We start from the raw sequence: 61,254 nt of genomic DNA on the forward strand, positions 1-61,254 counted from the left end.
AAAGGTAAATTTATGGGCACTTTATTATTTTTATATCACATATAACAATTATCCTTTTGTATGTATAAAATGTAATTTAAAAGATGAGAGTGGAGTCACTCCCCACCCCAATTATGTATTACATAGTTGGAGACAAGGGAGAAAGCCTTACCTATATTACACTTGGTTTCCAGAACACTTCTACACATATTTATCAGTTGTCTTCAGAACAAGCCTTCAAGATATTATCTGTATGTTAGAGATGAAGAAACACAACTGGAAGTTACTTAAGGCCAGTGAACAAAGACAGGAAAGGTGGGAATGCAGAAGACCAGTGGGGAGCCCTGTGCAGCTAAATCTCCAGTCTGCCAAGCACTGTGCCTGCAACAGAGGATATGGTCAGTAAACATTTGTTGAGTGGTAAGCGACTGAACTTACTAATTACTTGGGTGTCTCATAGGAAAACAGCTGTCCTGAGAGTGGTTGAGGACCCTGCACTGTAGCTGGCTGACCATTGTCAGGAACAGGAGTACTATTCTCTCTTTGGGTGAAAGTTGGATATAAGTAACCTCTAAGGCTCTAAAGTTTATCAGAGACTGAAGACAAAACCAGTATTAAGATAATAAGGCTCTCTATCCAGGTAGTAGAAATGGTCACCAAAGAAAAGCCTGGGTAAAAGAGACATTTTGAAGTCAATACGACCTAGTGCCAGAATATGTATGAGGTATGCAGTAGTTGTTGTGTGTATTGTTGTATTTTGTTGTACATGGCTATTGGATGTTGATCCATCCCAACTGGAAGAATGGTTGTGTGCCCTGGCTGGCGTGGCTCAGTGGTTGGAGTATCACTGAGGGGTCCTGGGTTTGATACCTGGTCAAACGCATACCTGGGTTTCAGGTTCAATCCCTAGTCCTGGGTTAGGGCATGTGTGGGAGGTAACCAATCGATATGTCTACATCGATGCTTCTCTCTCTCTCTCTCTCTCTCTCTCTCTCTCTCTCTCTCCCTCCCTCCCTCCCCCTTCCTCTCTTTTACTCTCTCTAAAAAGCAATGGAAAAGTATCCACAGGTGAGGATTAACAAACAAAAAAAGAATGGTTGTGCTACTGACTAGGTAAAACAAGACAGTAGATGGACATTTATTTAGAAACGCCTAGCAGGCAGTTGGCAATACAGGATAGTGCTTAGGAGAAATAGAGCTGACGTAAACTGAGATGTAAGAGAAAAGGCACCGGAGTTTGAGCTAGGACTGACTTCTAGACCAGGCCTTGTCTTTAACAGTGTCACTTTGGACATGTCATTTTGGACAAGTCGCTTAATCTGTTGAGGCTATTTCCTCACATATTAAAAAACATATACACACAACAAGAATGTGCCAAATCTCCTCAAAATCTAGTTAAATCTACTCATATAGTTAAATAATCAGATATCCATAACTGGAACTTTGTTTTCTTCTGTTGTCTCATATCATGTTCTTTCTCCATTATATGACTTACCTCATCTTACTTCGTGTGCTTTGCAGATATGTCTTGAATTGCACAGAATTGTGTGGTGAAGTAGAAAGACTATCACTTAATCTCTCTGAGACCTAAATTTCTTTATTCCTAAGTTAAGCAAGTTCATCTTTAAAGTGCTTTTGAGTTACAGAATTCTGTTATCCAGCTATATTCTATGAATTGAGAGGACTGAACTATCTGATCTCTAAATTCCTTTCCAATTTCGATATTCAATGATTTTATAATATTGAGTTGCAAGTAATCTCATAGAAGTGACAGTTGAACAAGTTCTCAAAAAGAAAATGTGTAGAAGAATATTAAGAACAGAAACAAGGCCTTAGCTGGTTTGGCTCAGTGGATAGAGCGTCAGCCTGGGGACTGAAAGGTCCCAGGTTCGATTCCAGTGAAGGGCATGTACCTGGGTTGCGGGCACATCCCCAGTAGGAGGTGTGCAGGAGGCGGCTGATCGATGTTTCTCTCCCATCGATGTTTCTAACTCTCTATCCCTCTCCTTTCCTCTCTGTAAAAAATCAATAAAATATATATTTTTTAAAAAAAGAACAGAAACAAGCCTGGCTGACATAGCTCAGTGGTTGTCCACCTATGAGCCAGGCAGTCACGGTTCGATCCCCAGTGTGGGGCATGCAGGAGGCAGTTGATCAATGATTCTCTCTCATCATTGATGTTTCTATCTCTCTCTCCCTCTCCCTTCCTCTCTGAAATAAATAAAAATATATTTTAAAAAAAACCCTAATCTAAGAGTTGCCATGTATTGAGTACCAGCTGTATGCCAGGTGCTTTCCCTACATAATCAAATCCTATCCTCCCACAGTAATCATGTCAGGTAGATATACTATTCCCATGGTTATTGTGAGGAAACTACTAGAACATGGTGGTATTCAATGAGTCTAGTTAGTGTTAAAGTCTCTGTGTGGTAGTGCTCGCTTCGGCAGCACATATACTGAAGTCTCTGTGTGGTATTTAATTTGTTTCTGGGTTTGTTTTTTTTCTCCATGTGGTATTTCACCACATAGTCTCTTCCTTCCTGCTCCTCTATAAACACTGATTGGCCAGATTATTATGATCTCTGAATGCATAATAATCTGGCCACTCAGTGTATATCCTATATAATAAAAGGCTAATATGCAAATTGTCCCCTCAACCAGGAGTTCAACCAGTAGGCAAGCCAGCCAACCACCCATGTCCCCTCCCCGTGACCAGGCTGGCCAGACCCCACCCATGCACGAATTCATGCACTGGGCCTCTAATATATACACTGAGTGGCGAGATTATTATGACCACCTGACGTTTGTAGGCAAATTAGCCGTACACTGCATCATATGGGATATGGAAGCCGAAGGCCTGTTTGAACACCTTTGCTGTCTGCAGTTAAGATAAAACGTCTCCAATTCGCACAGGAACACAAGGATTGGACAGTCGAGCACTGGAAAAAAGTCATGTGGTCCGATGAATCACGTTTCCAGTTGCATCATGCAGATGGCAGAGTGAGAATTTCGCAGAAACAGCATGCACCCCACATGCATGAGTACAACCCTTCAAGCTGGTGGGGGCAGTGTTATGGTTTGGGGCATGTTTTCCTGGCATGATATGGGCCCTTTAATTCATGTGGAACAACATCTGAATAGCACAACATACCTAAGTATGATTGCTGATCAAGTCCATCCTATCGTGTTGATGGCGTATCCCAATGGAGATGGCTTCTTCCAATAAGACAATGCGCCATGCCACGGTGCTCGTATTGTGCAGGAGTGGTTTCAAGAACATGAGGGAGACTTGACCTTGCTTAGGTGGCCCCCACAATCACCAGATCTTAATCCAATTGAGCATTTGTGGGACGAAGTTAAAAGAGCCATCAGGCAGCTGGTTCCACAACCATTAAATCTCACAGAACTGGACAGTGCTGTTCATCAGGCATGGTGTCAGATTCCTCACATCACCTTTCAACATCTTGTGGAGTCAATGCTAAGAAGAATCGCTGCAGTATTGAAGGCAAAAGGTGGCCCAACGAAGTACTGATGGGGTGGTCATAATAATCTGACCACTCAGTGTATATCAGCCAATTTCCAGGTCCCTGTCCATCTGCCTCCTCTCTACCTGCCCCACACTACCTCTTTAGGTGAGGCTCTGCTCTTTTTTGCCTGGAAATTAGCAAACCCTCTTCAACCATAACTGCCAGAGTTCATTCTAAAGCATAATTTTAAATACAGGGGTGAGCAAAAGTAGGTTTACAGTTGTGAGTACCCAACAGGTGATGAGGGCCAGTGGCATGACCGCCACAATCACCAGACCTCTCACCCCAACGAACTCCTTCTTTTGGGGGTATTGTCAGAAATAAAGTCTTTTTACAAAAACCACATACTGTGGATGATATGATTCACTGCATTAAGAGAAGCATTCAAGAAATTGATGACAATAAAGAATTCTGTGCCCAAGTGTGCTTGATGTGTACATAATGAAGCCTTACAAGATTGTACCTAAGTGCCCTGTACCATGGTGACATTCTTTTGAATTAATAAAGCTATTGTAACAATTATAACCTGCATGTCTTTTTCCACAGGAACAACTGTAAACCTACTTTTGCCCACCCCCTGTGTATCTCTCCTTGCAAGTAAAAATCCTAAATGTCTCTTGGTGCTGAATGGAGTTTAACCCTTGATCTTGGGATCCAAGGTGCTCCACCCTGCCAGCGCCCTTTGTGAACCTTATATTCCATCTAGTTGAGAACAAGTCTTCCACATACCCTGCACCCCCCAACAGACTCCTGGTCTTTGTTCTTGCTACTTCTTTTTTATCTCCCCCTACACCCCCCCCTAAATTTGTGTCTGTTGAAATCCTACACACACTTAAAGCCCAGTTCACAAGCCACTTCCTCTATAAAACCCTTTCAAATCCTCTAGAGAGACATTTGATTCTACCTCTTTCAAACCCCACTCTTAGAGTATTTTTTGCCTTTCTTTATCATACTTTCCTTACCTCAGAGATATTTTTATAAAAATGTGTGTCTCCCCGACTAGTTTCAGAGGATATGGACTACTTAGTTATCTTTGCATCCTCCCACATCAACCCCCTACTAGACAATATCTAAAGTAGGCATGGCTCAGCCAATGTGGCTCAGTGATTAAGCATCGACCTATGAACCAGGAGGTCAGGTTTTGATTCCCAGTCAGGACACATGCCTGAGTTTTGGGCTCGAGCCCCAGTAGGGGGTGTGCAGGAGTGGCAGATCAATGGTTCTCTCTCATCATTGATATCTCTCTCTCTCTCTCTCTCTCTCTCTCTCCCCCTCTCCCTCCCCTTTCCTCTCTAAAATCTATTAAAAAAAAAAAAAAGTAGGCCATGTTCTGTGGGTAAATTTTAGTTTGACTAATTTGAACCAATCAAATAAACATTTGATCCATTCTTGTTAATCCTTCAACTTCCGCATTCTGGGCTCTGTCAGGTGAGCTGCTGTGCCGTGTTTCTGAAGAAAATTGCCCTGTAGGCAGGAGTCATTCCTGTGAGCTGGAATAGATCAGAGCTAACTCCAAGAAGAGAGATTATTTTTCCTGGATTCTGACATAAATAAACTTTGCCTGCTTTTACCCTGTCAGCCTATTCCGAAGGAATAGAAGGAAACCATGTTCTCTGCTTTGGAGACAGACGGATCTGGGTTCAGGGCCTGGCCCCACAACTTACTACTTATATGACTCAGCACAGTTACTTAATCTCTCTGCAGAGTCTCTGTGAGTTTTGAGGAATCTGTACAATGCAAGTAAAGCACTTAGAACAGTGCCTAGCAAAGATTAGACCTTAATAAATGTTAGTTATTATAGTAATAGAAGGGATACATAAAACCAATTCAAAATGGATTTTATCTATTTATACTTTAATAAGAATGTGCCTGCCATTCTGGAAATTCACATCAGTGCAGATTAAATGACATTGCTTGCTTACCTCTCTTCCCAGCCCAGCTCAGCCCCGTCAGCCCCTTTTCTTCCTGTCCTCGCCCCACTCTCCTGGCGGGGAGGGGGGAGAGGGGGCGGAGATGACGACATTGCCATAACCTGGCATGACCACTGGGAGGAGCATTTGTGCCACAGAAGGAGTTCCAACTCTGCAGGAGTAAAAGTCCCCTGTCTCCAGGCCACCTAACTCCAGTTTGGAGTATATTGCTCTATAGTGTACTATTTGTGTGTGTGTGTGTGTGTGTGTGTGGGCGGGGGGGGGGGTTGTTTGTTTATTTTTTGTTGTTGTTTTTTGAATCCTCACTCAAGGATATTTCCCCATTGATTTTTAGAGAGAGTAGAAGAGAGAGGGAATATCCATGTGAAAGAAACACATTAATTGGTTGCCTCCTGCAAGAGCCCCGACCAGGGCCGGGGATGTGGAGGAGCCTACAATGGAGGAACGTGCCCTCAACTGGAATCAAACCCGAGACCCTTCAGTCCGCAGGCCGACGCTCTATCCACTGAGCCAAACCAGCCAGGGCTTCAGTGGACATTCTTCATGCCCATCAACCTTGTTTCTCAGGTCGGAAACCCACTGTTAGGGAGAGATTGCAGCGCCCCTTGTCTCCACTGCTGCTAGCGAAAGGATTGGAGTTATCTGTAATATTTAGAGGAGAAAGGCTGGAGTCTCTTTAAACAGGGAGAAAGGGACAGAGGGCAGCATGAAAACAGGGCCACCTAGAAACAAGTGGAGGGATGGGCGACGTGCACCATAATTGGCCCGAGGGAAGACTTAGTATATTTTTGCCAAAAGATTAAGCAAATCGGTGAATAAAAAATGAATGTGTTGCCCTAACTGGTTTGGCTCAGTGGATAGAGCGTCGGCCTGCGGACTGAAGGGTCCCGGGTTCGATTCCCGTCAAGGGCATGTACCTTGGTTGCGGGCGCGTCCCCAGTAGGGGGTGTGCAGGAGGTGGCTGATCGATGTCCCTCTCTCATCGATGTTTCTAACTCTCTATCCCTCTCCCTTCCTCTCTGTAAAAATCAATAAAATATATATTTTAAAAAATGAATGTGCTGTGTAAATGAATCTGAGTGAATGAATGAAATGTGGCCCCTCGCTAGGGTGAGGTATTCTAAGGTTTGAGGACACCAGGTGGCAGCATGAGACAACAAACCCAGAGAGGAGTGCCTCTTCCTGCCTTCGAAGGGACACTTCATTGGTATTCGCCTGAATTGCTTTTCTCTGCAAAGGTTCTTTCAAATTATGGCACTTTCTCTAATGGGAAAGACACAGACGCAGGCAGGGAGAGGAAACCTGAAAGGGAGCCAGAAACTCATTACCTGGGGTTGGTTCCAGCTCTCAAAAGGGTATAAGAAAGAGGCACGTTGACCCTAGCTGGTTTGGCTCAGTGGATAGAGTGTTCGCCTGTGGACCAAAGGGTTCCAGGTTTGATTCCAATCTAGGGCACCCACCTTGGTTGCAGGCTTCTTCACGGCCCAGGGACGAGCCTGCAACCGATCTATGTGTTTCTCTATTTGTCTTTTCCACGCTCCCTGAAAAAATCACTGGGAAAATATCCTTGGGTGAGGGTTAACAAAGGAAGAGGAGGAGGAGGAGAGAAAAAAATTGGAATACTGAGGATAAATCTGGATTAGGTTAAGAAAGCATTTAGATAGAAGCCCCCACCCCCACCTAGACTAATTGGAGAAAGAACTGGTGGCAGGGGTCTTTTTTTTTTTTTTTTTTCCAATCAAATAATGGTAACCTGAGAAAGTTACTGCCTCATCCATTCCTACCTCAGGACTCTCAGACATCTCTCCTCCAGTTTCCCCATGCAGAAATCAGGCCATCTAGTTCACAGGAAACTCAATATTATCCTTCCATCAAGAATGATTCTTTGGTAGAGGAAGAAAATCTCTGTCAAAATGCAGGGGCTACTGAGTAAAGCCTCATCTCGGCCAGGAAACCCTGGAAAGCGACTGTGGTCCTAAGCAGGGAGTTGATCTTTACCACCACGATGCAAGTCATGAGCAAAGTTCCAATGGAAAGATCCTGCCTTCTCTTTATCTTCAGTCAGCTTGGTTTTACAGCGCCATGACCAAATCTCCCTTTATCACTCCCATCCCTCCTGCTGCTCTGTTCACCATCTTATTTTAGCAGCCATCCACAGATCTGCAGCCCACTCATGCCCCTCCCAGTTTTTTTTAGCACAATAGAACCAAGGTATTCTTATCCTGTCTTCTCTGTCTTTGGCCTATGACTCCCTGGTCCTTCCTGTATCCTCCAGACCTCACTTCTTCCCATGCTTTTCCCATTACTGAACTCCTGTAACACTTACTGTCTTTATAATAATGTATAGAAAGCACTTGAGCCCTAGCCGGTTTCAGTCAGTGGAAGAGTGTAGGCCTGTGGACTGAAGGGTCCTGGGTTTGATTCTGGTCAAGGGCACATGCCAGGGTTGCAGGCTCATTCCCCAGTGGGGGGCGTGCAGGAGGCAACCAATCAATGATTCTCTCTCATCATTGATGTTTCTATCTCTTTCTCCCTCTCCCTTCCTCTCTGAAATCAATGAAAATATATTTAAACAAACAAACAAAAAGAAATAAAGCACTTGAAACAGAACACAATATCAGCCATTATCATTGCCACTTCTAACCATCTGCAATATTTTACAGTTTACAAGAAATTTTCCATGCATTGTCTCATTCATTCATTAAACAAGTATTAATCAAATGCCCGCTATATGCCCAGCACTCCTCTGGGCACTTCATAGAGAAATAAACAAATGAGCATGATCCCTGCCTTCACAGAACTTCCAAGGAAGTTGTAGTTTTCTATTTAAGCTGACATAGCCACAGCTTTGTATTAGAATCTTGGCACTGGGGAGACATGTTAGGACTGGCTAGTTCAACCACTTAACCAAACAGAAATTCCTTCATCTACATCTCTGATGAGTGGCCACTCTTACCCTAGCATTCTCTATGTTTGGTCTTTTCCAGGTATTTGTACATTCGTCTTCGTGCCAACACTAATCTGCTTATTTCCATTCACTGATTCTTCTCCTGCACCATTAAGTAAGTCTGCCCCTCTTCTCACAGTGGCCCATTCAATAATATTTATTTATTTATTTGAGAGGGAGAGAGAAAGAGAGAGGGAGAGAGAGAGAGAGGTAGGAAGGGGGAGAGAGAAAGAGAGAGTGACATCGATGATTTGTTGTTCCACTTATTTATGCATTTATTGGTTGCTTCTTGTATGTACCCTGACCAGAGATGGAACCTCCAACCTTGGCATGTCAGGATGACATTCTAACCAACTGAGTTACCTGACCAGGGCCTGGCCCATTAAATAATTAAAGACAGATACCATGTCTCAGGCATACATCCGTTTTTTCACAATGCTTTATTTTTGAAGAATCATTTTAAGTATTTCTCAGGTGTTAGGCACCCCTTTAACCTCACCATGAACCTTGTGCAGTAGATAGCATTCTCATTTTACTGATAAGGAAATCGAAGATGAGACATGTAAAGTAACCCCCACTGGTCACACGCCTTGTGTATAGCAGAGCCCCTTCACTGTTTTTTGGATAATTATCTTCTTTACCCCCTCATGTGTCAGTATCTCACTTCAGATGAAACCTTTTCACAGAATAGTAACAGTTTTCACCTTTTTTGATCTGGATGTGGTTCTTCTGCTCATAGAGCCAAAGGCACATTCACTTTAAGCAGTTACATCATGTTATTGACTCCCAGGGAGCTGTAGTTACCTAAATGTTGAGGTCTTCTTGAGAAGCATTCTCTCTTGTCAAGTGTGGTCTCTCACATTCTCTGCTTTCCCCTACATTCTGCAGGTCCGGGTCCTGTCCATTCAAGGACTACCCAGCTCATGCCACCTCCTTAATGAAAACGTTCCTGGCTCCACATTACCCCAAGTGAACATGATCTTTTTCTCTCTCCGTAGAATTTCTGTCTCATTCTCTGAGCACGTACCATGTTCTGCTCTGTACGCCAGTAACTTGTGTCCTTGTCTTCACCTTTAATCAGGGCATAAGCCTCATTCCCCTGTGTGTTTCTTAGTGCCTTGTACCCAGAGGTATCCAGCAAACACTTGTCAAATGAACACATGTTGTGATTGGGATTCATACTTTGTCCCTAAACATACAAATGGTTCACACATCCCTGTTAAATTTCTTGAGCAAATCCTTTCTAACGTCTCTGTAGTGTGGGGCTCCTCCTAAGCCTCCCCACTCCCCCACATTTATGAAACCCTCATAACAAATAAGAGAACAAATGTGAAAAGCCTCTAGAATAAATGGCTCTTAGATGGAATCAAATTAGTGTTTATGTGGGTTTTTGTGTCCTTTTCCCCAACAGTTCTGCCAAGGGAGAGAGGAAAGTTAGATTTCCATAATTTCAATGTCTCGCACAGTTTCTCGTATGGAGCACCTACCAGGAACTGTATAGATCTCCTTGATTTTCCACAGCAGTCCTGTGAGCTAGGCATGGTCTCACATGAGGAAATGAACAGTCAGACACCCAGCATCCAGACCCCAGATCACATAGTAGGTAGCAGAGCTGGGATTGCTTCAAAATGACATCTTCTTGACTCCCGTGACTGTGCAGTTTCTGTCACTCTGTTGCTTTTCTACAGTAAAACGTGCCCCTGCAGAAGACCAGGTGTGTGGGGGGCAGTCACCCCGCACAGACAGCTATTTGGCAGAGCTGGGGGCAATCTGCAGAGGATCGGACAGGCTGCTGGGACCCCCTTTAAGTTCTTGAGCAGATTAGAAAATAGCTAAGAATGATGGTTAAGGGACAGAATGGAACAGAAGTGACCAAGACAGAAGGAAACTGTGGGGAAGGGAGGGCTATTCTTTGTGTGTGAAGCTCTCTTTCTCCTGATTCCCTTTTGAATAACTTTTATCTCCTGTAAGTCTTTGCTCGAATGCCACCTTCTCAAAGAGGCATTGCCCCTCACTCCCTTACCCTGTTTTGTATTTCATTTCTTTCCTATGGCAGTTATCATCTTTTACTGATAACTTGCATGATCTCATTCCTGAGCCTGATCTCCATAAGCTTCCCAAGAAGCTCCTCCTAAGCCTCCCCACTCCCCCACATTTATGAAACCCTCATAACAAATAAGAGAACAAATGTGAAAAGCCTCTAGAATAAATGGCTCTTAGATGGAATCAAATTAGTATTTATGTGGGTTTTTGTGTCCTTTTCCCCAACAGTTCTGCCAAGGGAGAGAGGAAAGTTAGATTTCCATAATTTTTTTCCTAACAGTCACAGGTGGGAGGAACTCAGGAGAGACTAGAGAGAAAGAGACCAAAAATGAGCTGGGGCTAAGGTGGCCTCGGAGCGGAGAGATGGCAGGACTGTGGGGCGAGGAACAGCCTGTCCCACACCTCCGCAGGGGGCTGATCCTCGGAGACCCCCAGAGCCCCGGCCCGCCCCTCTCCCCAATTCCCATCATAGCAGGCTCCCCAGAAGAATGCAGGTCAGGAGCATAAGCGACCTTTCACACCTCAGACAAACTAAGTTTGTTTTCTCCTTTTCTGTCCAGCCCGCAGCAGGAGGGAGGGGGAAATGGGATGGGCCTTGTCCAACTTTCTTCGGCAACAATACCCCAGAGGGGCTGAGGTGGAGGGAGTAAAGGATCTATTTATTTTGGCTCAGGAAGGACAATGTAAGCAGATGGTCTTTGATGGGATTAGCGGCGTAATCTCTAAGACCCTGGTAAATTGGAAAATGATCCATTATATTCCACAAACCTTTGGCGGCTTCAGCTTCTGGGGAAGGAGGGGCAGGGCTGGGGGGGCGCCTTGTTAGAAAGGATCCCCCTCTGGGAGCAGGCAAATCCCCGCAGCACAGAGAATTTGGGAAGAAGTTCGTTAGCTGTGTGATGCAAGCCTCTCTCTTCTGGAGAGAACACAAAAATCAGAATTCTCCTGTGCCCTCTGAGAGCCTCTTTTTTTCTCCTTCCTCCTCCCTCATTTGGGTGTGCTGGAGTGTCTTCCCTACCACCCCTTCCCCCCATCCCTTTCCATTCCCAGGGCGTTCAGGGGACTCTTCTCTGAGAACGAACTGTATTGGGTCTCCTGCCTTGGCAGGTCAGAAAATTCTTCTTAGACTCCCAATTATATTCCTGCACTGTCATCTCAGTCCACTTCCCACTCCAACCCTACAGCTCAGGTGGGCCCCTCCACGCTCCACAGCTGCACACGCCTGAAAGCCAGGCAAAGAAAGAGCCAGGAGGAGGAGGACTAGGTGAACTGCAACTGGGGGCAGGGATTAGGGAAGAGGGAAAACTGTGAAAGGGGCGGTAAGGTGATAATGAACCACTTTGCCCAACCGCTCCATCCTCATAACTCACCTCCATCCCCAGAGCCCAAGTGCCTCTAGGCCTGGGATCCCCTCCATCTGGAGGATCTGGGCTGCTGTGTTGGGGGCATATGGGAGACCCATTCAGGATGAGGTGTGGTGCAGTAGGAGGCACTGGTGTAGTTGGATCATATAAGGTATTTACAGTATGTGTGATATTTTGCAGCCACAGATCACTTTGTGGTTTATAAAGAAACTGGTGTGCAGGCTATCATTCAGATCTTGTAACAGTCAGGTGAGGAGGGCATTTGAAAAATTGGAGAGCTGGTGTAGAGAGGGTAAGTGACTTGCCTAAAGTCACCTAGTTCAGTGACAGAGCTAGAATGAAATTTAATATCATTATGCTATGAGATATGTTCACGTTGATAAATGTAAGTCTAGCCCTGGCTGATGTGGCTGAGTTGGTTGGGGATTCCAGGTCTGGGCACATGCCCGGGTTGTGGGGTCTATCCTGTGCAGGGGCCATGCAGGAGGCAAATGATCCATTTTTCACTCATATTGATGTTTCTCTCTCTCTCTCTCCCTACGCCCCCTCTCCTCCTCTCTGACCCTCTTCCTCTCTCTCTCTCTCTCTTTCCCTCTCTCTCTAAAAATCAGTTTTAAAATCTTTAAAAAATATATGTCTAATTTTTTTAACTACTGCACATTTTATTTATCCATGTCAGCATTTAAGTTGTTTCCAAGACTTTATTCTTACAGCCATTCTTTTTTTTTTAATATTTTATTGATTTTTTACAGAGAGGAATGGAGAGCGATGGAGGGCTAGAAACATCAATGAGAGAGAAACATCGATCAGCTGCCTCCTGCACACCTCCTACTGGGGATGTGCCCGCAACCAAGGTACATGCCTTTGACAGGAATCGAACCTGGGACCCTTCAGACCGCAGGCCGGGGCTCTATCCACTGAGCCAAACCGGTCAGGACCTTACAGCCATTCTTGAACAAGTACTATCTGATTGGAATTGTATCAAATGTATAGAATTAACTTGGGGGGTTAAAAAATAAACACAAACTGCCTTAACATGTATTTTCCCATACATGGTTATCACCATTCTCTGAAAATAAATATATAAATAAAGAAACTGGGAGGGATGAACAGGTAGGAAGGCAGCACAAATTACTCAATTCCAAGTAGAAGTTCCAACACTTTTGAGTGCGTTAACTTTAACTGTAAGAGATGTAGCAGGTGACTGGTGGAGACTCCAGGAGGAATGTGACTTGGGTTGTATTTTATTTCAGGCTATTTCAATGAACTGAGGGATATTTTATTTTATTTTAGTATAATTTTAAAAGAGAGTGGTGCTTTATGTTATATATTTGTTTATTGGAGGTAATTTGAGGCTGGCACAGATTTGTAGACCAGAAAACAGGAAGGCACAGTGGAAAGGCAGCAAGCTACAGTCATTCCCCACTTCTCAATGTCCCCCCACTTTTGACCCCCCCCAATATGAAAATCAGAAAGTCGACATGACAGTTCTAAATCAGAAAAAAGCTACGTGTTCTTGGCCCCCTCTTTTCTTCTCTCTCATCTTCCTTCTCCTTGGCTTGCCAGGCTCCCCTCTCACCCCAGCGCCTCTTGGTTACTAATTGCTCAGCCCTGGGGCTGGGGTCCCGAGCAGCGGCGGGCGGGCGGCCGCGGAGCCGCAGTCCCCACGCTCTGGACAGACCGGGCTTCCCGAGGCGCCCGAAGCGCCGCGGACACGGAGGCGCGTCTGCAAGGGCCTCGTGGCCATGACCACGGACCTGCGGGGAAATGACCCTGCGAGGCGGCGGGGCCGGGGTCGCGCTGGGTCTCATTTCACCAGGAACGGCTCGGCGGCGGCGATGGGCGGAGGTGGCCTCTGTGTCTGCGCTGCTGGCGGCGGGAGTGGGACCAGCGGACCGACCCTCCTGCGGGGCTTTCGCCGGAGCCGGGTCGGCGCCGGAGCTCGGCCGCAGCTCCCGCCCTCGCCTCCGGGTGAGGTCCCTGCGCTCGGGCGCCTCGGAGCCTTTTCTTTTGTACTTTGTTTCCTTGCCTTTCCTATAATTAGCTTGACATTTTAAATATCGTTGGTCTGTTTCTTTTTTATTTCATTTAGCGTCATTTTATCTCATGTTTTAACATTTGTTTCCTTCCAAATGGATTTTTTTTTTCTTTTTCTCTATTTCCGATTCTCTCTTTTCCGCCCGCTGGGTACCTCGGCTCCTCTCTTGCTTCATTTCCCTCCTGGGCGCCCGTGGTGTCCAGCCTGGAGTGGGAGCGAGAGGCGCCCACACCCGCGGCCGCCCCGCACCTCTCCGGGCGGCGCGGAGCCAGGGCTTGGCGGGAAGCGGGAGCGCCGCCGCCCCGGAGCTCCCGGACCGGACCGGACCGGAGGCTCCCGCGGGACTGCGGGCTGGTTCAGCCTAGCTTTGGCCTGGCCCAGGGCCAGACAGGGGGACAGTTCTACACACGCAGACGCCTCAGGGGCCGCAGACCATGGTCCTCGAACCCCGAGCTTCGCGGCCAAGTCAAGGGTGTGCGCCCACAGCACACAGGGACGAACACTGAGATCAACAAACGTCACACATGCAGGCCCCAACCACACACACAACACAGCGTGGACATACGCACTATGGACATATATGTGACTGTAGTACATACACCCTAACACCACACACATGATGGCACGCTGCAAACAGACATGACCCTACTCGCCAGGTTAGGACTGAAATCCTTCTGCGGTCAGTGGTGACCTTGCAACAAGCACCGAGCTCGGGCAATGGGAAGAGAACCCGCCTGCTTTCACCAGAGCAGCCATATACACAGCCACCCAGAGTTCAGTACCTTCTGGACAAGATTGCAGGGGCTTCAAAGATGGGGAATACTGGCTACTTGTGTAGCTAAGGGATCCAGCCCAAATCCAAGAGCCTGAGTCCCAGAAATGAGCATCAGACCTAAAGAAGCAAACAGAAGCCATCGCTGCACCAAGAAAACAGAGCGGTGTGAAGAGCATAAAGCAGGCATGGATGCGTGTGCCAGTCTGTATTCCGTGCTGCGTGTATCACACACAGCTCTGGCGCTTGGCCAGGTGCGCACACAGAGACCGTTATCTCTGTGGACACGAGCAAAGGAGGAGATGTATATGGTTCCAGGGATAAAAGTAACGCGTGTATACAAATACTAGCATAGGTAACAGTACAAACCCAGGGAGATGGGAAGTGGAAAATCTCTCTCCAGCTCAGGGTATTGTCATCAAGCTGGTGCACTGGCTCGGGCTCTGTGACAGGTCTGATCTCCCTTCCAGGGCAGACATGATTGTTTGACCGCAGAAGGATTTCAGTCATGGGAGCTCTGTGGGGAAAGGCTGGTTTGTCAGAGAACCATACGTATCTGATATATTATCAATCCACCAAAAGGGTGATTTTATCAACTTTAGGCGGGGGCGGGGGGGGGACAACTCTGAGGTAAAAGACTATCTAGACTGCACCCCTGAAGTCCTGGGTCTGGAAGGTGCCATTGGCAGTAGCAGAGCAAGTGGTGGCCAGATACGCCCGCCTGATGGTGGAGCCTGACTGCACACAGAGACCGTGCTGCAGCTCCTGACAACCACTGGGCAAGAGGCAGGAAATGTGTGGTCCCAGATGTCCTATTGGATTGCCAGGGTGATTCATTTTGGAGGAGAGAAGAGATATTTATGGGCGCACACGCGGCTCTGTAGGCTTGGAACTCAGTTATTGTACAGGAGAGCCACCGAAGTAGGAAAGTATATAGCTCAAAAGAGAAGTGCTGGTGAGTCCCCATCATTGAATGCCAGGCTGAGAGGAGAAGGGGCAGCGCTGGGACGGGGAGGGGGTGGGTTCATTGTCCAAATGACTCCAGCTGAATGCAGAGGGATGTGCCTGCTAAAGCTGCGATCTACCTGCCAAAATCCTGGGCTGAGTCCGGCTGGGGCTGGGGGAGAAACAGGCAGAAGTAAGGGCCACATCCCAGGTCTTTAACGTGGGATGGAGAATGGCAAGCATGGTCCTTGGGGCGGGCTGGCTGTCAGTCTGTCTGCCTTGTCCTTGACTGGGGTTCTGGTGCCTGTCAGCCCCTTTCTCTCTCACTCTTGTAGGTCTCAGTTGCTGTGTCTAGGTTTCTCGCTCTGCCCAGGTTGTCTCTTTCACTGCCTCTCAGCTCTTTGACTTCTGAATTATACAGCCACAAAGAAACCCAGCCAGACCCTGGAGCTGATACAAATGCAAATGCATATCGTAGATGCACGATCATTGGTGATAAAGCCCATCCATCTTGCTGGTCTGTATATATATTTATGTGAGCACATTTTCACTTCTTTGTAAAAATCTAAATACAGCATTGACATTTCGTTTTTGGCTGCTGTCTTTTTGGGTGTCTGTGTCCATTTCTCTCAGAGACCCTTCCCTTTCCCGTTATACCACACCAGAGCAGGCGTCTTGGCCCTTGGACCCTGCCACAGGGTTAGCGATCCTCCCCGCGCCCCCCACCCCTGCCCCGTATTGCCTTCTTTGAAGTTTGCCTCAGGTGGTTTGCCAAAGGTGTTTTTGGGGGACAGAGAGCTGGATAGCCACATTGCAAGCGGTACCTGGAGAAAGAGACATTTGAAGCAAGGGAGATACAATATCTTGCTCTAGGGCTTTGGTGCCAGTCACAGAGATTCCTGATCCACCTGGGTTGGAAGCCTCCTCTGAGTGGGGGGAGGGAAGGATGGAGATGAGGCTCTGAAATCCCAGGAGCTGGTTCATGGCCACCCCAGAGAGCCACCAGAATGCCATTCAGCCTGGCAACTCAGCAGGGCAAGTCCTAGGAACAATATGAAGGAAAAGCAGTAACAACTCTCCAGGCCCTGCTTCCCAGCCCTGCAGGACATGGAGCTGGAGAGCCCAGGACTGGACAGACAACAGACAATCCTGAGGGAGAGGAGGGCTGCTGCCAGTCCTGGGGGAGAAAGGAGGGCAGAGTCAGACTTTGTCTATGCAGTTTGTGCTCCCCACGTGGTGCTTGGAATGAAGAATGGACCAAAAGCCTGCCCTTGAGGTCCTTGACCTCTTCTTAGGTGGTGGAAAGAGTGCAAAGAGGTGCTAGTGTGGGATGGGCTGGAGTCAGCTGGGACTGAAAGGTCTGGGCCCCCAGGCTGCCCCAAACCCAGTGATCCTGGAGCACTCACTGCTCCACTTCCAGATAAACAGATCCTTGTTTTCTCCAGATCTCCATTCTTTGTGCCTCTCTCCCTGTGAGTTTGCCACTCTGTCTCTGGCTTCTCCACTCACTTGAACTGTGGGGTCTGTCTCTCCCCATCTCTGTGACTGCTTCACAGCTTTTCTGGCTTCATCTGTCTCTGTTCTCAGGTCTCTGTCTCTCTATCACCCCCCACCCCTTTGTTAATTCAAAGGATTCTTACTGAGCCCCTCCCCACTCTTCCCAGAATAACACTGAGTAAAATGAGAGATAACCTGCTGGGAGGTTTTTCCCTGTCCTTCTCCCTTCAGGCCCCTCTTCCAGGCCTACAACCCCCTCTTACAATGTCAGATAATTGCTGGTGTGCAGCTCGGAGGAGCCAGAGCTGATACCAGGGAAAGAGGGGGGAGAAAAATAAATAATAATCTGCTTCCATTCAGCGGATATAGGTTACCTGATTTGCATATATGCTAATAATGCTATAATTACCCTGCTGTTCTGGCCTATGATCAAGTTCTATAAATACATAGAATAGCAGAGCTAGGCCTAGCAACACCACCCCCAAATTGTAAAGTGTGTGTAAGTATACGTGTACACTTCTGTGTACTCTAAACGCTGGCCCCTCTGTTAGAATACACCCCCTTACAGATCCTAGCTCTTCTGGCTATCAGAGAGCCCTCCTCTGTGTTGAGGCAACCCCAAGGAAGGAGGAAAGAGATGCCTGAATGAGAAAATGTGCTAGATTATGTTTAATTCTTAGTATTAATATCCTTCTGAATAAGTTATTAGTATTTTTAGGAAAATCAAAGACTTCCCCAAATTATCAAATTGGTTATTATTACCTGAATGCCAGACCCCCCCCCTACAGGCCCACACTTTGGGGGTGCAGGTTGGGAGATAAGAAGAGGACACCTCCATCTCCTAGGCCTGTTGAGATGTTTAAGAATGCGCTGTCCATGGGGAGAGGAAGTGGACTCCCTTTCCCCAAATCACCCCCGTGCCTTAGTCTCCTAGCACTCTCCCCACGCTCAGGGACCAGGGGAGATGCTGGTGGAGTTGTGCAGATTTTTGGATGATGGTGCAGAAGTGGGTAGGAAGCTTGGAGGAACATAAAAGACGCAATCCACAGCTGTCTGCTTTTAATTATAATTATCCCCTTTTGCTTCCTTTCTGGCTAATGAAGGGGGATTTAATTTTTTTTCTCCCTTTTCTCCCCCCTCCCTCGTTGCCCTAGAATTGAGAAGTGGAGTGAGTTGAGGGTCCTCCTCCCCTTCCTCCCCTATCCCCTGGTTACTGGGAGAAAGGCAGACTGCAGAGGGTGGTGACAGTATGAAGAGATTTATAGGAACAAAAGGACAGGTTTGGGTTGCTGGACACGTCCCAGAGTTGGAGAGACACCCCCCCCCCCATTCCACTGGCACCCCCTCCCATCAGCCCCACAGCTCCCTAGACAAGGAACTCAATGTCTTCCAGCCGGTGAGAAAGGAGCTGAAGGGAGTCCTGGTCTAGAGGGAAGGGGGAGGGAAGGGGTGGGGAGCTGGGGGGTGCAAAATTAGTCTCAAAGGATCTTTATTTCTGAGCTAGTGAAGCAGATGTAATCAAGGGGAGAGCAAAATAATCATCATGGGAGGAATGAGGGGAGGGGGAAGCTGAGGCTGGAATTGGGGGACTGGGCCAGGATGGGGGGCAGGGAGCCTTGAGTGAGGGCAGTCTGTTGCCTTCTCTCACCTCCCCAAAGTCTTCCTACTTTGAGGTGGGGAAAGAAGGATCAGGTCTACAGACTCTGACCTTAGCCCTCAGAATCCCTCTCTCAGAACTTAGTGATGGCCAGGCCAGAAGGTGGCTGGGAAGGCACCGGGGAGCAGAGAGCCCCCGCCCCAGTTGAGGGAAGTGGTGTGGAGAGGGAGACTGAAAGCAGTGGGGGAGGGTGAGAGAGGGGAGCCCGCAGAGACTCAAGTGGCCTCCAGGTCTGTGGGACAAAAGTTGGAAGGAGATTTGTGTATGGGAGAGGCGGGGAGGGGGCCTTGGGGAAGGGACGGGTTTTGACAATGAACTTGAGACAAACTTCATTAGCATGCAGGCCTGCTGTCTGTCACCTCCAACCCAGACTGAGTTCTCATGCAGGCCAGGAAGAGTGGGAGGGGAAAGAGGGAGGGCTGAGGGTGGGGATGAGAGAGAGAAAAAAGACCAGACCATTGTACCATTCTGGGCCCCAGCTTCCACCAAATATCAGTCTGGCCCTGGAAACCAACCCCAAATTGCTCTCCCTCCTCTAAGAACAAGATAATTTATCTCCTACTTTGAATCTGTGGTCCCTCCCCTCCTCTTGTCTAGACTCTCAAGCGGTGGCCTTCATGGCCCCCTACCTTGTTCCCCCACTCCAGCTCTCAGCCTTCATCTTCCATTGTCACTTTCTCCTTCACAACTAAGAACTGGATTTGTGATTAGTTGAGCTGACAGGGACAGGGAGTGGGGGGAGGTTTGGGAAGGAGGGACTGGAACACCCTGAACCTCCAAATGGCAAGTTTTGCCCTCCATCACTCTTCAGCATTATCAACTCCACTCCCCAGCGAGATGCACACACAGCCTGTAATCATCTCTCAAGTTCCCGGTGAATTAGAACTGGAAGGAGACAGGACAGGGGCATTTCTGTTGCACCCTTTCTCTCGTGTCCTCTGGGGACGAGGGTGGCCTGGAGGAACAATAGCTTCCCTTAGCCCCTCATCCTGTCTCAGGTTAGAAAAGGCAGAGGGATGAGGTGGACACAGTGGAGATGACAAAGACCCCTTCCCACACAGGAGGGAGAAGGGAGAAGGAGGGGGCTCATCGGAGTGTGTTGTTATTTTGGTGGAGGTGGTGTCTTCAGACAGGGGCTGCACCCCCTTTTTGCTGCCTTTCCAGGGAGATCAACAAGAGAAAGAAAGAGGCAAACGGAAATTCCTGAATGGAGAGACAGATGCTACGTCATCAGAGCTGCATCCTCCCCTCCGCAGGAGGCTAGGAGCCCGGGGGAGATGCAGTCCAGCAACAGGGGCCACCGAGCAGTCTGCCCTCACAGGAGCCTGGTAAGTGACCATTCCAGAGAGTCTTAACCCCCTCAGACACCTGGGCTGGGGGTGGAGTGGGGCGGGATCCCCTAAAATCACTTAGGCCCCCCCTATCCTTCCTATTTTGCCCTCTGACTAATGGAGGTAGGTACAATAATCACAGAAAGGAAAGGCTGAGAAAGGTTTAGGGAGTGAGCAAAAGGGACGAGGCAGGTGTGTGGCGAAGTAGTTGGCAGAGTGGGGTTTCACCTCCTGCTTCCTGGGCATCTACCAAGGCAGCAGCCCAGCCCAGCTACCCCAGAGCTCCTCTTGGTCCCCCTCCTTCACCTGGCCCTGGCCAACTGGGAGACAGCTCACTAAGTTTGTCAATAGGATTCAGGGGGCTTTAGGGTCATGGTGCTACTGATCCTATTAATCTGCCCCGCCCTTCTCTCTACAAAACCCGCCAACATCTTAATGCTCACACCAGAGGAGAGGCAGGCAGGCAGATGGAGGAGATGGAGGAAAGAGAAAATGCTTCTGTGTTTGGACGTCTGACCTTCCCTCGCTCTGGCTCATTCCTCTGCCCCAGCCTCAGGTTTTAGGGGAGGACTAAGTCTGAGGGTCTGGGGGGATGGGAAGAAAGGAGCCACATTTCCAAAAAAGTAGAGACCAGAATTAGAAAAAAAATGCAAAAACATTTTATAGGAATTAGTTTAATTTCATCCCTTCCTTCTCTGCTTTCCCCATGAGCTGGCAGGTGGGAAAGGAGCTGAGGGAAGCTTACAGGCAAGGGAGGTGTTGGGAGCAGAGGCTTAAGTTCGAAGGGGGAGAACCCTACTCTAGCCCTCATCAGACCCATCTGATAGTGTTTAGTTTTTAATTTCTTGTTTTTCAAGAAAAGCCAGAGGATATAGAAAGAAGGCACTCTTCTGGCTCCTTAGACCCCACCCACACGGTGCTTTCTGGGAGATGGGCTGGGACCATTGTGGGGCAGTGGAGGCTGGGGACCCCAGACTACTTTTGGTAACCCAGAGCCAGATTTCTGGGCGAGGCTGAGGCTGCCAGACACCAAACATACACACACATGTTCCATGCTCCTGGGCACCACCTTCCCCTGGGCATTGTGTGTGTGTGTGGGGGGGGGGGCAGAGATCAGTGAGGAGAGTACTATTGCTTCAGGGACCTTATGACTCTTCCTTATTTGGGTGGAAGAAGGAGCTAGAGGCAAGTATGCTTGTGCCTGTTTTCTAGCAAGTCTGCAAGTTGGGGACGGGGGTTGCTCCCCTCTTTGGTATGAAGATAATTTATGAAATGGATGGGCTAGCAGAGCTGAGGCTGGGAGTCCAGAAGGTATTTGTGGGTGTGAGAAATGGGGAGGGGACATTCAAAGCTTGGATTTGAGGCTTATCCCTGCTCCCCAGCCCTCCTTTTCTCTGATTTCCTCTACATGTAGTCAGGTTACCTTCTTAACTTTACCAAAAAGTAGTTGTGGAATTGAGTTTGAGGTAAAAGGATTCACCAACACTCTCTCTCTCTCTCTCTCTCTCTCTCTCTCTCTCTCTCTCTCTCTTTCTCCTCTTAGAATTTTAGAATCTGGGTCACCCAACATTAAAAACACACACACACACACAAAACCCTGCTTTGTATTCACCCGTTTTGTGTATGTGAAAAAGAGGAGAGAAGAAAATGGATAGACACAGGATATGTTGTTAATGGGTCCTTAGTGATATGCATGGAGAGATGACAGGTGAATAGGTAATGACAGAGATGGGGGAGAAAGCTAGAGACATAACACGATTGACAATATGATTGACAATATCTTAACTACATAGCACTTTACAATGTACAATGCAATTAGATCTAAATAGACAGAAATACACGCCTGGCCCCAGATCCTCCCTTCTGTCCTGAGCATGATTTCTGCTGGCCACGGACAGCAGACATCTCTGAAGAGGTAGTGCCCACTGGACAGAAGATTATTCCTATAGGTTTAAGTCAGAAGGGCCACAGTATCCCCACAGACTCAAAACCCCTGGACCCTAAGGTTTGTGATGGAGGTGGAGGGAGGGTATGGGGATGAGGCTGGGTGGAATCCTCCACGCAAGGTGGAGCTGGAGCTGGAGAGGCCCTGGCCAGGCGCCTTGCCCTCCCCGCATGTCTAGGCTTTTCTCGCTTGGCTATCTCCCTGTGCAGCCTCAAGCTCTGGCAATTGAACAGAGGAACTTAGACTGTCTAGGCCCTAAAAATATAAGACTGGGGAAAAAAGAGTTGGTGAGAGAAAGACAGGGAAACCGGGGGATGTTAGGGGAGAAGATTGGTGTCACTCAAAGGACTTTAACCTTTGCATTCTCTTCCCTGACAGGTGCTGGGCATCCAGGAAGCCTGTTTGTTTCTGGTGTCATCGTAGGTTTGGGGTATTTATTTTCTTATTTGTTTGTTTTTGATGGTGGTGTGGGTGTGGAAGAAAAGGAAAGCTGTCCCTGTGTCATCTGTTTTCTCTTGTTCTCTACACCCTCTCTATCCCACTCCCTGTCTCTTCTAGCTTTCAGCCCCTGGTTTTGTTCTACTCCGATTGTAGTAAGACCTGTATAGTCACTGCTAATGGGAATGGAACAAGGTGGCTTAGGAGTAAAAGGCCACCCTGTGACCAGTACTGAGAGAGAGAGAGAGAGAGAGAGAGAGTGAGAGAGAGAGAGAGAGAGAGAGAGAAGCATTGGGGATCCAGGGAACTCTTCTGGCCTTCTCTCATAGGCTCCTGAGGGAGGAGATGAAGGCCAGTTGCCCATGGGGGAGAAGGGAGCAGAGATACCTGTTCATGGCTGACAGAGGTGAGAGAGGAGAGGAGCATGGCTTGTGGTGAATAGGTACTAGGGAGCTTAAACCACTGTGATTGGGGCGGGGTGGGGGGCAGCATGTAAGCATCAGGAGGTGGTACTGCTGGAAGTATCTGTGGAGATGTATGTACCTCGACTAGGGATCGACCGAACTCTCAACCTTGGCACATCAGGTTGACACTCTAACCAACTGAGCTACCTGTCCAGGACTATTAATTCTTTAATTATCAAGCATCTACTATACTTAGGCATGTGTTAGATGCCATCGATTTGAATATCTATGAAATTGCCTCTGTCCTTGAGGGGCTGTCTCATTTGCTACCTGAAGTTTCTTTTTTGAAACTGGAGCAACATGGTTTACTGTACAAACCAATCCCAGGAACATGATGGTGGGCAGTTTTCTGTTCTTCCATGTCTTATCACTCCATCTCCATTGGAATAAAGACAGATGCCCTGCTTACCTTCATCCCTGAGCAGGAGTGGTGGGCAATTGGTTTCCCGTCCACCTAGACAAAACCAGTTACTTCATCGGGAATCTGGACAGAGAGGGCGGTTCCATGCAGAGAGCACCAGGACAACTTAGACTCATCTCCATTTTCTATTGTGGGGCCCTCCTTAAATTTGACACTCTGTTTAGGCTGAGGTACCTCTGTAGAGCGCAGTGCCACAGTAAGGAGCAGGGGGAATCTAGCTCTTCATTGAGCTACTTTGGGGAATTTCTATATGTACCCATTTTTCTCCTGACCTTGGTTTTGAGGAAGTCCAGTTTAGTCTGAATTTCGCCAATGGGGGGGTGGTGGAGGTGGGGGTGGGTCTCCACTGGGCAAGGAAACCTTCCTGTTCTACCCTCCCCCACCAAAATATGGCAGTGGCTGACAGAGAAAGGAAGTTCACACTGATCCCACTGCCTCTGGCTACACTGTCTGGATGGCCCAGGCCAGGGTATGGGGCTGTGGAAATAAGATTGGGTGCCACAAAGGGCAGGAGAATTGGTTGGAAGTTGGTGACAGAGAAGAAAGGGGACAATGTTAGCTAGCAGCACAACCAGCTCTTTCCCACAAGCTGGCCCCAGCCTTCCAGGCACTGGTTCAGAGGAGGAGGAAGGGAAAGAAAGATTCCCTAAAGGAGCTTGTAAGGGATCTTGTGGGAGGGCAAATGGGGAAGTCTTTGTAGGGGAAGTTGGTGGTTTGTCTGGAGAAGTGTAAACTCTATTTAGAATTGCCAGAATGTCTAGAGATTAGTGGGTACCCTATAAAGGGTTGTGAGGTGATGTACTGAGACATATTTGAGTTTTGTAGGCACAAAGAGGAATGGCAGAAGGGGCTTATAGTTCCTCTGGGGCCTGGGATGGGGGATGCACTTAGGGAATACATTGAGCAGCATCCTAGTGGGGTAGATACACCTTCAGGGACCCCCGTGCTCCCTCCCACAGTGTTCCATTCTGAGCTGGAGGGGCACCTGGGAGGGGCAGGAGGAAACAAAGTAGGGAGTAGACACTTTGGCTCTTTCCTTCCCTCCCTGCCATTGGCCGGTATGCTCCCAGTTCTGGGAGGGTGAAAGATGAACACTGTGGACGCTTCTGAAAAGCCTTTCCCTTGAGTAAGGGCCCTGGGACGCTGTGGAGACTGACAGAGGGAAAAGCTGTGCCACGCACAGTCCTGAGAATGTCCTAGACTAGGGGAATCAGGCAGATGCTCCAGCTCCACACTGTGTTCTGGGAGGCAAGCACTCAGTCCCTGGGCTTTATCCTGTTTTTCAGTGTCCTCCACCTCACAGTCACGCAGCAGTTATTCAGACACTCTCCAGTCTGTGAGGGAAGCATCAAATGAAACCCACTGGCCATTGGCTTGCATCTAACCAAGGCAAATAGCATTCAGGCTCGGCTTTGTGGCTTTGTCCCAGACTGCTCAGAGATGGGACCCTGGGATGGATAAAGCAATCCGGCCAGGCCTGATGGCCAAACCAGGGGACCTCTGGGGTGCACCCTGGTTGGTGTAGTGTTCAAATATCCCTGGTGATAGGAACAGCCCATATTATTTATTTATTTTTTTAGAGAAAGGGCCAAGTACAGTCAGTTGTAAGCTATCTCAGGACCAGGGATTCAAACTGCTCCCTGGTGGGCACAAAGGCTCAGCTAGGCTCTCCAGCAGAAAGAATCCAAATACCGCCTACCTGCGGGCTGGCATTACTGGGCTCTGATTCTCTCAGCCAGATGGAGAGCCAGGTCGGGAACCTGAAACCTTGCTAGAGAGGGATCCTTCTCTCAGTTACTCCAGCTCTCCAGACACCCAGAGATGGAACAGGGGTGGGGGCAGGCGCACGCGGTAGAGGAAGGAAAGGAAGACCTCCATGACTAAGTCAAAATCTGCAGGTGTTGCCCAAGCTAATGCCAGCTGGGATCCTCCAGCCTCTCCCACCTGGAACTTTGGTGCTGTGAACAGGTACAGGAGCTAATCTCGTTTCTGCACGACGAAAAAGGAAGCCCAGGTTCTATCAGACGCCGCGTCTCCCAATAGGAGTCCCAAACTTCCAGAATCCCTCACTGTTTGGGGTTGGAAACCAACAAGAAAAGTTTCTGCCGCCCTAAAAGATTAGGGTCACAGTCTGGGAGGAACCGGAACCGAGAAGCACAAAGAATATCCTAATGTGAGGAAGCAGGTAGGGATAGTCTCCAATCATTTGGTTGTCTTTTCCACCTTTGAGTCCTGGTCCTGCTGCAGTGTACCTAGGGCCAAAATGGAAAACGTAAGACCTGCAAAAAGAGTGAGCTGCACATGGCAATAGACTGGGGATGGCAGGCGGGTTTTGGAGATGAGTGAGGCAGCAAGAGGTTGGGAATCAGCACACAGACATAGTAGTTCCGCCCCGCCCCCACCCCATTCTCCAGGGGTGGGGCGCCCCGATTGCGGGCTCCGGCTCAAACTGGGAAGGGGTGGGGCGGAGCCAGAGGGGCAACCAGGCGGTGACGTCATACTTGGCGGAGCCAATCAGAGGATAGCCTGGGGAGGGAGCGTGAAAGGATGAATGAAAAGTCCGGAGCCGGAGCGCGCCGGGCCAGAGCCGCGGCAGAGGCTGAGGTGGTCGCTGGGGAGGTGAGACGCGCGCTCTTCCCGGCTCGCCTCCGCTCCGCTCCGCCGAGGCTGGGATTCGGGTGGGTGACTCCGCCCCGGCGCCTGCTGAGCCCTGGCACCCAGGACCCAGGGCCGTGGCGCTCTATGGACGGGAAGGGCCCGAAAGGACAGCGCCTGAGAGCATGGATGGGCACCTTGGGCTCGATGTAAGTGGCCTGGCCGGCTCGGGGCCCAGAGGGACGAGCGCCTCGGAATCCAGAGTGCCTGTGCGTCCGCCACGAGGGGCCGGCCGAGCCCCACACCTTTCTCGGGGCCCCCGGGACCTCTGGACGATTCTCATTCCTGATCGAAACCCCCGCCAACCCCCAGAGCACCTCTCACCTAGAACCCCCGGCCATTTTCACCGCCCTGGGTGAATTTTGGAGCTCTAGATACCATGCCGCTTTTCTGGGGAGTCCTGCAGGGCCTGGGACTCGGCTCACCTGCCCCGCCCGCCCTCCACTTTCCTTCCCGCATTCCACCGCGGGCGCTGGCCGGGCTCCCTTCCCGGGTAGGGTCTCTGCCCTCTCCTCCCCGGGAGAGACTTGCTTGGGAATCCCTGGGTCGCCTCCCACCCACCCCACGGCTTCCCTCTCTCTGGGTTGCCGGGATTTCCCTGTTTCCTACTGGGGCGCCTCCGGGGTTTTACCCCCGGGTTTCGCGGCCCGCTCCCCCTTTAGTCGGCTGCTGGATCCAGCGCTTTCCCACTGCCTTAGCGAGTTGGGAGACGGTGGGGCCTCACGCTCCCACTGCGACCCCCGCGCAGGGTTGGGCTCCACCGAAGGCTAAGGCTCGGGCTCTGGGGTGCGCCCTGGATCTTCCAGCGGAGGGCAGTGGAGACCCGCTGAGGTCAGGAGGCCTCGCCTCGGCGCCTGTGGTCTTCCCGGGTGGTACGAAAGCCCGCGAGTCTCCCTCCCCGGGACCCGCGGAACTCTCCCACTTCAGGCTCGAATGGGGAGCGGGAAACGCGGCGTCGGAAGCTTTGGGGGGGTGTGGGGGGGCGATCCCCGGACTTTGGTGCCACCGGCCGTCGTGTCCTTTCCACGCCTTTTTCGGTCTCTGTGGTGTCTGTGTCCCTGTGACTCTGAGTCTTCGATCTCGGACTCCGTTTCTCTGTCCGCCCCCCACCTCCATCCGTGTACCCTCTCTCGGGCGGGCGACCGGGAGGCGGCGGCGGCCGAGAGGCTGCGTGGAAGAGGCGGCGGCGGCGGCCAGGAGGCGGGGTTGGTTGTTATCTTTGGTTATCTAGCTGTATGAGTGGTGTGGAGTCTTCATAAAGCTAGATAACCGAAAGTAAAAATAACCCCATACACTACGCAGAGGGGCCCCGGGGAAGCGGTCGCTTGGCAGGGGAGGGAGCGGGGGAGGCCTGAGCGAGGGTCTACAGCCTCGGGGACCCACGGCCGGAGGAGGCGACCAGAGGACCCGGCGGCCCGCAAGCCTCAAGACCAACCCGGTCCGGGTGACTGCTCACCCTCCGCGCAGGTGGGAGTCGCAGTCCCATGTCACTTTAGCCAGGTCCAGGGACTTCCCGCGCTGAGTTAGGGAGCAAGAAGGGGCGTGTGGCTCCCTCTCGGGCTGGGGCCTTTCCTGGCAGCTTGTGGATTGTCCGCTGCTGGGGGAGCTGCTCCAGGGGAGGGTCTGTGGAAACCTGGTTGCAGGTTATTCAGGACAGCACCTGGGGCTCCGGCCCAGGCTTCCCCGCTTTGTCCGGTACAGTTTCCCGGCGGCTGCCCACAGCTGGGGCAGGGGTGGGAGCTGAGAACCCGGTCTTGCTTTTATGGCTCCCTGAAGCCATACAGGTCTGTCCAGCTTGGCTGGGAGCTGAGAGCGGCAAAGTGGAGATGGGGCTGGAGGTACCGGTGGTGGTGGGGTTGCTCGAAAGGGGGACAGAGTGGCTGGGGAGCAGCTTGGGTTCTGGGGCAGGCAGTGCAGAGTATTTCTCAGCTCCCTTGTTTCCATATTCCTTCCTCCTTACAACCCAGGACCTGAGTCTGATGTCTTGAAAAAGCTTCTCATGCCAGACCTGTCTTCACTGACCAAAGGGTTGAGGTGGGATCTTTCAGGACACCCTACCTTCCCACTCCTCTCTCTCTCTCTCTCTCTCTCTCTCTCTCTCTCTCTCTCTCTCTCTCATCTCCAAGAGCAAATGGCCTTAAAGAGCTCAAACACAAAGGAATTTGTAGCTTAGTAGTTATGCTGCCCAAAGAAAGCAAGGAATTAGAGATTAATCAGCGTCATTCCTAAAAGAGTCCATTGATCTGGCCTGACCTAAATATTTTAGGCAAAAGGGTGCTTAGGTGCAGTGGAGAGGAGCATGGTCTACAGTCATTTGATAAAATAAAAGTAAATGTGGCCACAGCTAGAAGGAGCCCCCTCTGCATTTATTCCCTTTCCCCACCCCACCCCACACCTCCTGGCATTCCAGAACATGGGGCAGGGCAGTGAGGAGTAAACGGAGGGCAGGAGAGCTGGACAAAATGATTTTGTGCAACTCCAACTTCCCGTGTAAATTTACATTGTCCTCCCCGGAACTGATTTTGAAGGTAGAAAATTATTAATTATATATTATGTGGGAGAAATATTGGGAATTCCAAACTAAAACTATGGTGCTTCAGAGAGCCTAGAGTACATGTTTTCTTCCTTCAGAGGATTGGAGGAAGGGGAGATTAATGGCTTCTTGCTTTTTCAGCTGTTTGGAATTTGGGGGGTTTTGTTTTTTGAGGGAGGCAGTTGGAGATAGGATTAGGGAGAAAGGGAGCAGGTTTGGAGGAGGAACTGAATACCACACAGCACTTTCAGGTAACAGTGCTCTGCCTACGCCCCTGGCTTTGATCCTCCAACCCTGTGCGGTAGCTGTTCTTAATCCCATTTTACAGATGAGGAGCCACAGGCTCAAATGAGGTGCTATGTCACTCATTGGTCTTAAACCCAGTGCTTTCTCCACTGCTTTGCACTTGCCTGTGAGAGGATCTGGAGAGGGTGGGGCAAGGAGACTGAGATGGGGATGAGCTGAGGAGGGAAGAGGGAAGGTTTATGCAGATGCAAGCCTGGTGGTGACCATGGGCTGAAGGGAGTTGACATCTGATAAGATGCCAAGAAAGATACCCCCCCCACCTTTTTAACTTCTCATGTAGTCTGGTTTGAAAATGTGGGCTTGGGATCTAATGAGGCTCATCCACATGAGACTTAGAACCTGTATTATTAAGCACAATGGGTTTAGCTTATGATCATTATTAGCACATTTGACCACAGAATCTCCAAAAGAGAATAGGTAGCCCAAGGGAACTGGCGGGTTGAGGGTTTACATTCTACAAAACAGGTGTTGCCGTAGAAAGGGGGAATAGAGGTCAGAAGGATGTCAGGGTGAGGGTTTTTGTCTGCCTTATGTGTGCCTGCAGGTGTGTTGGTGGAGTTGTCAAAATGATGGGTGACTGTTTGTGAGCTCTGTGTGTGTGTGTGCCTATGAGGGTGAGATACTGCCTGGTGTGTAGCCTCGTGTGAGTTTGGATGTGTGTGATCCACGGTGGGCAGGAAGCTCCACTATGAGATAAGAATGCCTGGCTATATACAGTTGTAAAACCACTGGAGGAACAGACACTCTAAGATAGGGGGGAGTGGATTTACCAAACGCAGACATCACAGTGACAACTGAGTCCTTCCCCAAACTTTATGCAAAACAGTACCTCCTCCAGTTGAACCCAAGATGAAAACTGATAGAATGGGGTGCACAAAAGCTGGGTTGAAAGGGGCTGGGAAGGGCCTCACCAGTTACCCGTTAGGAAATTTCTTCCTTTGTATCATAATGCTTCTGTCTGTGTCCAAAAATATTTAGTTCTATTCTTCAAATCTTGAAATATCCATTTATTCCTACTGGAAATCAAATTCTAAGCTGGTTTCTTTATCCATTTCTGTCCTCAGCTCTTTATCCCCAAACCGTCCTATTGAATTCTGAGTCCAGGAGTTCAAAGGCAGTTTCTTCCTAAGCATCTGACTCAAGTTTTGCATGATCACTCATATCCTCATCCTGGGACAATTTTTCCGCCCAATTCTAGACGTTGAAAGGGCCTTGTTGAAATGTCCTTCCACAATCATCAACAATCAGCAAGCCTGAGGAGGGACAGAAATAGAAATAGCAAATGTGACTAATCCAAAGTCTGTCTTCAGGAGCCATAATTTACACAGATCTCTGAGCCTCAGCTGGATGTTTGTGTAATGGGGATGAGAATGTATATACTTGGGTTGATACACGGAGCAAATGGAGAATGCTATGTGGAAGATCTTATAATATGTTATGATACCCATGAGTAGAGAGTAATTCTTACATGGCAGAACGGTTAAAGGCTCCAGTTTGAAACGACTATTTGAAAGCCTATGATTAGTCTCAGAATGCAAAGAGGACAGCTCTTTGGCATATTCTTGACGGAGGAGCTCAAAGCATTTAAACTGGAGGAAGTTTATTTTGCTTTTATAGCTTTGGGAGTCAAGGAAAGACTCCTAGGACCTGTGTAGGCAATGTCTGAAGCCTAGGCAGAGGATCAACAACAGTCCCTGGGAAGCCTGTTAAGGGAAGAGGCTGGAGTCCGCATGGCAGAGTGGCCATTGTGTTTTTCTCCTTAATGGATCTTACCACTTGTCTGTAAGAGTACTTATGATTGGTAAACTGACTTACGTAGATAGAGAGATAAGGTATGTGTAAGTGACAATTCCAAGTTTTTCCATTAAGCTTCTAGAATTACTGAAAACACAGTTTATTAAATTAAAGGACCAGTTAGGTAGTAGGTATAATTAACAAACCAAGTAGAGACTCCCAACTGAATTCCCAAATTTGGTAACCCACCAGAGAAGCACCGGCCCCCCTCTGCATTTTCCATCTGTAAGTCCTTCCTGAAGTCGGCGCTTTCCAAGGTTTGGGAGTTGGAATACTGATACTTATTTCTTTACCTCCTTCCCAGCCCGATGTTCTGGGGACAGGTTGACCTTTCCACCTTCTTCCCTTTGCTGTTGAGATCTCAGATCTGGAGGTGTGGCACTCTCTTACCCAGAAGCAGGGTATGCCAACTTCCCTAGGAGAGAAGAGATTTTAGGTTAATGATTTAAAGTCTTTGGAGGGAAAGAGGAGACAAAGCTATAAAAATATTCTTGGAGCCCTAGCTGGTTTGGCTCAGTGGATAGAGCGTTGGCCTGCGGACTGAAGGGTCCCAGGTTCGATTCCGGCCAAGGGCATGTACCTTGGTTGCGGGCACATCCCCAGTGGGGGGTGTGCAAGAGGCAGCTGATCGATGTTTCTCTCTCATCGATGTTTCTAGCTCTCTATCCCTCTCCCTTCCTCTCTGTAAAAAATCAATAAAAATATTTAAAAAAAAATATTCTTGGAGCTTTGAGGAGAATGAGGAGTAGGGTTATGGAAGGTAAAGGTGAGTGGGTACATATTGACATAGGAAAGAGGTGAGAGAAAAGGGGAACCCTTCTTTGCCACCCAGGCTCTCCCAGGACTCAGAGTGATACCCCTCCTTCCCCTGCCCTAATCCCCCATTAAGGCTGCTCTGAATTTGTTATGACAGCAGCTGAAGGCAGCTGAATTGCTGTTTGCTGTGTCTGCTAATTGGGCTGAAGGGTTGGAATCTGGACACTGAAAGAGACCATTGTTGCTGTTTACCTTCCACAACTGCCTCCCTGGGGACCTTCTGGGTGAAGGGGAGCAGCATGCCCTTATGTTCCTTGCACCCATTCCTGTCTCTGCTCAGGGCCTGGGGTGGTGAGACAGTTCATCTCATTGCCTTGGAGTGGTTTGGGCTTTCACAGCACAGAAAAGACAAGCCCACCACCTGAGTCGGTCTCCAGGCCAATGGGAGCGCTAGGAGAGGAGTCACGTGCCTGTCTTCTTCCTTATTCATTCCTTCTTCTTCAGGGGCCCTAGCTTTGCCTCTTCCTCCACCTGAGCAGGCTTAACCCCTGCACTTTTTAATTCTGCTTTCTCCCAAGACAGTGATTCTCAACTTGGTTACATACTAAAATCACCTGGGAAGCTTTTTAAAAAATACTGATGTTTGGGCTCAGCTCCAGATCAGTGAAATCAAGAGTATCTGGGAATGAGGCTGAGGCCCCAGTATTGTATAAAAACTCCCTCGGTGTTTCTAATGTGCAACTAGGGTTAAGAACCATTGATATACTAGTAGGCTTATCTTTCTGCCTGTGACACACACACACACACACACACACACACACACTCTATTTCTGATCTTCTCTACCTTTCCTCTCAAACTCCTGATACCTATTATACTATTGGGCAGATTGTGTATCTTCCTCATCTTTATTACTAAATTTCTTGTAGGAGCTTTAGAATTTAGGATGGAGTTTAGAGGTCTGTACCCTGTCAATTACTTCTACCTGAACTCTTCCCCAAGGGCAGGAACTATGGTTACATGTCCTTGTGAATTTCTAGATAGGATCCAGGTGAGGACGGAGATAATCCTGGACACTGTAGTCATTAGGGATGGAGGGGTGGGAGGTTCAGAGTTTCCATGACTTTTGTGCTCTTCCTTCCCCAAAGTAGTATTGGCAAGTTGGAGATCTTCAGCTAGGAGAAACTTTTTTCAGGAATACATTTACTCCTTTCCTTACTGTTTCCGGGTGTTTCTGCTTTTTTTTCCCCTCCTTTTAATTTCTCACCTGGGCGTGGATGGGTGTCCCATCACCCTCCCCACCCTCTGTCATCCACTCGTGCATCAGAGCCGCCTCCAGCACCACGGACAGCTCCCGGGCCGGTGAGTGAGATGGCTGTGGCTGACCCCTGTTGAGAGGGTTAGGAAGGAGTCCTGTCTGCATGAGCAGATATGAGACTCTAGCTTTTTTAATGTGTGCGATGTTTTTTTCATTCCCAGCTTTGGAGTTTCAGGGAGAAGAAAAGGCTGAGGATAGTTGGCCTTCCATCTCCAGGAAATAGGGTTTGTCTACGTTGGGGAGTCTGAATGACAGGGACTGCTCTAGCAGTAAGAAGGATGAGAGTTAGATGTCAGGAAGGATTTAACCTAAGTTCCTGTAAGATATAGAGTGAACTGATCAGGTAGAGCTAAACTGAGCTTTAGATGTCATCAGCCCTATATCCCTCGCTTTACAGATCCCCAGAGAATGGAAGAGGTGTGACCAACTCTGCTGGTTAGTGGAAATGCCAACTCCTGCCAACACAGGCTACTGAATTCAGCCGGGCCCACCTATTGTGTCTGGTGCCTCCTTTGGGGGTCTCCCTGCTTGAGTTGGATGGAACTGTCCTAAAGCTGGTAGAGAGAGCTCACAGGTTGCTCCTTACAAAAAAGAACAGGATACACATCTGGGCATATGAGATGTCCACACAAGCCAGGAAGGGGTGCAACTGGCTACCATCTCTGTCTGAGAGGCTTGGAGGGGGAAGCACAGGGGAAGGCATACCTAGCAGTAGCTGGCAAGCCCATGAGAGAAAAGACACAGTGGCAGCCATCTGCCAGGGCACAAAGACCAGTGGATGGCCACAGGATTCTCCAGAGGCCAGCAAGAGTCATGCAAACTGGAACAGGGCCTGGGAAAGGCCCTTCTGTGTGCTCCAGCCTGCTCCCCCAACATCGTGAGCCGAGAAACAAAGGGGCCATTCTCTCTAGGATTTGATGGCGCCATCTCCGGCTGGCAGTGCCAGGTGGTGGGGGCACCAGGGGGTGTCAATCTATTATCCCCCCCCAACTCCTAGGTCCTCTGGGGCTGGATGTTGGGGAGGTGGGTGTTTCATGCTATGTTGCTATGGCAACATCTCCAACCCTCACCTTCTAAAGCACAAAGAGAGACAGCTTTTACCCCCCCACTCCCAGGAAGAACCTGGGTCTGGTCGGGAATCTTCCCTTGGGAATCCTCTTTCTGATGCACAGCCATGATGTGCATAAGCATCACCCTCTTTTCAGCACCTGGAGCTGAAGGGTGGGAAGCTGGTGTATCAGAGTCTCTGGGCAAGTGAGCAGGAATCCTTTGTACTGAACCCTCTCTCCCCCCGAACTCTCCTGTCCCTTACCTACAGCCAAGGCCATCCTAGGCCTTCTCAGCTGAAGCAATGGGGCCTTGGCCTATGCTCAGCCAGAAGAGAGGGAGGAATACCCCACTACCCCAGCAAGCCTCCAGGCTGTGGGAACAAAGAGGAGGGGGTCATTTCTGCCATCTTCCATCTGCACCTATCCGCCATTACTCATTAGGCATTCTGCCCCCTCCTTCCGCTCGTTAAGCCTGATTTGCATAGATTTGCATAATACAACTCATTTGCATTCCAGGAGGCTTGTGGTAGGAGCCAGGAAAAAGGGGGAGGAGGGTGGAGGAGAGAAAAGGGGAGAGATTTTGTTTTCATCAAAGTGTGTATGGAGTGGGGGGAAGTGGCAGGAAGAAGACAGAAATAAAAACTCACACTACTTTCTTTCTTCCCTTCTGCCCTCCCTCCCAAGCTGGACTCAAATGCCCGAGAGATGCCAAGGGGCCGGCTTTTCTGTCCTTTTTTGTCTTGCTTCCTCCGGTCTTGGCTCCCCAGCCTGGCCCCCCACCTTGTTGGGCTCAGGCTTCAGAAAGAAAGAGGCAGGGGTAAGAGGCGAGGCTGTGGGAACGGAAGCAGAGGGAGGCCGCCATCTTAGGTGACTGGCGCCTGGGAACCGGCCTCCCTGACAGGTGCGGGCCGAGAGCCAGCCCTGGATGGTGGACACGAGGGAGGCAAGATTATACGAAGGACTTCCTGCTTAATCAGGAACGTTGTTGAGTCTTCCTGTGAGTGGAATTGGGAAGAGAGGATGGGAGAGAAGGAAGGAGGAAGAGATGAGGCGTGGCAGCGCCAGAAGAGATGGGAGCCTCACACAGGAAGGAACAGGGTGGGAGAGAGGCCTCTCCACTGGGTCTAGTTCCAGACACCCCTTGGGAGGACCGTGGGTCATGTAAAAAGTACCGGAGGAATCAGAACTAGGTGTCAGCAGCAGAAGGAGAGTTTCCCTCCTGTGTGGACAGGCAGGATCACTTGCCCGTTGGAGGGTCTCTCTGGGGCCTGTGAAGGCCGCTGTGTCCTTGAAGTGAAGCTCCAAGTCTTCCCTCCGTGGCCCAGCAGCCTGGCTTCCATCTTCATGGCTCTGGTGAACCTGCGCCTTCTTGGGCCCAACAGCCCAGCTCAGGCCTGGTGAACTCTATGGCACATTTCATACTGATAGCCCGTCGGTCTTCTCCTTTGGCCTTTGGTTCTTCTCTTATGCCCCCGATTATTCTTCCTGGGTTCTAATTCCTCAGTCCTCCTGGTCAACCAATTCTCCAGCCAAAAGGGTTCCCCAAGGTTCAGCTGTGAGGTTTTTTCTCCTCCTCTCTTCTCACTGTCATTCACTTTTATCACTTCAGCCATCATTCCTGGAGGGGGCAAAAGATAAGTGATAAAAGATAAAGGAGATAGAGGGTAAGGGTGGTGTCAGTCTAAGGAGCTTGAGGAGGTGGGGGTGGAGAATAGAGAGTATCCTTGAAAGCAAGGAGTTAGGGAAGAGCCTGGTAGGTTAGGGAACTGGAGTGTCCAGCAAAGGGAGCCTGGGCTGGAGACAGGAGATGGAGGCACAAGTTTAGTTACTAAGAGCCTACGTGCTCCACCGGGAGGGCTGGACTGGATGGGGGACTGGGAAATTAGCTGACATACTCAGAGATGCTGGGTGCAAGGTGTGGCTGGGGAGCAGCATATAACCCCTCCCAGGAGGGTCAAGGACACCCCTTCTAGCTGCCCACTGAGTGCAACCCCGACCAGACACTTGACTGGCTCTCAGCTAGTTCAGGCCAAATGAAGGAACATGAAAAGCCTGGAAGCTACTTCAGGAAAGGTCTCTGCTTCCTCCGCACTAGAATGCCCCCTCCCACCCACCCCCCTGCAACACACACAAGCACACGCACACGCACACACACGCACACGGGCTTGGGGGAGCTCTCTGGAGAGAAGTGGAGAAGCCAAGATTGGTCCCCAGCACAGTGAGTGCCCTAAGGTCAGGACGGGATGGGCTGCTGGGGACTGGAGTGAAGAACAGAGAAGTAGGTTTCAGTCCTGGAAACTTCTGGAAGAGGGAGTGACAGAAAGGGAAGGGGTGTCCAGGGCTGGCCCAAGGCTCTGAGGGGATTCTTCCCAGAGAAAGGGGGTGAGAGGCTGGAGAGACAGCTGAGGAGATGAGGATCTGCCTGTTGCTGGGCACTGAGGTGGAATGTAAGCGGGGAATGCTGGCCACTGCCCCTCCCCCAGGCCCAGCCTCTGCACAAAGACCTCTCTGTGAGTGGCCCTGTCAGGTGAGGGGGCTTAGCTCCCAGGGGGCCCTTTGGGGGTGCAGTGGAATGGGTTGGAGAAGGGAAGGCCTGAGGGGTGGCTTCAAGCTTTAATGGAGTCCAGGAAGGAAAAAGAAGCTGAGACCTGGCCATGGTCTCACAGGCACAGTGGAGTCATTCCCAGACAGGCTCCTGTTCATGCTCCAGTCAGAGCCCACAGGTCCAACTCCGCCCCCCTTCCCCTTTCTTGCCAGTTGAAACTCCCAATCCTGCCAGGCCTCCTCAGACTCCCTTCCCGGCCCACACATGCTTCTGAGGCTGACTCCACTCTGAGTCTCTCATCTTCACAACATAGGGACTGTTTCCGTCCCCCTCCTTCTCCTGTACAGGGCTCCCCCTCCAGGGGGGGCTGTGATGGGAGGGTTGGTTGGAGCATCATCCTGTATACCGGAAGGTTTCAGGTTTGATCTATGTTCCTCTCTCTCTCTCTCTCTCTCTCTCTCTCTCTCTCTCTCTCTCTCTCTCTCTCTCTCTCTTTCTCTCTCTCTCTCTCTCTCCCCACATATCCTCAGGTGAGAATTTAAAACACACACACACAAAAGGACTCCCCAAACCACCTGTTTCCACACCCAATCTTGTCCTCCCCAAAGAGGCTTTTCCCCTTGCCGGCCTGTGTCACCGATTGCTAATCTGAACTGTCCTACAGGTGCCCCAACCAGGGATTAAACCTGAAACTTGGGCATGTGCCCTGCCCAGGAATCGAACCTGCAACCCTTTGATGCACAGGACAATGCTCCAATCAACTGAGCCACACCAGCCAGGGCAAGGAGGTTTTGCTTTTTGACTCAAATCAGACAGGCTGGTTGGGATACACATTCTGGCTTTCCTCCCTTGCTAGCGGATACCTTAGATAAGTCACCTAATGCCCCTAACTTAGTTCCACAGTGCTGAGGGTCAGGTGGGTAGGAGTGAATGAGTTTTGTAAGGCTGTGTGCAGGTGTCTGGTGTTGATTGTAAATGCTGAGGGGCCACAGCAGGTAGGTGAGGACCAGCAGGGAAGGCCTCCAGGGTTTGGAAATGAGGGCATGGATCGCTGGGAGCAGCTCGTGGCGAAGGGCACTGGACTGGCGGGAGTGCTCAAGCGGTGAGCATCTTGCGGAGCCTGGTTTGGGAGGCGCATTTGTAACAACCGGGTGGTGGACTCCTTGACCACAGCTTCTTTCATCCGCAGGGAGAAGGCCCCCTGGCCCTGTGTAAAGGCTGTCCAGCAGTCCCGGGAGGGGACGGGGCCGTGAAGCTCAGTTCCCCCATTGCCCTAACCTGCTCCACTCCCTCCCTGCAGCCCGTATCTCAGCTCACCAGGGGGAGCCGGCCAGACGCTGTGGCCTCCACTGAATGTGTGCAACATGGTGTCTCCAAGCCTTGCCGCCTAGGACCCTCTCAAGTCCCTGATCTTGTGGTTCCTCAGCGTTGTCAGGAGCGAGCTCAATTCAGAACATCTAGATCCCTCAGCCCGTGGTCCAGGGAGACTTCACGCAGGGGGAGGCTTTTGTCTCTAAGCAGTCATTCCTTGTTGTACAAGCCAAGAGCTGGGAGGAGGACTGGTTTTGGCATCATCCCCCACAGATAGCAGTGGGGCCTTTAGTTCTGGAGGGAAGGAGCAGGCGGAGGCTGGCATATGGAGGGAGAGCCCTGGGCACAGGGGACATGAGCTTCACCCGGCTGGGGCTGCCTTCTGCTGGGTTCATCCATCTGGCACCAGCTGGCTTCCCCACGCTGCCCTGCAACCAACCAGACTCCTGCTGTTGCCATGGCAATTGGCTGGCATGGTACACTCAGGGCACTACCTCATATCTGGACTTTCCCATAGGTTCCTGAGGAGGGGAGGTAGGTCTTCAGGGATGTAGCCCTTCCTCCTGGTATTTATTCAATAAGAATCTGTGTTAATATATGATTTCTTAAAAATAGCCCAAATGGAGGCTTACTATATGTCAGGTTCTGTGCTACATATTCCCAATGTGTTATTTAATATAGCTAGGAAAGCAATGATGAGGTGCAATTTAAAAGGTTCCCACCCAATTTCCTGTTTCTATGACAGACTTTTCCTCTTTCCAACCAGGAAATTCTATGATCTTGCTTATTTCTGTCTTGGGAAGTCCTTCCCAATGTCTAACCAAGATCCGTACTGCTGACACACCAGTTCTTTGACCCTTGGCTTGACATGACTGATTTGAAAGGTAAGGAAGAAACAGCCACCCAGCTTCAGTCACTTGTTTGGGCCTCCCGGAGCCCAGCTGTTGGGATAGGGAAACTGAGATTTGGCTAGCTTGGTGAGAGGTCCAAGTGCCCCTTAAAGACTTGGGGGCCCCAAGTTTAAAACCTTTGTTTAGAGAAGGAGAGTCAATGTCACCAAATCCTTGGAAATTCCCCTTCCTTGCCCCCATCTTCACCCAAAGAAGCAAGAGCCAGAGACCCTGGGAAAGTGATAGTCTCCCAGGGTTCGGGGAGTGGGGTGGGGGGCCTTTGGAAGGCACACTCCGTCTCTCACCATTGGGAGGTTCCGGCAGGGCACCGGAGAGATCCTGGGATGGTGAGAGTTTGCCCGCCCCCTGGACTCCAGCAGAAAGGAGAGAATGGTCCCCTTGGCCTGAAGGGCATCTGCACTGGCCCTGAGCAGGGCCAGCGTTGGGGAGGGAATCCGGGATGAGGAGCAGGTGGGGAGAAAAAGGCCATTCTCAACTGAGGAAGAGTGGGCTGGCAGGGAGGGGCTGGGGTAATTTATGATATCATTGTTCCCCACCCCACTTCCCCAGCTCCCACCTTCTTCCCAGACCCCTGCTCTGTACTGTTGCTAGGAGATGCTGGCTCAGTCTGGGGCTGGGCGGGTGGAACAGGTGGAAACTGTTCCATTTGGACTCCTCCTCCTCCACCGGGGTGGGGGGTGGGGGGGTCCTTCATAGACCTTCATCCACCACCCTTTCCCAGGCCCTGACAGGCACCAGTCTCTTTTGCTGTTCCCCCAGTCCAGCCAACCGGTGCTGGGGGGCTCCCAGGCAGCCCGAGAATCTGGAGCAAGGAATGGGGAAGGGAGCTGTGGAGGGAGAGGCAGGCAGACTTGGTTGGGGCACTGAGGAACAGCTGGCTCCCCGCGGCCTCTGGGAGCTAGCCTGGGCCCAGAACAGGGCCCGGAGGAGTCAGGGGCACAGGCCTCAAAGAGCCCAGGTTTGAGGAAGACCAAGTCCTTACGTCTGGGGATGGGAGGTCTGCCTCACCCAGTTGCAGACCTCCCATTCCCACCCCTCCAGAGTATGGTCAAGGTCAAGGTTAGGGACCTGGGGTGGGGTCTGGGGAGGGAAGGCGAAGGTGAAGCAGGGAGGAGGGAAGTAAGTTTGGAAAGTCTGAGTCTGGGGAGGAGGAAGGTGACGGATCAGATCTCATCGGGCAGTGTCAAACATGGCTCAGATTCCCTCCTCTTTCTGAAATTCTCTCCTCAGGTTTTAAAGCCCTTGGAGAAGTGAACTGTGGGGGCCCCCAAAGCTGCTGGCTTTCAACCCCAGATGGAAAGGAATGACTCCCCCACAGCGGTGCATCGGACTCCTGGTTTCTGTGCAGCCCCTCATTGGGTCCTTTCCTGGGCACGGCTCCCCACCCCAGGAAGGAAGGAACTGGCCTTGATCAGGCGCCTGCTTGCCTGTGTAAGCCCTTTCTTAGCTATTATCTCGGTTCATCTTCCAAAAGTCCTGAAAACAGGGCGATCTCATTCCCACTTTACAAAGGTGGAAGCAAAGCCCCAAGAAAGGGATGCTGCCCAGAGTCCCAGGACCGGTAAGTTGGGCGGGGCTTCCAATGGGGCTTTGTGGATCCCAGAGCACATGCTCTCTCCCTCCCTTCCTGTGCTGACTTCCAGGAGAGTGCACTCCAAACACAGAGGGAGGGGCTGAGGAGAGAGCAGCAGATAGGCACCCAGAGCTGGGAGAGGGGAGGAAGCTGGGACAGACTTCACAAGTTCTCAGGGGAGGAATGAGGCCCGCTTCTTAGGTGCAGGGCTGAAGTTTGAGGGATGCTAAAACATTGCTTGTAGGCTGAAGACAGGGCTGGGGTAGACGCCACAGGAGCTATGGGAGTCACCCAAATCCTCCCAGGTTGGTCCCTGGCCAAGGGAAGCATGCTTCCTGCCTTCCTGAAGCAAGTCCCCCAGGCCTCCACCTAGTCTCTCACCTGCTTGGCCTCTGAATCTCCACCCTGGCATCCCCTGTGCCCCATGGCCCCGGGTAGAGCACCTAAAAGAGGTGCCTAGAGTCAGCCAGTGTCATGGTGGCCCCTTGTCAGGGGACCTCCCAACCCCTTCCCTTCCCTGATGGAGGAGAAGCCTTTTCAGGGCCACTGGACACTCTCCATGGAGGTTTGTCCTCTGCCTCCTGCTAAGGTCTCCATCCAAACAGAACCTTTTTCACTCTTTACGTTTTTTCTTTTCAGACCAAAAAGAAGAACCTGCTTCACCAGTTGGCTTGGGTTTCCTCTAAGAAGCCTTCCTGGATTGACTGAAAGATGAGGCTAAATTCTACTAAGTTGACTGCCTCCTCCAAGAAGCCTTTGAGGGGGAGGGAAGTGGGGAGGCACAGCCCACCACCCCTGGAGCCCCTGGGATAAGACTTGGCTTCACCCTTGCTCCCGTTCCATCCCGTCCTGGTTCCTCCTGTGTCGTCTGAGCTGAGATCCCTCTGAGATGGAAGTCCCATCTCCTGTCTAATAAAGACTCCTGACTACTGAACAGCAGTACTAGTGGTAGTAGATGTCCCTGGACAGGGTTTGGAGGGGAGGGACTGAGTGAGAGGAGGGCAATCTTGGGGACACCAATGCCAGAAGCCACCATTGCAACAGAAGGAGGAAGCCAGAACTCCCATGGTGGGACAGGGGGTGGGGGAGCAGCCACCCAGGGATCCTGGGAACACCCAGGATCTGGTCAGTCCCAACTCAGAGCAATGGGCTAAAGCTCCCAGCCAAGGAGGCCCCTCAATATCGTCCCAAGAACCAAGAGAATAGGGGAGGTGGGTTGCTCCCCCAGAGTGCCTGTGTGGGAGGTCACTGGGTGGGTGGGCCTCTGTCTCCTCCATGAAGTGTCCCTTCCTCAGATATGTCCTCCTGGGTTTGAACAGACCACAAAGAGAGAGCACCCCTGTGCCACAGGCCCACCCAATCCTGCTTCCTCCCTCAGTAGTGATAAAAGGGAATGCATATGTCTATCAAGAGGAATTCAGGTTACAGAGCAGGTAGGAGTTTTCAATTAGACCTTGGGAGGGCAGCTTCAGGGGCAGGGGAACCACATCAAGAGGTTGGGCCTGTGCTCCTGATCCTATTTCCCCCATAGCACATCTGTAGCCAACAGCTTCTCCAAGAGATAGTCCTCCTCTCACGCTCAGCTCCTGCTGGGAAGTGTTCGAGTCCAGAGCCAGCACATTTTAAGCTCTCCACCACCCTCTAAAACAGCCATGGGCAAACTACGGCCCGCGGGCCGGATCCGGTCCATTCGGCTGTTCTATCCGGCCCGCGGAGCCGAAAGAGCGGAGGGTTCTCTTGCTCTCCCCTCCGCTCCTTTACTTTGAATTTATATTAGTTCACACAAACACTCCATCCATGCTTTTGTTCCGGCCCTCCGGTCCAGTTTAAGAACCCATTGTGGCCCTCGAGTCAAAAAGTTTGCCCACCCCTGCTCTAAAAAGTCCTTCCTCTCGCCCTGGCTGGCCAGTGTGGCTCAGTTGGGCATCATCCCGTGCACTGAAAGGTTGCCGGTTCAATTCCTGGTCAGGGCACATGCCCAGGTTTTGGCTTGATCCCTGGTAGGGTATCTTTAGGAGGCAGCCACCCCAGGTTTTGCTCTCACATTAATGTTTCTCTCCCTTTCTTTCTCTCTAAAAAAAACCAAAATCAATAAAAACGCTTAAAAAAATAATAAAAAGTCCTTCCTCTCATCTAATGGAAAAATAGTCTGAATCCTGGAATTTTTCAAAATAAAAAAGCTTATGATAATACACATGGTTCAATTCTAACAGCACAAAAGGGAACGTATGTCTCCTTCCCATCCCTGTCTCCAGCCACTCACCTGTCCCAAGAGGCAACCACTGGTTCCTGTGTCTTCCCTGAGATACTCCACAGACATTCAAGAATGTGTCTACAACCCAGCTAGTGTTGCTCAGTGGTTGAGCATTGACCCATGAACCAAGAGGTCCCCCAGTCATGGTACATGCCCAGGTTGGGCTTGATCCCCGTTAGGGGGAATGCAGAAGGCAGCCGATCAATGTTTCTCTCTAATCAATGTTTATATCTCTCTATCCCTCTCCCTATTAAAAAAAAAAAAAAAAAAAGAATGTGTCTACACTCCCATTTAAACATTGATCACAACTTTTTAGCTCTTCTAGACCAGGACTCCTAGCCTAAGGTCAAGATGTGCCTCAGGGGATTCTTGCATCTGCTGAAATTGCATGCAGAATGCTGGCTCGGCTCATTAAAGCCACCTGGTCTAGCCCAGCTCCTATTCTACAGAGGAAATGAGGTCAGAGAGGGGAAGGGCTATGTCCAGGGTCCTCAGCCTGGTGGACGCCTGTCAGGAGAAGACTCTCAGGCCCCCCCAACCTATAAGCCAAAGAGCCCCAGGGTCCCCCACAAGGACAGTGTCTGGGAAGGCTGACTGAGGCCTAGGAAGCAGCCAGGAAGAGGCAGCTCCATGCATCATGTGCCATAGTTAAGGGGCTGGGCCCCAGGCTCTCCAGGCCCAGGGGAGTGTCTCTGAGGTTCCCAGGCCTCCTTTTAGGACCTTTCTGCTGCCCAGCCTGGCAAGGACCCACTTCGGACCCTCCTCACCACCACCCATCTCGGTCCCTGGGGACTAGAGGTGAATGGAGACAGGGTCTGGCCTGGGGTCAGCATGAGGGAAGTTGCCCAGGACGGCCTCCCCCCACCCCCAGCTTTTGTTTGGACTCCAGAGCCCGAGCATCAGTCTGGCAGTAGTGACTGGGGCCAGCCCTCTGCCTCCACTAGTGGCCTCCTTCCTGGCTGGGAAGGAAGGCTCCTGGTGAAGGAGTTGGAGCAGGCAGGAGGTGGAATAACTCCACTGAGCACAGGAAAAGAAAGCAGAGCACCAGCGACAGCAGGTGGAAGAGGAGCGACAGAGGGTGGACTGCCTTTGGAAGAAAAAAACCGGGACCCAGGCAGGGGCAGTAGGGGTGGGAAGATGCCAGAAGGGTCTTGAAGGGACGCTTCGGAATGTGTGGGAATGAGCTCTGAGTCCTACTGAGCCTATGTAGATGAGACCTGTCTCTATGCAAATGAGACTGTCTGTATGCAGATGAGGAGAGGGCATTCTCTTTCAGAGTTACCATAGAGCCCACCTCCACCCCCTTCCCTTGGGGCCCCAGCTGCAGGGCTAGTGGGAAGAGGCCAGGCCTGGGGAGGGGCAACTGGCAATAGGTTAGACCTCAGGAAGGACTTACCAAAGGAAAATGGCCATATCTGGAGATGAAATGGAAACTGCTGGGAGAGTCAGGCAAAAAAGATGGGGGTAGACCATGAAAGAACATCTCACTCAGGGAAACAGGCAGACTGACCAAAAACTTTGGGAGGAAGACAGGAAAAGTACCCACTTCATGCCAGTTCCCCACACAGAGCCTTCCACCTGCAGTCACACTGGGTCCTGGAGATGACCTGTGAGGGCTTTCACAGGTGAGGCCCAGACAGGCTAACAGACACATCTAGGTCACATGGTTTGCAAATGGCAGGGCCCTGTCGGACTCCCTGGCAGGCAGCCACAGCTTAGAACTTTCCTACTTCCTGGCACACGGAGATTGGAGCAGCTCCTCCTGACCCAAAGGGAGGTGCGTGCGGGTGTTAGGGACTGAGGGACAATGCCTGGGTGAGGGGCGTTGATACACCCCGAGAGGAGGTCTGGCTGCATCTCACCCAGACAGGGCCTGCTGAGGGCTGAGAATTGGCAGTGGAAAGTGGGATGGAGTTGTTGTGATAGCTGAGTGGGTAGGAATTCTGAGGGGCACATCAGGGCTGGGAAGGATGCCAGGGATATTACCGAGGGGAACACTGAGGCCCAGAGAGATTGGGAGGGTGACCCTCCTTGCTCAGCAGATCCAAGTGCAGACTGGGCCTGAACCCAAGGCACTGGGCCCCCAGCCCAGGCCCCCTTCCTGAGAGTGCAGAGCCTGGGAGTCGGGGTGTCTTTGAGAATGGCCTCTCCTCTTCCTCAGTGGCCCCAGCCCCCCACATCCAATGGTGCAGCCAAGGCCTTTGTGGGGAAACCATGGGGAAGAGAGGCCCCTTGTTGGCCCATTCATTGTGCCGGAGGCTCAGCCATGCCAGGCCCCCAGTACCGGCTGGGCTCTCCTTCCTGGGGGTGCTAGCCAGCCAGCCCCCACCGCTGCCACTGCTCATTCCCCAGCTCTGTCATTTCCTGGAGCCTCAGGGATTTGGCCCTGGTCCCAACTGAAGGATGGCGGGGAGCCCTGGTCCCCACTCCCCCACCCCCCTGCACCTCGCCTTTTACATGCTGGCACCAGAGTCGTGGGAATGCTGGACAGCAGCTGGGCACCGGTGCCCAGCTCTGCCCACCCCCATTCAGGCCGACCTCAGAGAGGGGAGAGGAACAGGCCGCTCCAAAAAAGCCCCTCCAGGATGGGGCCCTAGAAATCCTTAGCACTAATTATGAATCCAGGGACAAACGAGACATTTGCAAGTCAATTAGTGAAAGAACTTTCCCAGGAAAGAGCTTCATCCCGGCTGGCTTCAGACAGGGCCACATACTGGGTCATCTTGTCCCTCCTCCTGCCTCTGCCCTGCTCAAAGCTCAGGGAGAGAGGCCCACCCAACGTTCTGCCAGCCCTAGGTGGCTGCGAGTGTCCGCGCCTGACTGGGCATGAAGGGCCCGGAGCAAGGCATCACTCTGCTAAGGTCAGCTGGAGGTCATTATAGGGCTGCCCCCAGGAGACAGCCTATCAGGGCCCTGACCTCAGTCCCACCTGCAACAGAACCTGGTGGCTCCTGGACAGAATTGCCAAGGCAGACAGCTGGCCTGGCGGGGTGGCCTGCGCGGATTGACAGAAAAGGAGAAGTCACTATGGAAGAGCCAGGGGAAGATGCTTGCTTCCCAGAGAACACAGAGAAACCAGGACAAGAGGAGACCAGGGGGGAGAGAAATGGTCCCGGCGTCTCAGCTCGTGCCCAGGCAGGAGCCACACAGCTGGTGGGGCTCAGCTCGACTATGGGAACTTCAGGTGGACCGGCCGCCATCTGTGCATGAACTTGTTCCTCCCAGGGCTGGGAGGCCTTGAGCTGGGAAAGGGGCTCTCTGCCGAGGGGACCCCTTAATTGGGGGAAGAGAGGGAGGGGAAGGGGCTGTTGGGGCAAAAGCCCTAGAGCCAGCCTCACCATCTGAAGGAGATTAAGGGATTGTAATTAAAACATGTTTGAGGGACTCTGAGCAGGTGGGTTGGGGCTGGTGCTAACGATCTAATTGCTGCCTTTATTTAGCCAGAGCCTGCGCCAGGGCCTGGCTGCAGGCTCGGTGATAAGGGGGGTGGCTTTTTAAAAGGAGGATGGCTGAGAGAGGCGGGGTTGAGGGCCCAGGAGCGATAGTCTTTTGTTGTTTTTTTTTATTTCAGATACAATTTTAATTTTACTTGAATTTCACAAAAGAAAAAGAAGTTGACGGAATTGCTGGATTCATATAAATATTTCCTCTAGACAAGAGATACTTCCCCTAAAGTATCCATTCAAGATTAAAAACATAATAAAAAAAAGAAACAGTGAGAACATTAAAGGTCAAAGTCATTATGATTTTTCCCAAGGACATATTTTCATTTTTGTTTGTATAGACTGACTTCTTGCTGTGAAGGATGAGTTCCTTGGCCCAGCCACACTGGCATGAACACGCAGTTCTGAAGAGATTGAAGCCCTTCTGTACCAGTTAGTAAATGTCAGCCACTGGACTCTCCCCAGGGCTCTCCCTCTCTCCTGGCTGCCCCATCCCACCGCCAGGACCAACCCCAACCCCCACCTCCCCGGGACCCAGAGCTACAGGGGGAAGGGGACTCTGGTCCCATCTCCCAGTGCCTTCAACACCCACAACTTCGCCCCAAGCAGCTTAGTTTCCTTCTGTTTTATGTCATGGCCATCAGGTAAGGCATTGTTTGCAGGAAGTACTCAGTGTGAAAACCCTTTGAAGTCCCCTGCTCAACGTCAGCCCTCCAGCCTTGCAAGCTTGCATGGTCCTGGATTTGGGAGAATGGAGGCCTTCCAATTCTCCCAAACACACGGAGCTCCTTATGAAGTCAAGTGCACGTCTGCATCCTGGTGTGATTACCTTGCCTCCAAATGGACAACAGACACAGGCCTGTGGGTATAGAGGGGACCCCTGAGCCGGCTCCAAATGGGATGAGGCAGAAGGTGCTGGAGCCCAGGCTCAAGTGGAGGCGGCAGGAAGGGAGTGGGCTTTGCTCCGTGCCCAGCCCTGTGCCAGGTGCTCACGGCCCAGGTCCTCTCCAATCCTAGGAGAGGTGTTTCTTTGCTACCTTTCTCTCCCTCCCTCCTTCCCTTGCTTCCGGCTTTACTGAGCACCTGTCTGTGCCAGGCCCTGGGGTACAAAGGCAAAGCCAGCATCCCCAAGACTTCACCGCCCCGTGAGAGCATCATCAAGAAAACGGCTGTGACTGCGGTGGGTGCAGGATGCAGGGGCAGCCCCAAGGGACTCAGGGGAGGTTCTCCAGTGGAGTTAAAGCCGGCTGGGACCTGAAGGCTGAGGAAGGGCTTTCCAGATGGAGGGAACTGCATGCACGAAGGCAGGGAGGCAGGAAAGAGCCCGCCTGGCCTGGGAACTGTGGGAGGGCGATGGAGCCCAGGTCCAGGAGATCTGCTGGGTGAGGTTGGGATCCCAGAACCCACTCCCTGGACCCTCTGCCTTCTTGGCCTCCTTTGCTCCCGGCTAGGAAGAGGCCCCGGCCCAGCTGCACAAATGGATGCTTTGACATTGGAGAGGGAGTGAGGAAGGAGGGGCCAGATGGTGTGTGTTCTGGGATTGCTTCTCAGAAATCTGCCCCTCCCCCTCCCCCTCCCCCCCTCCACCATGGCAACGGGGAGGCAGCTGGGGAAGCCACCTGTGAGCTGGGCTGAGGTGAGGGGGAGGTGGGCTGGGGGTAGGGACCTCTGCTCCCCCTCTCTGAGCCTCAGTTTTGGCATCTAGAATATGGGCACGGCAACCCAGTTGTGGGCTCTTTGTCAACCCAGGTGCTCCAGGAAGCCCAGGCCCAGGCTGGACTCCTTAGGGGAAAGCCTGGGAGGTAAGGGCAGGGCTGGGGAGTGCCCTGCCTCATCCTGCAGCTGGGGCCTGGGCAAGGCGGTGGGGAGCCCCTGAGCCACGTGGCCTGCGCTTCCCACCAAGCAGCCTGCCTGGTGTGCCCACTGCACTGTCACTGCCCAGGAGACCCCGGGAGAGCAGGAGACAGGGCCCAGGCACAGACACAGAGATGGATCTCCTGTGAGCCCTGCAGTGAGAGGTCTAGGGTAAGTGGGAGGGGGGGGGGCGGGGGACCTCCCCAGACCAGGAGCACAGGGCTCAGCTGTTCCCAGAACCCGGTCAAAGCCCCAAAAGGAGGGGTCTATTTCCTGAGGCTGCTGCTCCGATGACTACAGACTGGCCTGAACCAACAGGAACAAGTGCTCTCCCCGTCTGGGTGCCAGAATCTGAAATCAGGGCCTAGGGCTGTGCTCCCTCGGAGGGCTCCTGGGCAGGGTCCTTCCTGCCTCCTCAGCTTCTAGGGGCTCCTGGGGCTCCTTTGCTCCTGGCCCCATCCCTTCACTCTCCCCTCGTCTTCAGTGGCCTCTCCTCCGTCCTCAGCTGACTTCTCCTCCATCACTAGGTGCCCCCTCCTCCTCCATCCTCACGTAACCCTACACTGTGTGCACGTGCGCACACCCGGCTGATCACGTGGCTCCGCCCCGATCACGTGCTCACATCTGTCCACGTGGCCACGCCCCCTGTCACGTGCCCATGGTACAGGTGAAACTACTGTGGCACAGAGAGGGCTAGTGGCTTCTTCCTTGGAGGGTACACAGCAGTGAAAGGACAGAGCTGAAAATGGAACCCTCAGCCGCCCAGAGCCTCTGTCTCCTTGACCTGTGACCTCTGGGTTAGCGGCCCTTCACCCTGTGGCCATTTGCTCTGATGGGCTTCACCCTTCCTCTCACCCCCCTCCGCCACCCCCAGAGACAGGGGTCCTGTCATGGCACCAGTGCCTCTGGGCGGCTGCTCTCCTTGTCCCACGGTCCCTCCCAGCTGGTGACCTTGGCGGAGTCCCGCTGCACTGGGGCGAGGGCCTTGCGTGGAGAACGTCCCGCCTCCCCTCGCCGTCTGTGGCTTTGATTACAAAGTGCCATGATTTTTTCCGTCTGGCTTACGCCGCCTGCCTCTCCTAGCCGATTTCGTTTTACCTCGAAATGAAATTGATTCGGGGTCTGCAAACCAGCAGACTTCCTGCATTCGCTCTGTGAGACGTGGCTCTGCTCCGGTGCCTCCTGGTCCAAGTCCCTGATGCCACCCCATCTCCGTGGCAGCATCTCTCATCCCCTGGGCCCCCATTCAGCACACAGCGCACTCAGCGCTCCTCTGCAGCTCCAGGGACCTACTGATCCCGGGCCCCAGGTGGTCACCAGTTCCCCAGGTCCTGCCTGCAGCCCCAGGGTCCTCAAACCAGTCTGGGAGGGGCGGGAAGGAGGGGACGTTGACCCTCTTAGGCAGAAGCAGAGGAAATGCCAAGAGCACCCAGTCTGTGCTGACGTCCAGCTCCTGGAGGGCTCAGCCTGCGCAGTGCGGTCACCAGAGGGGTCCCGTCTACCGGGTGGTAGGCAGAACAGGCCTCCCAGGGCAGCTGGGTGCCCACCTGGCCCCAAAGCCACCCTTCTGCCGCCCCCTTACCCCTTCTGAAGGGGAACCAGGTATGGTTTGCGCCCAGCCCAGCTGCCTGTCTTGGGAGGCGGCAGAGGCTATCGCCCTCTGCTGGCCAGTTCCCGTTACTGCAGAAAGTAAGAGTCACCCTGCCACCCAGCCCAGCACATCCTTCCCACTCCACAGGTCAGAACCAGGCCTCGGCGCTTCCCTCAGCTGGGATGGGCAGAGCTGGATTGGGAACCAGGACGGTCTCTGCAGCTGACGTGTGTGGTCCCCATTTTCACGAACCCAGGAGGCTCCGGGGCCCTCTGTGCATTTGTAACTGTGGCTTTATTACCAGAGACCCCTTCAGGGCCCAAGCTGGGACGTGGCGGCCAGGACTTGTACGCAGCTTCTAGGATTGGAGCCCTCTGCTCTTTCCTCCACATGCTGCAGGGACATCCCGCCAGGCGCTCCGTTCAGAAGTACGGGGGTCCCTTGCCTCCAAATGGGCAACTGACTCAGGCCCGCGGTGTGAAGGCTGCCTCTGAGCCGGCTCCCAGTCAGATGAGGCAGAAGGTGCTGGAGCCCAGGCTCAAGTGGAGGCGGCAGGAAGGGAGTGGGCTTTGCTCGGGCTCAGGCTTAGCACCCAGCCCTGTACCAGGTGCTCAGGGGCCAGCGGAGTGAAAGTCGTTTTCTTCACTTTGAACACCCAACTCGCAGGGTCACGTGCCCAGGGAGGCCCTCCCCACTGCCCTCCCTGAGAAGCCAAGATAAGGCTGGGGCACACTGGAGTAATGGGAGGCCTGGAGAAGACTTTTGGGGGCCAGGAATGAGGAAAGAGAACACATAGGTCTCCGTAGGGAGGGGACACTGAGACAGGGTTAGGGTGTCCTTGGAACAATTATAACAGCCAACATTAGTTGGAAATGTACTCTGTGTCGAGCTTTGTATGGAACAGTTTATACACTTACTTAACCCTTACAACCACACTATAAAGTAGGTCTCCCTCGGGACTAGACTGAGGGGAGACACCTGTCTAGAGCAGGGCTCAGCCCCCTCGCTAAGCAGGTGCCACAGGTCCCATGACTCAGAGGAGCTCCTTTTGAGGAAGGGACCCGGGGACAAACCCTCTCTAGACTCAGAGAGACCTCAGGCTGAGGGTCAGAAACATGCAGGTTGTAGCCCAAAGGCCTCGGCGGTGGGAGTCCAGCCGCTCCTGGGGGTGCAGCCTCCTCTCCTGCCTCTCCACACCCTAAGCCTTTGCTGTCTTCTCCCCTGGGAGAGCCATCCCTTCCCTCGTCTGCTCTTCTGAGCGATCTTCCTCTCCCTCTGTCCCCTGGGCCCCCCTGAGCAAGTGCTGAGGGTTACTTGGGAACACTGGTTGTCTCTGCACACCGTGAGAACTGCGTCGTGGGGCGGGGGGGGGGGCAAGGCAGGAAGGACGCTTCTACTGGAGAGTGCACTTTTTTGTGCTTGTAACGCTTTGTGCCTTTGAAGTGAAGAAATTACTTATTCAGAAATAAATTTAATGTAAATATTAATTATTGCACCTTTTTCAGGCCTGGGGAAGGAGAGTGTTTAACCTTAAAGACCAGAGTATGAGCTTGGCCCGTGTGGTTGAGTGTCGACCTATGAACCAGGAGGTCACAGTTTGATTCTGGTCAGGGCACATGCTTGGGTTGTGGGCTCCATCCCCAGTAGGGGGTGTGCAGGAGGCAGCTGATCAATGATTCTCTCTCATCATTGACGTGTCTATCTCTCTCTCCCTTTCCCTTCCTCTCTGAAATCAATGAAAGTATATTTTTAAAAAAGACCGGAGCATGAGAGAACCTCTGAGACTCCTCATTTGAGAGGAAACAGTAGCATTTCAGTCCCTTCTCTCTAACTCCCCTACCTTCTCCCGCTCCGCCTCCTCCTAGGCCTGCTGGGCCTGGTTGCTGTGCCCCAGCCTCTGCCCAGGTCCTCCAAGAGCTTTACAAGATTGGCTGGAGAGCAGAAGCACCCCGCCGCCTCCCTATCCAGGTGTGTGGGCAGAGCACCTGGATTCCCACTAGCCCTTGTGCACATGGGCAAGTGACCCATGCTCCCTGAGCCAGCATCTGGCCCTGTGAGGGGGACGGTGGCCTGGCTGCTTCCTTACTACATCTGAGGGGTATGTGTAAGAGTTCACCTGCAGAACTTGGGGACTGCCGCCTGCCCTACTCCGCGGAGGCCCAAGAAGTCTTGCTGCCTAGCCCCACCATGGGCCCTGCTGATCTGCTGAGTGTTCCCTGGTGGGCCACACCCCTCTCTGCACATCAGCACCTCATCTGGGACACAGGTGCACCCTGCCCTTCCTACCTCTGTGTGGCCGAGCTGAGGCTGAAGGAGCGCTGAGTACCTAGTGTTAGCATTCTCATCTGCAAAATGGGGATGCAAACAATAGCTTATGCCAGGGCTGTAGGGGAAGTGAGGTAAGATTATGGATGTGAAGTGTTCGCACACACAAGCCTGCTGCAGGCTCATGAATGGTGACCGCTGTTATTGGAGTTGTTAAATGGAGGGATTCTGCAGAACAGCTAGCCTAGGGCAGGCTCCTCATTACTGCTCTGGCCGGGACTAATGAGGCCTGTGGTAATAGCTGCTCACACTGCAGGCCCCTCTGACAAAAGGACTCGGTGGTTGTGGATGAGCCCAACAAAGTGAGAAGTGAATGGTGCATAGTGTGACACTTCAGGGCTTAGGCGGCTTAGCCCGGGGTGGGGGTGGGGGGCCTGGGAAGGACCTCCAGCTGTGGCTCCAGGTGCTGAGGGACCCCACAGGCTAGAAACCCAAGCTGAGAGGCCATCTTTTTCCTTCTTCAAAGTGGTTCAGCCAAGAGCCTTCAAACACAAACCCAGCTCACCCGGGCCTTTGCTAGCGTGGACTGGGCACCTCCAAGTGCCTGTTACTGCTCTGTGTGCTGGGCACCAGCCTGGACAACAGACCCCAGGACCTCGGACCTCGTGAGGCTAGTGGGGAGACAAACCGGAATCCAAACAAAAAAAGACATGGAGTGTGGGAGGTGAGAAATGATCTGGAGAAAAAGAAATCACGAAAAGGGACATGGAGGCGGGGGTCGAGCGAGGAGCTGCAATTTATTATTTTTTTAAATATATTTTATTGATTTGTTTACAGAGAGGAAGGGAGAGGGATAGAGAGTTAGAAACATCGATGAGAGAGAAACATCGATCAGCTGCCTCCTGCACACCCCTTACAGGGGATGTGCCCACAACCAAGGTACATGCCCTTGACCGGAATAGAACCTGGGACCCTTTAGTCTGCAGGCTGACGCTCTATCCACTGAGCCACACCAGTCAGGGCAAGGAACTGCAATTTAAAATAAGAGCTTAGGAAAAGCCAGATTCTTTTTTTCAACTCTTTCTTGTAAAAATTTTTAAATAGGTCCAAAAATGCTCGGTGGCTCAGTGGTTAGACTATCAGTCCACACACTGAAGGGTCCTGGGTTCAATTCCCGGTCAAGGGCGCATACCTGGGTTGCAGGTTCTATCCCCACCCCGGGTGGGGCATGTGCAGGAAGCAACCAATCGCTGTGTCTCTCTCACATTAGTCCCTCCCTCCCTCCCTCCCACTTTCTCTAAAAATCAATGGAAAAAATATTCTCTGGAGCAGATTAACAAAACAAAACGAATAAGCAGACTAGTTTATGAAGCCTCACCGCTCAGTCATCGAGCGCCAACAACTGCCAGTCTTGTTCAGCCGGCACTTCCACCCGGAAAGGTGGAAGTTTGGTGGTGCACAGGCCGACTAAATGGCCATCTCAGATGTTGAATAAAGGAAAACTGAATTTATTTAAGGAAAAGGGGGTGGGGGTGGGGACACCCAAAGGGAAGGGCTGCACTGCACTGAGCCAAAGGTTATGGGGTCCAGGATGGCAGCAAAAATAGACGTAGGGCCTGACACAAGGAAGGGCATAGAGGAAGCAACAGGGAAGCCGGGTGGGGCTGCTCTGGTCAGAGAGGAGGGGGCCTGGGAGACGGTCCAGGAGGTGAGCCCGGGAGGAGCTGCCGCTGCCCTGCCCGCTGCCCGTGGCTCCCCGGGGTTGCAAGTTTCCTGGGGGTGTGCCAGCGAGGGAATGGCTCTGGGCCCTTTGTCCTAAGCATATTTATCTCTTGCAGATGCAAGTCTTAGGGGAGGTCTCAGGGGAGCGTCTTCATAGGATATTCAGCTTTCCAGGTGTGCGCTTTCAGGTTCCTGGTCTCCTGATTGGTCGGTGCCAGGGCAGGTGGTCATTAGTCAATACAGCTGGTGCTGAGGCCTCCCGGCATCACCTCTCTGGTTTTGTGGCTTTTCTGGGCCTGGAGCTGAGGCCTAGATGTTATCTTTAGGGAGGAAAGGATCAGGGATCCAAACAGCACGACCAGTGATACGCTAGGTGGGGATAGGTCACCTGACCAGTGATACGCTAGGTGGGGATAGGTCACCTGACCAGTGATACGCTAGGTGGGGATAGGTCACCTGACCAGTGATACGCTAGGTGGGGATAGGTCACCTGTGGGCAAGCTTCTTGTTTTCCCAGTTTTGCCCGTTGCTAGGCATCCGGGGCTTTCTGCCCTGGGGAGCTTCCTGGCTCTGCTCACGCCTGTCTGACACACCTCACCTCCTATGTTGTTCAGAAGCAAATCTCCTTTCAGTGATTCAAGCAAAGACCAAAGGAGACAAGGAAGCCAGCGGAGGAGGCCAGCCCTGCGGCGACTGGGGAGGTGAGCGTTCCAGGCCGAGGGGCGGCAAGTGCCAAAGCCTCGCCCCTGGTGTTTGAAAGACCAGGCCCGCCCCTGGGCTCTGCCCCTGCTGCCTGCGGAACCTTACAGGAGCCTCTGAACGGCCCTGACCCGCGGTTTGGTCATCTGTGAATCGGGGCTGATGCCCTATTCTAAAGGGCATTTGCAGGGGTGGAGTGAGAACCCCTGTGAGTGTTTCGTAAAAGTGGAGGGATGCTGCAGAGTCCACATCTCCTCTCGGGCAGGCCTGGCCTGAGAGAAACTCGGTGAGTTGGTGGAGATGAGACAAGACCCCGAGGCGGAGGTTAGGAAGGGGGCCAGAGAGTGATTTCCGGTGGAAGGCTATGCTGGAACGCAGTCTAGTCGCCATAGTGGTGGGGAGGGCGTGGCTGTGTTTGCTGGCACCCCCCTCACTCCCACCCCCCGTGGATGGGCCATGGGATCCCAGGCTGCCAGAGACAAGTGAAGGGCTGAAGGCTGAATGGCCAACTGTTCTCTGAGGAGGCTTGGCCCCCAATAAAGACCCTTATCACCACCTCCACCTCCCTCCCAGGGTGATTATCACCCAGAGGGGCCTTTCCTGGGGGACACAAAGAGACCCTCCATTCCATCCTCCAGGCAGGATAATGGGCCATTCACACTGTGGGACCCCCGCCCACACCTGGACTCTCAGGCAGCCCCCGCAGCCCCATTGTCCCAGGCCTGCCTGACAGGGGTGTCCCTGGCAGGGAGGCCAGCCCCCAGCTGGAGCACTCCTGGCCCTTCCCCCACCTCTCCAGCCGTCTGGACTCAGGGCTTGATTTGGGGGGAGGTCGGCCCGCCATTCATCCCACAGTCCTTCACTGAATTTCTCTCCTCTTGAAGTCCTTACAGGGCAATGGGAAAATGGGAAGGAATAATTAGGAAAACCATTAGCGTCTCAAGGCCCATCTGAGAGGGATTAAAGGATTAAAGCCTTCCAACCCAAATCTCCTACTTTAAGGTTGTTGTTCGGGTTTTGTTTTCAGGGCGTTTTTTCTCTTTTTCCCTGGGTTAGGGAGACTCAAGTCTTGGTGGATCCTTCCTTCAAAAGCTGCAGATAAAAGTCAGGACATTGAAGTTCGGGTGGAGAAAAGTGAAAGCAGGCTTTGGAGGGGGGCGGGCCTTCCCAAGCTCTCCTGGGCCACCTTGGGCCGCTTCTGGGACATGAGTGGATGGGGGAAGGGGGTACAGAGGCCAGGCTGGGGCCGAGGAAGCCCAGACAGGCCTTCTGAGAGCCAGCCGGGTCCTTTGAGGGCCCAGCCCTGCTTGCCAGGCCACCTACCAGCTCCTTCATGTCCTAGCTGTGGCTCAGCGGCCTCTCTTGCCCTGATTAAGTCCAACTGAGGCAAACTGGGACAAAGGACGACTTGCCATTCATCCTGCTCTGAGGGTGGAGGCCAGGGAGGGGAGGGCACAGGGGGCAAGGGCAAGGTTGCAGCGACAAAGCCTGATGGGGCTCTCATTGCCGGGAACGACACCCAGCCACTGGCTTCCCGTGTCCGTGTCCATTAGAACAGCTCCTTACAACACCCTGTGAGAGGCTGGATGTGAAAGGGGTGAGGGCGCCTGCAGAGGGGGCAGCCTCATCCCTCTGGAGGGATTAGGGACAGTCCCCTGGAAGATGTAACGACTGGTACATTTTATTTATTTATTTTTAAATATATTTTATTGATTTTTTACAGAGAGGAAGGGAGAGGGATAGAGAGCTAGAAACATCGATGAGAGAGAAACATCGATCAGCTGCCTCCTGCACACCTCCCACTGGGGATGTGCCGCAACCAAGGTACATGCCCTTGACCGGAATCGAACCTGAGACCCTCCAGTCCGCAGGCTGACGCTCTATCCACTGAGCCAAACCGGTTTCGGCACGCCTGGTACATTTTATTGATGGAAGTACTCCGAAGGCCTGGCACCTAGTAGGTCCTCAGTCACTGTGAGGGGCATGTTCTACTCGGAGGCATCATCCCCCTTTTACAGAGAGTGTTTCACGGTCCCATTGAATGGTCCCCTAACCAATGGAACAATTAAAATACTCCATCACCTGGCTGAGGGCAAGGGGGAACTGTGGAGGTGCCAAGAGCTCTGGGTGCTGGAAAGCAGAGATGTGCATTAGGGTGTTCACCCCAATTCTCCCCTGAGTCTTCTCATGCTCCATCCAACCAGCCCCCGAAGGTCCTGGGGAAGAAAGATGCCCGCATCGCTGGCTAACACAGTCCCTCCCACATGCACCCATATGCACACACACACACACACACACACACACACACACACACACACGGGCTGGTTTCAGTTTGGGGTCCCCAGGAGTGAAGGTTGTCCCTCTGCTTCTCCAGAAGATTCAGCTAAGTCCCCTTGAGCCTCTGTACCCACCCACCTGTGCCTGCGAGGGCCTGAGGCCAGTGGGGCAGGCCTGGCAGGGGCAGCCTTCCCCAGGTGGAGGCAGGCAGATGTCACTGGCCGGTGGTGCGGGTGATAGGTGCTGGCGGCTGCAGCCAGCTACCCCATTGATGATCAAATTTATTAATGGTCCTAATTAGCAACTGCCAACCAGAAGCCCTATGCTAAATCCAGCAATAATCAAGGCTTGGGGGCATGGCCAGGAAGGGTGGATGGCTTGTAGACACAGTGTATAGTGCAGGGCCAGGCCATAGCAGAGGCCAGCCTGAATGGCTGGAAATGGGAAGAAGGGGGACCCTACCCCCCCACCACCACCGGTTCCCACTGAGAGTGCCTTGGCCCTCCAAGGACACAGCCACCTCAGATGGTGTTGGGACAAAATAGAAGGTGAGGATGGCAGGGAGGGGAGACCTCTGTCTGGGCCTCAGAGCCAGAACTCAGACGCAGCCCGTGGGAGGAAGGCGAGCCTGTAAAAGCCCAAGTGCAATGAGCTAGAAGGGGATTGGGAACAAGCTCCACAGTGTCCTGAGCCGCATTCCTTGCTCTGAGGAGACGGAGATGGATGGTGCTGAGCTGGAAAAGAGGGGACACTGGAGTGTGTGTGTATTGTGGGGCGGGGGGGGGGGGGGGGCAGTTTCTCCAGCTGAGGATTCTCCTGCCAAGAAGAGCAGGGAAGGAAACGCAAGTTTAAGAATCCAGACAATGCCCGTGCACAACAAAGCCACTTCCTCTCTCAGCCTCAGAGCCCAGCTGGGCCTGCCTGGGTCCTGCCTCAGGACCAGAGACCCGCAGGGCAGACCCAGAGGGCCCTGCAGTACAGGCCAAAGGGAGAGGGCCGCACAGAGCGGGGGAGGCGGGAGGTGTGCCCTGGGGGCCAGGCAGGGGAGGCTCCAGCCCTGTGTGGAGACGTGTGAGCATGTGGGTTTGTCTTTTTTCTGAGGTGGCTGTCAGGGATGCGTTTCCATGAAACGGGGGGCCCCAGGTCAGAATGCTTTGGTTTTTTAAAAAATATATATTTTATTGATTTTTTACAGAGAGAAAGGGAGAGGGATAGAGAATTAGAAACATCGATCCTGCACACCTCCTACTGGGGATGTACCGCAACCAAGGTACATGCCCTTGACCAGAATCGAACCCGGGACCTTTCAGTCCGCCGGCCGACACTCTAGCCACTGAGCCAAACGGGTTAGGTCAGGTCAGAATGCTTTGCAGCAGAGACCCAGCTAAGGAGAGCAGCAGAGTAAGAAGCTGCAGGAGGACCCCTTCCAAAGGTGGGGAGTAGGCAGAGCGCCGCTGCTCCCCCAGGCAGCCAGGCTCTACTGCCCCCACCCAGCTTCAACCCTGCCCCCACCCCAAGATGGATCAGTGCACCTGGATCCTTTTCCAGGAGTAGAAAAGGAGGGAAGAGCCCTACTCAGTGGAAGGCTGGGCCAGCCCTAACAGGAACAGGCTGCAGGTAGCTGGGATCTGCCTCCAGGAAGACAGCGGGCCCTGCCAGCGTCTTCCCCCTCCTCCCTCATTCAGCCCCCTCCGGCCACACTGGGGCTGAAGACCTGAGCTCCCTGAGACAGCTCTCACGTTGGTGTTGCCCTGATTGGTTTTGTCCCCCTAAACCACGACGAGTCCTAGAAGCATCCCTGCACCGTCTCCGAAACAGCGTTTCCCCTGCGTGGCCTCCGCCCTTGATCTAAGTCTTCATGGGCATTTGGAAAAGAGGGACTGGGGTCCTGCACTTGCTGGGTCTCAAGCCCATTTACTGGAGCTCAGCCTGAACCCTGTACCATCCAAAAGCAGGGGCTGGATTCCCAGCTAAAGGGACCCTGCTCTGAGCACAGAGCGCCCTTCCCACTGGCCAGGTTTCTCCTCCAGTGCTGGACCAATAGCATCTGTTGTGTGGACACAGGCTCCTGGGTTGGGGTAGGTAGAGGGACTCGCTGCTTTCACTCGTGGGAGGGGGCTTTCTGTGCCAACACCCCCCCCCCCCAACACACACACACACATCATTGGATACGTTCAGTTCAGTCCTGCCATGGCTGGCTTTTCTCCCTGTAAAACGTGTGGTCCCTTAACTGGTGGTGGACAGCAGAGGGAGGCAGGCAGGAAGGCCTGGACTAGTCTTGGGCTCAGAGTAAGAGGATCCCTGGGCATCTGAACTGTAACAGCCCGCTCTGGGGAAGCAGGAGTGTTTCCCTTAGGGTTCTGGAAGGGAACTGGCTCCAGGGACCTGTGAGATTCCATTGGCTCAAGCCACGTGAAAAGGGGGACAGAGACTGAGGAGGGGCGTGGTCAACAGGTAGGGAGGGTGGGAAGAGCACCAAGTAGGGACCAGGTTTAATGTCCAAGAGACAGAGTCTCAGAGGGAAAACCGCAGGTTACTGAGAGCGTGTAGGGGAGTTAAGCTGTGGGCCCACCAGGTCTGACCCTCCTTGGGGAGAGGTGTAGGTACAGTGCGGACAGGTACAGCGCGGACCAGCCCTCCTTGGCCCCACGGCCTGGTTTGAGTCACCTTCTGCCTTCCTCCCCGGCCTGGCGTGGGGGACTGGCGGTCAGACGGCGCATAGACAATGGCGCTCTGTCCCTGCGGGCGGGCGGGCGGGCGCCCGGCGGCAGCTCATCCCTATGCAGTGACCGACTCCCCCATCCCGCCCCTTTCAGGCGGCCGAGGGAATTCTCACAGGCTGCTGGCATTTGCATAGCCGGCTCGCCGCCCGGAGACATTGGCTCGCATTGTTCCCCGCGGTTCCCGGGGCGGCGGGCGCATGGGCCAGGGCTCTGGGCGGCGGACGGCTGCGGGCAGGCGGGCGGGCAGACAAAGGAGAGGGGCGCAGAGCCGGGAGGCGGTGGGCTGGGCGATCCTGACGGTGGGAGAGAAATATCGAGTTGAGGTGGGGGGTCGCGGCTGCCCGATTTGTCTGCCCCTGGACGGTAACCACCCCCCACTTTGGACACCCAGGCCGCGTCTAATTCCTACCCCCGCTGGGGCAGCTGCATGCCATGATGTGAATCCCAATGAGGGGGAGGGGGCAGGTCTCAGGCCTCCTTTCCCAGGCCGCCTGGGCTCGGAGCCGGGTCCTCCAGAGGTCACAGGAGCTGCTCCTAGTTCCTGGCCAAGGGGGACCTGGCCGCACAGGCGCAGAAGCACCCTGAGGCCCTGGGGGACCTTGAGTCTCCCATCCAGAACTCTGGGCAGGTACTGCACCCACATACACTTGTGCCAAGAGGGACCGGTGGCCACTTCCAGAAACCCTGCTCTCCATCCTCTGGCTCTGCTGGCTCTGCACTGAGGACTCCGGTCCACCTGCCTCCAGCAGTAGGGCCCTGGGAGACGCTCAGGGGCCAGTGTCCTCATCCATCATCGTCCCAGAACTCAGGCATCTGGGACGGACAGAGTTCATGAGTGGGCAAGTGTCTGACGGCCCTGCACTGAGAGGAATAATGGTGGTGATCAGAGGGGCTGGCCCTGACCGGCAGAGGCCGCATTGTCCTGAGGGGGTGAGGAAGGAGCCCCTTGGCCCCTGTCCCTGCCATCTTCTTGACCTGCTCATTGTCACCCTGTTGACCCAGCCTGAATGGATGGGCCACCATGTCGGGGACCAGCAGTGCTAAGTCAGAGACTACAGAGGAGACGGAGGAGGTTGGTCCTGGTTCAGCCGAGGGCTCCAAGGTTGGTCCTGCCCCACTGAGCTCCCTGCCTGAAAGCAACGATGGGAAAGATGGCCCCCCGCCCAGACCACCAATGATGGCTCAGTCCCACTAAACAGAACAATCTACGGATGGCCCACCAAGGTGCTAGTCATTAGACGCAAAATTGGGGAAGGGAGGGTGGGAAGTGCAGAGTGAAAAACCAAGGGCCTATTTTAGGAGAGTTCACCTCCAGACTGAGTGCCCTGAGCCATGGGGCCAGCGCGGGTGTCTTCCAGCCACAGGAGGACTCTGGGAGTGACAGAGCTTGGAACTTCCCAGCTGCAGGAGAGGCAGGGCCATGGTTTGTGGGACAGCAGGCACTGTCTTTCTCAGGGGCCTCTTGGTGGGCCATCCGGGACCTTGGCCTTTTCCTTTGGAAGCTAGCTGGATAACTGCTCTCCACCAGGGAGAGCTCAGTTGTCCCTCCTCCAGGAAGCCTTCCTGGATTGAGATGAGAGCAGTGACCAGCCTTTGTTTCAGACCTGGGGAAGATTTAGATGTGGCCAAGGAGGAACCAGCAGTGTAGGTCAAGAAAATGTAGGAGTCATGAATAAATGAATATTCATAGCTTTCCCCACCCAGAAGGAGTTGGGGCAGGGAGGGATCTCATCCTATCCTTGCATCTCCCTTGCCTGAAGTCTTCAGATCTGGGGACTGCTTGGGGAGCTTTGGGACAGAGCAGGTCATGGGACTGGGAGCTAAGACCCCAGAGGGTGGAACGCGGGCTGGGGCCTCAGTTCTCTCAAACTCCCTCCTGCCCAGCAGGGGCTGACAGGACTGGGAACCTCTTTGCAGTATCAGCAGCCATCCTTATGCCTCAGCACCAGAATCTCCCCCAACACACCTACCCTGGCCAGCACTGGGCAGGGGAGGCTGCAGAGGAAAGAGGGGCGTGAAGAAGGGGGGCAGGGATGGTTCCCATACAGTGCTTGTCCCTCAGCTGCCCTCCCCTCTCAACTCTGTGCCTGACCTCTTTCCCCAGCCAAGCTCAGTCCATCCAACCACAGTGAGGATGGAGCCTGATGGGGGTACCTGGGACAGGGCCAGGTCCCAGAAATCCCTCCACTGCGTCCTTGGGATCCTAGGTCTGAATGGGTCTTGGTCGTGGGGGAGAAAGAGCCGTAGTCATGCTCAATTCCTGCTAGAAGCATTGGGGACAGGCAGGAGAGGACAGAGGGAGGTCCCAGTTCTTCAGGGTTGGGAAAGGAGTTTGCGTCTCTTGGAGGGATGATTTCTCTGTTGGATGAGATCTGAAA

The 61,254-nt window shown here is 52.5% G+C and overlaps 1 long non-coding RNA gene across 3 annotated transcripts; it reads left to right on the forward strand.

Moving 5' to 3' along the window:
- The first annotated feature begins 15,368 nt into the window (after window positions 1-15,368).
- On the forward strand, window positions 15,369-40,982 carry LOC308236995. 3 transcript variants are annotated; one of them, XR_013959397.1, is made up of 6 exons: window positions 15,369-15,556; window positions 19,865-20,028; window positions 22,355-22,395; window positions 38,331-38,448; window positions 39,706-40,036; window positions 40,688-40,982. It is a non-coding gene; the product is annotated as an uncharacterized lncRNA (long non-coding RNA). The 3 variants fall into 3 exon arrangements; XR_013959398.1 differs by having other exon boundaries at window positions 15,455-15,556; window positions 22,355-22,406; XR_013959399.1 differs by lacking the exons at window positions 15,369-15,556; window positions 19,865-20,028; window positions 22,355-22,395 and adding an exon at window positions 25,868-26,103.
- Window positions 40,983-61,254: the final 20,272 nt, after the last annotated feature.

The sequence above is a fragment of the Plecotus auritus genome (genome assembly GCF_963455305.1).
Source record: "Plecotus auritus genome assembly, chromosome: 12".
Taxonomy (NCBI): Eukaryota; Metazoa; Chordata; class Mammalia; order Chiroptera; family Vespertilionidae; genus Plecotus; species Plecotus auritus.